Source organism: Musca autumnalis, unplaced genomic scaffold (genome assembly GCF_047663935.1).
Source record: "Musca autumnalis isolate F117 unplaced genomic scaffold, ASM4766393v1 scaffold_1, whole genome shotgun sequence".
NCBI classification, from domain to species: domain Eukaryota; kingdom Metazoa; phylum Arthropoda; class Insecta; order Diptera; family Muscidae; genus Musca; species Musca autumnalis.
The window spans coordinates 10937033-11009121 of NW_027411644.1; positions in this window are offsets into that span (position 1 = coordinate 10937033).

A 72089-nucleotide genomic window follows, 5' to 3' on the forward strand; every position below is an offset into this window, starting at 1 on the left:
CGTGTGGTAAGCTAAAATGAAGTAATATCATTTATTTTCAATTTAATTTCGCTCAGTTTAAATTATTTAAACAATTAGTTAGCTAAAATTTACAGTTGAAGGGAGTAAAGTTCAAGGCTGAATCCAAATCAACTTTAGATAGAATTTTAGATAGGAAGATAGAAAAAAAAAATACTTTCAACACTTTTATTTATCAGCTTTTTTACTTTTGTTTAGATCCTCTCGCCCCTCGGCTTCTATACAATATGCTGGCCTTTAAAATGAGGCCTAAACATGTAATATTTAGAAGAGCAAGACTTATTGCGGTGTTAATCTATCACTAGGCTATTGGTAACATGCAAAGCGCCCAAATCTACCAGATAACGACCACTGCAGCTGCTGTGGAAACAATGAAGATTTGGAAACGGTTGAGCATCTTCTCTATTCCTGTCCTGCATAAATGCAATGAAGATTTAAAGCTCTAGGACGTCCGTTCCTAGGAGACGTTCTGAGATTTCTCAGTTCATCAGGCTGGATATAATTGCTAGTAGATCATAACGGAATAACAATCATTACAAGAGTGGGGTGATTTTAAGCATACTAATTGAAACTATGAAGAAATATAGCCACCACAGAGGTCGGTTCTATGCACCGGATTGACTAGGAGGAATCGTCGACTAGTGCTAGTCACCTCAACAATTATGTGTTTATGTTTGTATATTTTTTCACCATGGGAGCGGCAATATATTCCGGAAGGCCTGATTCGAGCTGTTTTGTTCCGTACATGGATAGAGGAGAGGTGTTAGCCAGGACTACTGCCATAGAAGATCTCTCAGTGTGTTACCAACTTCGTCGTCTACAAGACACCCCGGCAGACTTCTCAACAACAACAAACGCAGAATAAAAGATCAACCGGTGTCCGTAACAAAGTCAGTGAAATTTTTGACTTTATGAGTCTGAGAAACATCATGATAGCCGGGATCCAGTAAACAAATCTCACTGCCACCTGTAACGTGCAAGGTTGCAAGAAGCGAGGGGGAGGACTTCCCTTCCTTATACACCTGTTTGTCCAGTACAGATCTATATCGCTTTAGCTTCACTCTAGTGATCCATACATGGAATGTATGCGGGCGGCTTAATGTGTACATAAAGCTGATGAATAGTTGTGCCCTGCATTATATGCCCGATATTAGTTTGCTTTTGGAGGGCAATAACCGTCTGGTGCTAGGGGACTTCAATTTTTATCATTAGGTTTGGCATTCCGTCCTAGGAAATGATCAGATGGGTACAGCGTTTGCCGAACAAAATGATAGCTCTAAATTTGTACGATGAACGAAGACGCTTCTACGAGGATACGGGAAGATTGATACAGTTCGTCAGACATCATCATTGTTAGACCCGGTCAGATAAATGACGTGTCCTGACAACCCGTCAGTTCCCTGCGTTCAGACCATCTTCCGATCATCGTCTCCGTTACAGATCAAACTTATGAGAAACCCAAGAAACAGCGTGAATGTGACAGATTTGAAGGGGTGCGCGTGTTTTTAATGGGCAATTTATAGAGCTCCGCGAATGTAATAGGGAGAAGAGTCGTGTGTTACGCCGTGGAGTAAAATAGTCCTCTCTTACTATGAGAAATTTTGCAAATGTCATCCCAAACGAGAAATCAAAAAACGTAGGGCCCACGCGGAATCTCAACGGATAGGCTTAAGCAACTGGATGAATCCGAAGCTGAGTATTTTACAAGTGTCCACAATCTGTCGTAAGCCACTCATATTGCACCTGAAGCTTGGAAAGTTTTCAGGGTGGTCCCGCTACTGAAACCAGGCAAGGATGCCAGCGAGGCGAATCGTACAGGCCGATTTGACTCCTGTCACCAGTAGCAAATATCCAAGAGGCACTACTCCTTCCCACGATGAGAAGCTGTTTTCCAGTTGCCCAGAATGAACTCGAATTTCGGAAAATGCATAGTACTACAACATTCTTAGACGCCATATCCACACATATTAATAGAGGACTAAACCAGAACAGGCCATGCGACCCAACAATTATGGTGGCTCTTGACCTATTGAAGGCCTTCCATACCGTCAACCATACCAATCTGTTCGAGGATATAGAAAAGACTACTACTCTCCAGCCTGGCTTGAAACGTTGGGTAATCAACTATATGTGCGGATGCCAGTCGTTTGTGGAATTAAGAAACAAGTAGTCCATAACCCTTAGAGTGAAACAGGAAGTTCCCCAAGGAGGGGTGATATCTCCGGAATTGTTTAACCTTTACCTTTCTGAAATTCTACCACCTCCAGACGGCATAGAGATCATAATGTATATGGATGATTGCATGACTTTTGGCATCGGGTCCTATAGTCGATATATAGTAGCTAACCTAGCGCAATAAGAACATATCCGCAGCTAAATCTACTGCCACACTGTTCACCACTTGGACGGCTGAATTGAGCCCCCCGCTGAACATATTGGTCGATGGTGTACTGATTGCTACCACTAACTACCCCAAAATATTTTACGCCCAATATTTTCGGTAGTATGTTTAAGTCGGCTGCGAAGTAGAAACAAGGTCCTCAAGTCGCTGGCCTGCAGCACTTGGGGTGCTGACAAAGAAACCTTGTTGACTTCTTACAAAGTATTAGGCCAGTCTGTGGTACGCGGTGGAAGAATATTCAAACCTGCCAGAATGCAGCCCTGAGGACTGCGACATGGTGCCTTCTCATGACATCAGTGGACCATCTTCATGAGGATACGAAGGATGTTGTCGATGTAGAACCTCTGCCTGAGTGTTATCGCCGTGAGCATCCCTGTCACGATTTAATGGACATGCTTCCCTTAACCAGACACATCATGATAGATCTTCGTGATATAGAGAGAGAGGTCCAAATGTATAAAAGAGAACCTCTAAACCAACGAGCATACCAGGCAGGCTTGGATAGCATTCACACTGAGACGCCTGTGCAGGTATTACAGAGATAGAGTATGAATGCCGTACTTGGGGACAACCCCGGTCCATCGCAGCAGAGGAACTCCAGCTGCCGAGGCAAACACGAATGGTTCAGTTTAGTTCCAGACGATGTAGCCGCCTTTATTCACATTGAGCTCAAATTGAAGGCACAATACTCAACGCATGTCCTGCATGCGGATTGGGACCGCACGGTCTGCTGCATTTGTTTACGATTCCCCGGCCAGGCAACATCAAATTTTCAATGGTGGCGAAATACCCCTCGGTAATGTTGGATACATTTTCTGAGTATATCCGCCATGTAAAACTTCTCTACAATTGTTGTCTTCGGACACGCCGTTCGGTCTTCGCGATAAACTGTACGCCCCATCTCATTGAGCTAATATGAATCGGGGTGCACTCATTGATATGAGAGAAGTCTCCCTTGTCCCTTCTGGGATGTTTTGAACAATTATTCCGTTGTCTGATATTTCATTGCATTTGCCGACTGTTGGGTCAAAGATATTCACCTTTTCAAACTTTAACAAGTACAAAGATGGACTATATCGGACAACTCTTTGCGGTGCATTCTAAACACAAGTTCGAGGATAGTTTTGAAATATTATCGAAGTCAGTCTTTGTAATTCTGATTACAATGGCATAATTTCTTCGTGATTACTACAGTGCCCGAAATAAACATAGGTTCACATGTAAATTTCTATTTTTTTTCATAATTCCTATGACTTTTATAGGATTTTATAATTTTGTATTATGGAGTTGGACACTCCCCATGACATCAATATATCAATTATTTGATTTTGCGAAAAAATAAAAATTTGTAAAATTTTAAAATTTTTTCCCTTATTTTTGGTGCGCAATAATGATAGGTTCAGGGCAATTATTGGGGATTTACAGGTGTAAATTTGAGGAAAACTTTTTACAAATCGTTGTTTTTTTAGATCGCCGATGTCCAACGAGTAATTAAGTTAAGATGTTGTCCGCGAATTATTTTCAAAACGCAGATTTGTTCAACACTTTAAAGCAGTTTTTAAGAAACAAATTTTTAACGTGGGAGAAGAGGTGAATCTGTTGTTGTCAAAGGCAAGGTTCATTTAAGATTGCATGAAAAGAGTATCAATCAAAAAACTAAGTCCAGTTTTTTAAAAAGTTTCATAAATTGGGCGCAAATTTCAACGTCAAAAAGTCTGGAGGGTTCTCGCTTATTTTCCCCATTTATTGCAGTTAAAATAATTTTGCATCTCAAAACATTACTGTTTTCCTTGGAAATTTTTGTATTCTTCCTAGGTCGATTCGAGCTTACTAACGTTTGTTTACATCGCATTTTCGATACCGGAAGATCACGTTGACTGTTGTTTTGAGATGCAAAATTATTTTAACTCCCATAAATAGGAAAAAAAAGCGATTCTTGTCGTCAAAGTGGTGTTGGAGAACCCTCCAGACTTTTTTGACGTTCAAATTTTGCGCCCAGTTTATGAAACTTTTTAAAAAATTTGATTTAGTTGTTTGATTGTTACTCTTTTCATGCAATTCGCTGGACATCGGCGATCTAAAAAACAACGATTTGTAAAAAGTTTTCCTCAAATTTATACGTGTAAATCCGCAAAAATTGCCCTGAACCTTTCATTATTTCGCACCTAAAATAAGGAAAAAATTTTTTAAATTTTTATTTTGTAGGAGGGAGCGGAATTATATGCAACCCCTATTTTTGGTCCGATTCATGTCAATTTTGGGACTGGGCATATTTTTGGCTTCTGATTAAACTGCAATCGAAACATATGACATATGCAAAATGCATAAATTTTTGCATATGCAAAATTTATGAATTTTCATATTTTCTTATGCAACAAATATTTCAATAATTAAAGTGTTTGTATGTACAATTTTTCTGTTTAAAATTCTTTTCAGACAAGTCAATAAAGTAGAGAAATATATAACCACAGCCTCAACCTTCAAAATACCAAAAATCGGGGTATCGTTCTATGGGGGCTATATGAAGGCCTGAACTTAAACTGACAAATTTCAGGTGGAATGTTTTATACCCCCATGGAAGACTTAATACCAATTTCACCCATTTCGGAGGGATATTGAAGCCACAACCTTCAAAATACCGAAAATCGGGAGGTATCGTTCTATGGGGGCTATATGAAGACGTGGACCTATACCGACAAATTTCAGGTCGAAAGTTTTATACCTCCAAGGAAGACTTAATACCAAATTTCAGCTATTTCAGAGGGATATTGAGGCCACAACCTTCAAAATACCAGAAATCCGGAGGTACCGTTCTATGGGGGCTATATGAAGACGTGAACCTATTCCGAGAAATTTCAGGTGGAAAGTTTTATTCCCCCAACGAAGACTAAATTCCAAATTTCAGGCATTTCGGTGGGATATTGAGTCTACAACTTTCAAAATACCGAAAATCAGGAGATACCGTTCTATGGGGGCTATATGAAGACGTGGACTTACACTGATAAATTTCAGGTGGAAAGTTGTATACTCCCAACGAAGACTTTATACAAAATTTCAGCCATTTAAGTGTGATATTGAGGCCACAACATCCAAAATATCGGAAATCGGGAGGTACCGTTCTATGGGGGCTATATGAAGACGTGGACCCATTAGGACAATTTTCAGGTGTAAAGTTTCATACCCCTAACGAAGTCTTAATACCACAGCGGGATTTTTAGACCACAAATCCTTGTATATATTTTTGTATATGGTTTTGCATATGCTCATTTTATGCAAATATGTCAAAATATGCACGATATGCAAAATATGCAAGAATTTCTGGGACTAAATCGTTTTATTTTGTGATAAAACGAGTTTCTGTCTAATCAGATCCTAATCCTAACCATATATGCATTTGCATAGGATTCCGCTGTCCAGTGATTACCGACATAATGACCGAATACCTCTAAAGAATTAGACAGTGACCGACTAAAAAGGCTGGTGGGCATGACGACTTTAAAAAGGAATGATTCCCAAACTTAGATTCAGTTGTTGGGGTCCCAGTTTTCTAAAAACGAATTCTGGAAACTTACAAAACATCTTTTATCACTTACCTACTTATTTCTAAAATTATGGATCTATCTATAGGACATTTTGGCCTACTACTTCTGTTGTTGTACTTTGTACAATCATAGGCTGAGGGCATTTAGCTCACGGCAAAGCCGACTAATCCTTTCCTTATTTTTATTTGCCAAAGATGTGCGATAGAGCTATGTTGTTGTCGTTCCTGAATTATTCTCCTTATAACCGTTTTGGTCGTCTTATTTTGACTATCTTAAATTCTCCATTTAATATCAAACAAATATTTCACCCTTTTTTCGTATAAAATTAAAATAATTGTTAGGTTGTAACCCTAATAAATTTCTAACAAATTACATAATAAATATGTATGGACAACACACTCACACATTCTAACAGCCATAAGAATTATGAACATTAATTTTTTATGGTTGACAGGGCGAAGGTGTAACCCTTTTTTTATTGGTCATTGGTTAAATAAAACCTAAACGGTCTCCTTAATCCTTATAATTAATGGATATTAAAAAACATGTGTGCGCAGCGCACACACATCGAGCAGATACAATCAGACATGTATTGTTTGTATTTCTACATCGGGAAAATAGTTGTACTTTGAGCAACTAATTATGTTATTTATCATTTTAGTGGAAAGGCAGTGTATATGAAGGGTTTACAAAATGAAGAAGTCGGTGTTAATTCTTTGGTAAATAATTGCAGCTGATTATGGCCAGAAATTCCAAGGAAATTTGTTGCTATGTGTTTGGAATTTTAATTGAAACAAAATAAAACACCTTCTTTAAAGGCAATAGTGAATTTTATTGTGTAATCCTTTCCACTTACATTTCTATCAAACGCCTTTATTTTAAAATCTTTATTTTAAAATGCAAATTGTCTTTCTCTGCCTAAAAAGCTTAGAAAAGTTTTTTATTGCAAAATTTCCCTTTACAAAGCTCCCACGTTCCAATTATTTTTGTGATACTGACAATTAAAATCAATTTAAAAGACAATGACACCCACCCACCTACCATAGCATTTCACCTAACTGACACAGAGCTGGGGCAAACTTAAAACCCACTGAACCATCCATAAATTCAAATAAGTTTGTGTGTACTACTATTTGGCCCAACTTCTATGGCCTTTGCCTCCATAGATACTCGTATTCTTATTGTTGTGGTTGTTGTTGCTGATATCTCTCCTTGCTCCAAATCAAACGGAGAAAACTCATTATGTATTCGAGAAGCGTATTTTGGTTTGGGAATCAACTATGAACATTTATCTATCTATGGGCGTAGAGGTACAACTTAAGTGAACACAAAACAAAGCGAAAGGTTAATGAAACAATTACAGACACATTTAATTAATTTACTTTCATTAATTAAATAACATTACAAGCCAATAATGCCAAGTAAAGCGGGAGCAAGAGGTGAAATGTCATTGTATCTTTGCCAAATGGTTTGGAAAACTTTACAAACAATAAATGAAGGTAATTGTCTTTGGAATTTTGGGATGGATTTTAGAAAGGATTTAGGGAACAAGTGTCGTTTAGGGGCACCTCTCGGATCGGTCCGAAATTTTTACCATAGGTAGTCCTCGGGACCCTGATCCCAACGATATATATACTTTTCCGGGGGAAGTCCATATATGATATGGGTCTTGACATTTCGGAAATTTCGTACTTTAACACCTTTAGGTTGTTTATGGGCACCTCTCTGATCGTGCTGAAATTTTTACCATAGGTAGCCCTTGGGACCCTGAACACAACGATATATAGTTTTCCGGGGTGAAGTGCATACTTCCCTAGATATGGGTCTTGACATTTCGGAAATTTCGTAAGTTAACACCATTAGGTTGTTTGTGGGCACCTCTCGGATCGGGCTGAAATTTGTACAGTAGATAGCCCTTGGCACCCTGAACACAACGATATATAGTTTTCCGGGGGGAGGCCATACTTCCCGAGATATGGGTCTTGACATTTCGGAAATTTCATAAGTTAACACCATTAGGTTGTTTGTGGGCACCTCTCGGATCGGGGTGAAATTTGTACAGTAGATAGCCCTTGGCACCCTGAACACAACGATATATAGCTTTCCGGGGAAGCCAGTACTTCCCGAGATATGGGTCTTGACTTTTTTACTTTTATCAGCATTATTTTTAAAACCTATGCAATATGGGACTCGTTTTAAAGCTCACGAAGAGTACTTTCCAATGCCGCCTATAATTAGTCCCAATTTACTTTAGGCGAGTTTACTTGCGGCAAGTCTCAGTTTGTAGGAGAGACACGTAAGGTGTGTGGAAGTGGAAAAAATTGCTCGTACCGGCAATTCCTTTAACATTTTTCGACGTTATTTCCAATGTTTTGAAAACAAAACTTGCCGAAACAGAATTGTTTGTATAAACGCAAGAGGCAAGTTCAAAAGAGAACAAGAAAAATTGCCGCAAGTAAACTCGCCTAATGTAAATCGGGACTTAATAATGGTAATTAGATTTTTTAATACTAGTTAATTAAATTATTATACGGCTGGGGATTTAAGACTTTCTCCTATGGACAGGGACAAAAGTGGGCTACGCGATTAAAAATGTCTTTTAAATTGAAAGTGTTCTTAAGTAGCCGGCCTTCGGACGGGGATTTAAGACTTTCTCCTTTGGACAGGGACAAAAATGGGCTACGCGATCAAAACTTTCTTTTAAATTGACCAGGAATTTAATACATTCTCCTATAAACAGGTGTAAACATATGTCGCGTGCGTAAAAGTACTCTCCATAAGCTTTAAAACGATGCCCATATTGCCCACGTTAGAATTGTAAAATGTCAAGACCCATATCTCGGGAAGAATTGACATCCCCCGGAGAGCTATATATCGTTGTATTCGGGGTGCCAAGGGCTATCTTCTGTAAAAATTTTAGCCCGATTCGAGAGGATCCCATAAACAACCTAAAGGTGCTATAGTACGAAATTTCCGAAATGTCAAGACCCATATCTCGGGAAGAATAGACTTCCCCCCGGAAAAATATATATCGTTCTATTCAAGGTCCCAAGGGCCATCTACTGTAAATATTTCAGCTCGATCCGAGACGTGCCCATAAACAGCCTAAAGGTGTTAAAGTACGAAATTTCCGAATGGTCAAGACCCATATCTCGGAAAGTATGGACTTCCCCCCGGAAAATTATATATCGTTGCATTCAGGATGCCAAGGGTTATCTATTGTGCAAATTTCAGGCCGATCCGAGAGTTGCCCACAAACAACCTAATGGTGTTAACATATGAATTTCCGAAATGTTAAGAACCATATATTGGGAAGTATAGACTTCCCCCCCGCAAAATTATATATCGTTGTATTCAAGGTCCCAAGGGCTATCTACTGTAAATATTTCAGCTCGATCCGAGACGTGCCCATAAACAGACTATATGTGTTAAAGTACGAAATTTCCGAATGGTCAAGACCCATATCTCGGAAAGTATGGACTTCCCCCCGGTAAACTATATATCGTTGTATTCAGGATGCCAAGGGCTATCTATTGTGCAAATTTCAGGCCGATCCGAGAGGTGCCCCTAAATGACATTTAAGCCGGATTTAGTTCTGAAATAGCCGTTTGGACTAGGTAGTATAAATGAGGTTTTAATCTTTATAATCTTCACAAAAAATTAACAAATGCAGTGGAGACTACTTAAGGTTGACACAATGTAAAAAAAGTCTTCAAAACACTTGCCCTCATTAAAAAATGGCAACACCAATAAAATCCTTTGAGGTTAATTGGAAGGAAATCTCTTGTGCCATATTCTATAAAAATAATACTAATTAGCAAATCTCAACATTAATACGAAAAACAAAAGTAGGAACGATTAACATGTTCTTGAAATATATTTCACAATAAAAAAGCCAAAAAAAAGTTATACAACAAACCGCAACGAATCAAAAACAAAAAGTCATTTCATAAAAATTATCGACACTCTGTCTCTCTCGAAACACACAAAGAAAGACAAAAAAAGTCCTGGCCATAAACTCATAACTATCGGAACAATATCGCCTTTGTGACCATAAACATAACTCCCTACGAAATTCGATTAATAAAATCAAAATCCCAAATACGAGTTGAAATATCAACAATGCACTATAGGTAATTTGCCCAGTTTTTGAGGCAAAAAGTCGATTTTGCAACTTTTAATAATAATAATTTTTTAGTTGACATTAAAAAAATAACATGTCAAAATTTATTAATATGAATGATATTTTTCAAAATAGCGTCATTATCGCGGTATAAATTGCAGTCAAAGTGAGAATTTCGAAGAAGAACTAAAAAATATATATATTGTAAGACATATTTTAATGTATTTAAAACCGCGGAAAAATAAAGCAAATGTAAATATATGTAAAATGGAATAGATTGGCAATTGCTAGAGGAATTTATTTAATATATAATATAGCTTAAACATTATGGGTAGCGACCAAAAAACACAAAAATCAGAAATTAATATTTTATTTTTCTTAAACTCACTTCATATAGACTTATACTAAATTGGCCGTGTTTGGCCGTGATTCTGCTATTGAGAATATCTTCAGTAAAGGGTTCTGAATCAACTACATAATTACCAAGGTGCGATTTTTTGCGTTTTTTGAGTTATATCACTTTTTTGAAGGTGCCCTCCTTGCAGAAAAATATATATTTTTTTTTAATTTTTTGTTTGGTGAAGGAAATATTAAATACGAAAAAGCATCCGATTTGACCTAAAAAGACATTTTCTTTAAAGAAATATTCACCATGTGTTCTAAAAATGTACATACGTGTTGTGGTCAACATTTTTGTTAATTGTAGCTGTAATAAGTTCTAACTAGGGGTCATGATTGCGTGATTTATTTGGTCCTTTAAAAATATAATATTTATACAGATCTTTTCGCGAATAAATATTTTAAACATATCAATGCTTGTAAAAATCTTTTGGCGGATCAGCACTTTAGTTCATTGTAACCGTTTTTCTTTTGTTGTAACCGCGTTTATTGGGTTGGAACGGAAATATAGGTAAAATGAGAATAGGGGGTAGGAAAAAGAAAAGTTGTTCGTTATATCCAGCGTGAGTTATAGACGCATTCGTCTGAAAAAAATTTTATTAAAGCCTACTTTTAAATATCATATATTTAAATATTTGAAACAGTGCTTAAATTCGTCGCTATCCGCTTCTGCTTTAAATCAGGCCTGAAAATCGTAACAAATTGTAAAAAAATCTATTCGCGGGGTAACAGCTTTTGTTTGTTATAGTCGTGGTCGTTTTAGAAGTTGAATATGTGTACACATATTAAGAAAAAATTATTTGGAAACATAAAACTTTGTTCGCTATAAACGCAGTTTCTTATAACCGATGTTCGCTATATCCGAATTTTACGTTGTAATTCTTCGTTTTATCTTACTTTTGCATATAAAGCAATAAAAATGTATAAAAAGCCCACATATCCACCGCTATTAATTTTTGTCTCAAAAACAGGCCAAATTACCTATAGTGCAATGCCACGATCATAATGTGAAAGAAACAACGAAGACAAGGAATAACCAAATCAACTATCAGAAAGACAGACAGAAAAACTGATTCCTCCGTAACAAAACGTTTACAAATCAGAGACAACAAATACGCGACATATAAGGGAGTATTCAATAATAACAACAACAAAATCGTCTTAAATATTATTAATCCCTATGAGAAGAAAGAAACGACAGATAGACAGACAGACAGTTCAGCCAGACCGTATGGAGGAGAGATGCAAATCGAGTTGTAATATGGAAATGTTGTATGGTCAAATATGACCAAAGGTTGTTGAATTAGGACAATTTCTAAAGTTTCTAAAGGATGTCCACATTTCTAAATTTTCGACGCGCTTGTAGACCTTACCAAGGATATTAGGAATCTTTTTACAGTCTTAGCCTTTAGGCTAACGACCAAAATGTGCAAAAAATGTGCCTCATCGTAATAAAGTTTTTTAACCATTTAGCCATGTCCGTTTGTCTGTCCGTCTGGCTGGCTGGTGCGCACGGCAACTCTCGAACGCATCAACCGATTTGGTTCAAAATTTGGCTCTCGTAATATTTTCTCTAAATTAATATCAAGTTTGAAAATGGGCCATAAAGGTCCACTATCTGGGTACCTCCCCCACAAAAGTTTAAATTTTTTCGCAAAAATTATGCGCACAGTAACTCTGGAAGGGACTAACCGATTTGGCCCATACTTTGCACATCGTAATGTTTCTACCAGACATTGATTAAGTCCGAATTCCATTTCTTCAGGTCCCTCCCACACAAAATTTCGGAATAGTATAGTTTAAAACCTGCTTTCGAATCGTTCTAATTTGTTTGTACCGCGATTCGAGTTTTTGTCAGGGCGCTATACCTATCGAAAGGAATATCTCCCGAAAGGAATATCCCCGGTACATTTCTTCAGGTACCTCCTCTGCAACTCTTTTGAGCTTTAATCCAAATCCATATTTTTGTCGGCAAGGTCGTATGTCCAAAAAGGGCCACAAAATTCTGGAAACCTTAGGGGGTAAAAAAGATTTTTGTTGTGTACCCGGTATTTGATTTTTTCAATTCACACAGGCTGAGGGCTTTAATGAGGTCAGACAATTTCGAGTCGATTTGGCCCTGTAAAGCCGCCTTTCTGGCTGTCTGGAGCGCAAGTTAACTCTCGAACGGAAAAACCGATTTGGTCCAAAATGTGGTCCTCGTAAAATGTTGTCCAAACTTAGATCAAATTTGGATACCTCTCACCCAAAATTTTACAAATTTTTGCACGTTAGATTTTTTCAGGGACAAGTCCATACATTCTGAGATAATGGCTCAAAAGGTCTTAAAACCCCTACCTACGACAAATTCTTCAATACCGAAACCACACAACACCCGTGTCTCGGCCAGCGGTTTCCATTTCAGCGCTTCTCTAAGAATACAAAACCTGGGAATACAGAACCTAAAACGCAACATTTAACACCAGTCGTTGCAATATAATTACAATGGACTCCAAGGTAAGGATCCAGGAAATAGGGGGACTTTATGAGTCGGAATAAAAAAATGGTTGCGGCTCAACAAAAACTGAAACTCAGAACGTACTGCGGAAGGATCGCACAAAAATTAGGTTTCCTGTTGCATCAGTCTGGTCAATACTGACCTATTTCGCTCGGCCATAGCTCTAATGACCTGTACATGGAATGTATTTCGCAGTCAGGTGTGGAACTACCGAGGTAGAGTTGCTTAACGTATACATTTCGCCACTTAATAGCTGCTTTCTAGGTATTATCCCGATTTTGGAAGGTCATAATCGACTAGTCTTAGGGGACTTGAATGCTCATCAAGAGTTATAACGTTCGGTCCTAAGTAGTGACCAGAGGGTGCAAATTGATAGCTCTACCTTTTGCTCGCTCAATGAGAACGCAAAAAGGGTGCTCCCGGACATCATCGGGGACAAGTCCATACATTCTGAGATAATGGCTCAAAAGCTCTAAAATCCCTATACGCGACGGGTTCTTCGATGCCGGATTGACCCGGAATCACACAATACCCGTGTTCCGGCCATCCACTTCAGCGTACATATGTTTGTATTTGTATCGTTTTTCTGTGTTGGGAGCAGCATATACCTGCTGGTCAAATATCTAAAATGAGACGAAAATTCCCAGCAGAGGCGACCGGAATAGCAAATGAGCGTGATGAACTTCGTCGAGACAATCCTAGTGAACACAAATTTAGGCAGCAGACACATGTAGATAATTCATTTTGGGAACTGTAACATTGGAGCCGGAATTTGTGAATTGTGGACAACGGTTGTCACTCTCGAACCCTGAAGAGAAGAAAGGTAGGACCTCAGTTACGTTTGCCAACTGATCTGAAGAGGTGCTTAAGTTATTCTAATCTAGTAACCAATGCAATTCACCATGGATGATGTTGGAAATGCCATTAGGGATGCTAAATCATCCAAAGCGTTACACCCTCATGAATCAATCAAGTTAAGCATCAGGAATAGCTATCCAGTTGCCGATTACACCATGGATTCAGTAAGATAGTAAATGGGCGTGACGAGCTTCGTCGAGCCAATACTAGTAACACCAAAATTAGGGAGCTGACACTGGAAGTGTATAGGTTGGTCGGTGAGTACAAGCGGTACAAGTGACTAGATCATCTGAAGAGTTGCTACATTGGAGCCGAAATTACTGAATTGTGGCAACGGTTAAGTCACTCTCGAACCCTGGAAAGAAGGAAGACAGGTCCTCAGTCACGTTTGGCGTCGTTACGTTGCCTGATTCGCAAGTTACTTCAATCGATGTTGTTGTATAGCAGATACGGCTCGTGGTTCATACGACGTCGATATTCACCGTCAACGCAGATTAGTCCGTAGATCTTTCGAAGGATTTTTCTCTCAAACACGCCAAGCACGGCCTTATGTGCTTGCGCAAGTTCCCAGGCTTCGGAACCATACATCAGCACGAGTAGTATCAGTGTTTTGAAAGCGTTATTTTTGTTTGACGAGTTGTGGCTTTGTTTTTGAAGTGCTTACTTAAGCCAAAGTAGCATCTGTTAGCCAATACAATTCTTCTTTTTATTTTTTTATTTATTGCTGTCTTTACCTCATCTTGATCGGGTGGTATACATTCAATACCATCTTCTGGGATTGGATCTGTGGTGTCTTCGTCGACTTCTCTACTATTGGATACCAACAGTTTGAAAAAATGATCTTCCATATCCTTAGCACACTATCTATATCGGTTACCAGATTACCAGTTCCAAAGCCATCAGTTTGATGTTTCACTCTTTGGAAGAATTTTCGGACTTCATTCTGTCTCCTGTACATCTCGATTTGTTCACACGCTTTTCCATCACTCTCTTTTTCCTGCGAAAAAGACGTTTCTCCTCTCTCCTTTTCTCCCGATACATCTCTCGTGCGCTACGCGTTGCTACTGATTGCAAAGTAGCCCTATATGCCACATTTTTCTCTGTGGTAGCAGCACGACACTCCTGGTCATACCATGGATTCCTTGGTGAAGGTCTCTGCTATCCAAGTACTGATTTTGCGGCTGTCTGCATTGAGTGGGCAATGTTTTGCCCAGTCGCAGATGCTATAAACAATTATCGTGTGAATGCGGACCTCGGAGTACCTCACCCCCCTATGCGGCTAAAGAACGTCAGCGGCCATAACAAACCAGAACACTTTTAGCTCAACTACGTTCAAGATGGTGCATACGTCCAAAATTCCAATAGGGCAAGGATTGATGACACCATGCAAAACATCTGCCAAAGCTACTCAACTAACTTCAGTAACTTTGTGGCAACAAACCAATCGAAGCAAGCACATTCCTAGACCTGGAGGTAGAACCAGAGCCGAATTAAGCAGGGAAACGAAGATACAATCGTATCATATGCAACAACAACACCAACTTTAATGCAAATACCTATTGATGGAATCGACCCTCTTGCGCTAATCAGGAGGAAAGTTTTTCATGGCTGAAGTACTCAGGGAATATTGCAAATATTACGTTGAAAATTATTTTCCCGCCGTTGGAAATTTGATGTCGCGTGGCCTGGGAATCGTCACGGGGCTACAGAGTGCATGGCGGATATGCATACCTCTGTACCACGGTGACACCCGAAGTGTGAAGTGCGGAATAGAAATATTAATTATATAAGCAGCCAGAGAAACTGTGCCATCTTTTCCTAAATCTGTAAGCACCCTTTCCAGTTTCCAGAGTGGTTCTCTAGAATGACATATTGTGCATGAAGTCAGGCATATAACCGTGCATTTTCCTAAAGATTTTGACGCTTAATTTCCGTCTCAATACGAAACTGGCTTTCTAACATTATTATTTCATTCTCTGAAAATATATTCCGCTTTAAATAACACACCTGTTGAATAATCAGAGGTGTGATAATTCAAAGACCTCTACCTCGTTCAATAATGTCTGGGGTAAACGGTTCAGTTCTTTACCTTTGCCAAAGAAATGAGAATCTATAAAATTTAAAATTGATTGTTCAATTAATCTTAAAAACTTGACAACGGGTGTCTGGACGATGCTTTTCTTCGATTGAATGGTTGTTCCATTCCTTACACACACACATATGCATTCACAATGCAATGGACAATAATGTGACGGTGTTTTCTCAGCCAGTGCAACATGGTATACCCTCAGTATGTGGAGGAGAAAAACTGAACGAAAAAAACATCGAAACTACACGTGGATATTCAAAATATGGACAAAACATTACACAACACACATGGACAAACAAGACCCTTGAGCCACAACAATAGGGGACACCTTTTGTCCGATGGTGTCCAATGTATCCACACTCACTCATCCATCCCATTGAAGGAAAAAAGCCTTACGGCTTTAACAACGTGTTGCATGCTGCTGGTGCTGGTCCAACATCTCTTCTCTTTACAAGTGCATCTTTGTTGTTTTCTTTCACTTTCTGTTTGGGATTTAGTTTTGTTTTTTCTTTTCTTTTCATTGAGATCTCTCCTTTGTGTGGATCTCTGTTTATGGTTGTCTTGTAACGCCAGTACAATAATGCTCATGCCAAGAAGACATGGATTAGGAGCAAACGGAGCAGCTACGGAGACATTCTGGACGACAACGATAAGAAAAAATGTCGAAAAAACACATTTCATTTTCAACGGAATCCCAATTCAAGCAAAATGGCTTAACATGGAGAAGAAGGGTACCACACCCCCACCTCCAATTCCAAATAATGCGTGTGAAATTTTTCATTCAATGATGATGATGACGACGATACGACGACGAAGACAACGAACGATTTTCGGGCTTAATATTCATATAAAGATGGCTTATTCCAAAATAATGTTAAACTTTAAATAGTATACGAGGGTCAGTGGGACCAAGGAGGGAAAATGAGAGTGGAAAATGGCAAAATATCTTAGGTAAACAATTAAAAAAAAAAAGTTTTCAAAGTGAATTAGAGTTGGGCAATCTAGTTCCTAGTTCCTTATACTAGTTCCAAATAGTTCCTTTGGCACAACTCTAAAGTGAATTGTAGTGAAATGATTTGGTTTCGTTAAAGGCTCAGTTCTCAACCAGCAAAAAAACTCACTACCAAGTAATGACTTTATTCATTTATATTACTCCTAGGATGTTTAGTACTGAAAATGGGATATATCAGGTTCCTCTCGATTTTCGGTATTTTCAAGGTTGTGTCAGTAATACCCCACCGAAATGTCTGAAATTTGGCATTAAGTCTTCATTATGAGTACAAAACTTTCCACCAGCAATTTGTACGAATAGGTCCACGTCTTCATATAGCCCCCATAGAACGGTTCGTCCCGATTTCGGGGGTATAAAACATTCCATCAGAAAATTATTAATACATTTTCAAAAGGTGCTTCTATGGACACTTTCTGAAAGAAAGGGTGCTTCTATAGAACTTTATAAAAGAAAGGGCGTTTCTATAGAAAGAAAGGGTGCTCCTATTGACCTTTCAGAAAGGGATGCTTCTATAGACGCTTTCTGAAAAAGGATGCTTCTATAGACGCTTTCTGAAAAAAGGGTGCTTCTGTAGACCCTGTCTGAAAGAAAGGGTGCTTCTGTCGACCCTCTCTGAAAGAAAGGGTGCTTCTGTAGACCCTCTCTAAAAGAAAGGGTGCTTCTGTAGACCCTCTCTGAAAGAAAGGGCGCTTCTCTGGACCCTCTCTGAAAGAAAGGGTGCTTCTGTAGACCCTCTCTGAAAGAAAGGGTGCTTCTGTTGACCCTCTCTGAAGGAAAGGGTGCTCCTGTAGACCCTCTCTGAAAGAAAGGGTGCTTCTGTAGACCCTCTCTGAAAGAAAGGGTACTTCTGTAGACCCTCTCTGAAAGAAAGGGTGCTTCTCTAGACCCTCTCTGAAAGAAAGGGTGCTTCTGTAGACCCTCTCTGAAAGAAAGGGTGCTTCTCTAGACCCTCTCTGAAAGAAAGGGTGCTTCTGTAGACCCTCTCTGAAAGAAAGGGTGCTTCTGTAGACCCTCTCTGAAAGAAAGGGTGCTTCTGTAGACCCTCTCTGAATGAAAGGGTGCTTCTGTAGACCCTCTCTGAAAGAAAGGGTGCTTCTGTAGACCCTCTCTGAAAGAAAGGGTGCTTCTATAGACCCTCTCTAAACTAAAGGGTGCTTCTATAGAACCTTTCTGAAAGAAAAAGTGCTTCTATAGAACCTTTCTGAAAGAAAGGGTGCTTCTATACAACATTTCTGAAAGAAAAGGTGTTTCTATAGAACCTTTCTGAAAGAAAGGGTGTTTCTATAGAACCTTTCTGAAAGAAAGGGTGCTTCTATAAACCCTCTCTAAACTAAAGGGCGCTTCTATAGACCCTCTCTAAACTAAAGGGTGCTTCTGTAGAACCTTTCTGAAAGAAAAGGGTGCTTCTGTAGACCCTTTCTGAAAGAAAGGGTGCTCCTATTGACCCTTTTGGAAAGAAAGTGTGCTCCTATTGACCCTTTCTGAAAGAAAGGGTGCTCCTATTGACCCTTTCTAAAAGAAAGGGTGCTCTTATTGACCCTTTTTGAAAGAAAGGGTGCTCCTATTGACCCTTTCTGAAAGAAAGGGTGCTCCTATTGTCCCTTTCTAAAAGAAAGGGTGCTCCTATTGACCTTTTCTGAAAGAAAGGGTGCTCCTATTGACTCTTTCTGAAAGAAAGGGTGCTCCTATTGACCCTTTCTGAAAGAAAGGGTGCTCCTATTGACCCTTTCTGAAAGAAAGGGTGCTCCTATTGACCCTTTCTGAAAGAAAGGGTGATCCTTTCTGAAAAAAAAGTTGGTCCTGTTGACTCTTTCTAAAAGAAAGGTTGCTTCTGTAGACCCTTTCTGAAAGAAAAGTTGCTTCCGTAGACCCTTTCTGAAAGAAAGGTTGCTCCTGTTGACCCTTTCTGAAAGAAAGGTTGCTTCTGTAGACTCTTTCTGAAAAAAAGGTTGCTCTTGTAGACCCTTTATGGAAGAACGGGTGCTTCTGTAGACCCTTTCTGAAAGAAGGGATGCTTCTATAGACCCTTTCTGAAAGAAGGGGTGCTTCTATAGACCCTTTCTGAAAGAAATGATGCTTCTGTAGACCTTTCTGAATAAAAGGGTTCTTTTATAGACCATTTCTGTAGACCCTTTCTGAAAGAAAGTGTGCTTCTATAGACCCTTTTTGAAAGAAAGAGTGCTTCTGAAGACCCTTTCTAAAAGAAAGGGTGCTTCTGTAGACCCTTTCTGAAAGAAGTTGTGCTTCTATAGAGCCTTTCTGAAAGAAAGGTGCTTCTGTAGACACTTTCTGTAAGAAAGGGTGCTTCTATAGACGCTTCTGTAGAAACTTTCTGTTAGAAAAGGTGCTTCTATAGACGCTTTCTGAAAAAGGGAGCTTCTGTAGACCCTTTGTTAAAGAAAGGGTGCTTTTATAGACGCTTCTGTAGAAACTTTCTGTTAGAAAAGGTGCTTCTATAGACGCTTTCTGAAAAAGGGTGCTTCTGTAGACCCTTTGTTAAAGAATGGGTGCTTTTATAGACCCTTTCTGAAAAAAAAGTGTTTCTGTAGACCCTTTCTGAAAAAAGGTGCTTCTGTAGACCCTTTGTTAAAGAAAGGGTGCTTTTATAGACCCTTTCTGAAAAAAAGGTGCTTCTGTAGACCCTTTCTGAAAAAAGGTGCTTCTGTAGACCCTTTCTGAAAAAAAGGTGCTTCTGTAGACCCTTTCTGAAAAAAGGTGATTCTGTAGACCCTTTCTGAAAACGTCTCGGCCGAACATAACACATGTCTTAATTCTTTCTTTTATAATTATTTCCTAAATTTTCCAATTTATCCTCGTTTCTTTTCATCATTTCCCATGAACCCATATCTAAATCTTACTGAAGCATGCATTTGCATGAGACAGACCATAACGTCAACAGAAACTGCAACCAGTTGCCAGTTGGGTAATGCAGCAACTTTTCTTCGTTAGTCGAAACATTTTTCAAAACAATTTTGATCGTCAATTAATGTCGAATATTTTATGAAATCGATTCCTTTTATATCTCCGTTTTAAACGGATTTTATTGACTTTGTTTTTGTTATTGGCGGCATATTTTTCAATATGCAAAACTAATTTAGAAAGAGGGTGATTTGTAGAGTTTGGGAATTCCCGACTTTTTTTCATTCCCGGGAAATCGGGAATAAAAATTTCTCATACCCGGGAACCCGGGAATTCCCGGGACTATGGTAAATCGAATCCGTGGGGCATAGACGTAACAGAGAGTAAGCAAACATGAAATACCTACTCCCTTTATGTTTAGTTGTGTCATTAGTTATCTCTTTGGAACAATATTAAAGGTAAAATAGCAATAGGGTCAAAAAACAATAGCAAACATCTTGAACGACGTTGCGACAAAATCTTGAAAGAACCAATAAATTATATATGACGTATGGCAGCTGTTAAAAAATATCTATATGTATGCGGTCAAAATTCAATTATTTCTGAATAATTTTCGAATGTTTTATAAAATATCTTTTTCCCAATACCATCCTAGCGAAGCATTCTTGATATCAAAGAGTGCTGTCCGATTATATTTTTAAAGTCAACGATGGTTCGAAATGCGTATTGATCATAGAACAAATGCGTTTATAACGAATTTTTACACGGCTGACCTTTTGAGTACACGGATTCACAATTGCAACAAGGTGGCACCAATGATATAGAAGCGTACTTATATTAACATACATACCATAGTTATTACTGACTTCCAATCCTAATATACTCCATTTGCCATTTACACATTATACAGTTTTTATATTGCAAACAATAATTTTGGAGAAAACAAAAAACAGATCACAATTTTTATATCTTAGCGATTTATTGTATCTTAGCGAATTAATATTCTTCAAGATATATTAAAAATACAGAATTATGTAAGGTTATACATACTTCGAATTCCAGAAAAAACACATATTATCGAGAGTACCAAAACGTATGTATTTTATATTATAGTGATTTTTACAATGGACCCGCAATTACGAATTATCGGGACACGAATTATCGCTATTCTACTATATTTCCAATATTAAATAATAATAAGGCAAATAATATATGACTTATACATGAAAATGGAAATACCCGTATTCCCGGGAATTTCAAAAAATTTTCCCGGGAAATCCCGTTCAAAAAATTTCGGGAATTCCCGGGAAATCTCGGGCCGGGAATTCCCGACCAGAAACTCTAGTGATTTGTTTTCAGAAAAGGCTTAAAGAAAGTTTAAGCATTTTGATGACAGAAAAGTTGATCTGCGGATTGTTGGGAAGGTGATTTGTTTTTATTATAAATATTATAATTTAACTGTTCCAAAACCAACTATTTTTGATTTTTTTTAAAAATTTATAAAGATGCGAATTTTCAAAATTAAAAAATGGTAGACTCTTGGAGGTATTGGAAGAGATTTCGTATTAAAAATTATGAAAAAATGTGCTGAGGGCTAAATGGCAACGATTTTTACGTTTCTGATTGCCAACCAAAGATCCTCACTTTTGATTCTTTTTTATTTTTTTAATTTTTTTTCTTGTAATAGCTTTAATAACAATTAAACCAAATCACCACACCCTTTAATTCTATAAACCCCAAGAAATGCTCATATCTTCAATAAAAAAATCTTAAAGAAATAAAATCACGTGGGAAGTTTCTTTTGTTTGGCAACTAACTGGTTAAAATATCGTTTTGTAAGTTTCAGAGTTTTTGTTGGATCGTCAACACCAACAGATTAACTCTCTTTCCACTTCGTTCACAAAAACAATGATTATGTTGTTCGTTTCGAAAGGGAAACATTGAAAAGTAATTAAATGAAGTGAAGAATAAAATCCTTTTATTGGATTTGAAAAAGGATTGTCGTGGCGTCTTTTAATTTGTAAATAACCAAAGAACTCCTCTCTCTCTTCTGGCCTTGTGACATTGACATACAAATTATATTCAATTTATTGATCTATAATTATGCAGAGACCTTATCCAAATATGATGATAATGATTCCCAATTTGTTTCTTATCATTTGATTAAGATCTGTCGGTTAGTTCTTTGTTTTTATTTTTTAATAGCTGAGATCAATTAATGAAAATTGTAGGTTAGGTTATGGCATCAAATTAAAATCATTATTTGGTTCTTTTATTTCATACGAAAAATGCACAGTGGTATGCAGGGAATTCCTGGAGATAATGATTTTCTTTGAATTATTTAAATAGGATCTTCTTTTCATAACAGAACTAAATATGATTTATAAAAGACTTGTAAACGGTACATGTATTACAGATAAGAAGAATATCTTCTTTCTATAAAAGAAAGGAATAAAAGAATTGAATACGATGTACTGTACTTATAGGAGTCCTGATGAAAGTCATCTGACTATAAATGACTTCAATAAGGTCTTCCATTAATGGAGACCTTTTTTATGGATTGTCACCAAACAAGGACCGATCTCGAATGATTTCCGAGCGTAAATTGTTATAGAGCATTTATTTTATTTCAGTTAGTTTTACAACAGAAACTAATGTATATAATTTACTACAATTATGCAATTAATGCTTAGTTCCATGTGTATTTTGTTATTGTCTTGTTGTATTCTCCCACATTTATTTTGAACACTAATTGTTAGCTGAATTATTCTTCTACATTGTGACGCCATTCATTATCGCCTTTCTACTCTCTCGTACATATTTATTACCTCTGTCCCTTGTCTTGTTTACATTCATCCGACTGTGACTGTGTATTTGCGAATCGATTGACATTTCGCTTGACCATTGTAGAACATCCTAAAATGAAGATGATGGAACTTGCTTCAGCGAGCGAGTATAAATACGGGATAGTAGCAGGTGAATGAACTGGTAGTAAATCAGACGTCGAACTAAAACCGTCTGTTAGTACAGAAGTTAAGTGTAATCTAAGAAATGTGTAGTCGTGGTTGAATAAGTGACGTAACGTTAATAAATCATTGTAGAATCGTTATGTAAGGAGCTCGCGTTCACACATGGCAATGCTAAACCTAATTTTGTAACAATATTATGGTTCCCTAATGTTTGTAAGTAAAATGTTTGACAAGGGCTGTGAAGTTAAGCTTTCTTTGCCGGATTCAGAATCCACACAACATTATTTGACTACTCTGGCTGCGACTGCGAAACCGATTTCAATAATATTGATCGATTGTCATGACATTTTTGGCCGAATTCCGAGTTGAGTAGTTCTTCGCGACTCAAACTACGGGTGCAGCAAATGGTCCAGAGTAAGGTCTTCTGTCTATTGAAGCCCTGAAGACTTTCACAGGCAGAAGAAGGCCGTATGTGTATAGAAGATATAACTAATACCTACTATCTACAGAAGCCCTAAGCCAGTTTAAATATCCAAAGAAAACCTAAAGAAAGTATTAATATTATATCTTGTATTTACAGAAGTCCTGAATGAGGTGTTCTTCCTATATACTTTTGCTTATGGAAATCCTGAATGAGGTCTGTTGTTTTGGGCAGGGTTGATCGTCTGTATAAATGCATCTGCCATGGAATACCTAGGCAAAGACTTCTGTTTTTGGAAACGAGAGATCCCTATATATTGTATTAGAACGGTGCCTAGTTGACATCTGCCTCAACGTAGTATAGACTTAGTTGTCAAGTCCTCGCCATGGTAATGGAGTGCAATGCAATGATAGATCTATATACCCCCATCTAATAATGATTCAGATAAAATATAACCACCATACCCTATGACGACATCAAATTAACAGCGTCAAAGGATAATGATAGAACCAACATTGGAAAGATCCAGTCTACGATAGACGGGACAGTAGAGGGTAGGAGACGGACAGGGGTTACCCAATCTTGATATAGTGAAGAATAATCTGGCTGAGCATAGCCGATAATTGCTAGCCCTTCTGGAACAAACGTTGGCCCTGGGTCGCAGTCAGGATAGTGTTTCCACAGTCGTGGATAAACCTGGAACGCCGCGAATCTAGATGGACAGACCATCGGCCCAAGGCGATACATCTAACCTTCGCAGAGGAAAGGGTCCGTCTTTAGATCCTTTCCCAGAGGAAAGTGTCCTGCTTCTTTAGTCCCTTTCGCAGAGGAAACGGTGCTGCTTCTTTAGTCCCGTTCTCAAAGGTAAGTGTGTTGAATCTTTAGTCATTTTCCCAGAGAATAGGGTGCTGCTTCTTTAGATCCTTTCCTACAGGAAAGGGCGGTGATTCTATAGATCCTTTCCCAGAGGAAAGGATGCTGATTTAGATTCTTTCCCAGAGGAAAGGGTCCTTTTTTAGATCATTTCCCAGAGGAAAGGGTCCTCCTTTAGATCCTTTCCCAGGGGAAAGGGTCCTTCTTTAGATCCTTTCCCAGAGGTAAGGGTCCTTCTTTAGATCCTTTCCCTTTCTTTCGCAGAGGAAAGGGTCCGTCTTAAGATCCTTTCCCAGAGGAAACGGTGCTGCTTTTTTAGTCCCTTTCCCAGAGGAAACGGTGCTGCTTCTTTAGTCCCTTTCGCAGAGGAAACGGTGCTGCTTCTTTAGTCCCGTTCTCAGAGGTAAGTGTGTTGAATCTTTAGTCATTTTCCCAGATAATAGGGTGCTGCTTCTTTAGAACCTTTCCTACAGGAAAGGACGGTGCTCCTTTAGATCCTTTCCTACAGGAAAGGGCGGTGTTTCTTTAAACCCTTTCCTAAAGGAAAGGGTGTTGCATCTTTAACTTAAAATTAACTGCTTTAGACCCTTTCAAAGAGGGATGTGTGCTTCTTTAACTTATCTATTACTTCTATAGACACTTTCCCAGAGAAAAGGATGCTTCTTTAGACCCTTTCCCACAGGAATGGTTGCTTCTTTAGACCCTTTCCCATAGGAACGGAGAAAACACCATTCAACAACATTGTGTTGTCGGGCGACGGGAGTCCTTCCATACATTGCGCAGTTCTATCTATTTAAGACCTCATTGAAGGAAGTTTTAATTAAGTGTTCTTCCGAAGGAACACCTGTATAACTGACAAACAAAAATTCTTCTGCCTATGAACGTCTGGAGTCAGGTATTAAATCTGTGGATGACCTGATTATAGGCTTCTGTGAATAAAGGCTTCTTCCTATATACTTATAAAATACTTGATAAAGTTCTTCTACCTGAGGAAGATCAGAAAAAAGGCTTCTGTCTGCACAAATCATGAATAAATCTTTCTACATATGGAAAATCTGAATAAGTTCTTTTGTCTAGGTAAGACCAGAAAAAAGGCTTATGTCTATTGAAGATCTGATTGAAAGCTTATGTCTGTGGAAGTCTTCTACAAAAAGGTCGTCTGTCTATAGAAGACCTAAAAAAATTACATGCCTAGGGAAACCTGAGGTGAGGTCTGAGGTTCGATTCCCAGGCTGGGCAAAAACATAATACGGTGGCAAAAACTCCTCTGGGCAATGTAGGCGACATTTCCTGAGTTTTCATGCAATGCAAAACTTCTCTATAATTGGTGTCGTTCCGAACTTCGGAACAACCTCCTTTGGACCTCCGACCACCCTCCTCCGAACTTCGGAACAACCTCCTCTGGACCTCCGATCAACTTTGTCTTACCATATTCAGCCCACAGGAAAATAAAAACCTGTTCGCTACTACACTCGCAACAACACACAAACAGCAAAAAAATATTTTTTTTCACTCGATTTTCTTCTTCGGGTAAACTCGTAAAACTCGTACTCTTCAAGTACTCGTACTCGCAAACACTTTTCACTCGCGAGTAAAAACGAGCAAGTCTGAAATAAAAATAGAGTATACTCGATTTATTTTTCTGCTCGTGAGATTACTCCCGCTCGAACTCGCTCGAATTTCAGTCGCGAGTAAAATTCGAGCGAGTATTTCGGAACTCTGAGTAGGGCCCACATCATTAAGCTAATATCTATCGGCGTGAACTCATTGATATGAGTGAAATCTCCTGTGTCCCTTCGCGGATGTGTACAAATGTATGTATGTATGTATCGAAAACCTAAAAATGGTCTTATGGATACTAGGGGTTTAGAATAATATTTTCTGCTTATTGAAGACCTGAATAAGGTCTTTTGTATATAGAAGGCTTATGTCTACAGAAGTCCTGAATGTAGGCTTCGCGGTTGGAAGACGTAAATTAGTTCTTTTGTCTAAGGAAGACCTATGGATCTGTGCACTTCCTTTGTTTTAAGGAACACCAGCATATAGGCTTCAGTCTAAAAAAGATCTGAAAATGATATTCTCTCTGTCGAAGGCCTGAATACGGTCTTTTGTTTATAGAAGACCTGAATAAGCTGCGATAAAAGGCATAAAGAAGGTTTATTTTGTATTGAAATCCTAAAAAATATATTCTAACTACAGAAGCCATAAAGGATATCTTCTGTGCATGCAGCTCTAAAGAAGGTCTTCTATAGCATCACTTAAAGATCTTCTGTCTAAAAAAGCCCTAAATAAGGTCTAATAGCTAGCTAATTAGTTATCATTTTCCAAAAACCACTGTCCCCTCGTGCCCATTCACCGAACAGAACATTTGAATGCATTTTTATTTCAAAACGATCCAGAATCATTAACATTTTTTTTTCTGATCTTCATTCGGTTTTATTCTTTTCATTTGTGAGATATCTGATTTGAGATGGTTATCTACAAAAGTGGCGCATGGTGGACGGACGGACGGACGGGTGGTGGTGTTGCTGATGGCAATGGTGTCGTCTCCGCTTTTTTAATTTGTATTGTCGTCTGCTGTTGACTTTTCATCCAAAACTCCTTTTTGCTTTGAAATTTGGAATATCAATGAGTGGTGGCACGATGGACGGACAGAGATCCATCCGAATGGTTGCACTTGGTGGAATGGGTGTTGTGTGTGTGCGGTGTGTTTGTGTGGCTTGTTAATGATGTTGAAGATCATGTTTTACATGATCTTTTATTGTCGTTTATTAGGATTATCATTACGATCAGTCACACAAACAAACGGACAAACCGAGTCATCTCCATCCACAGTGGGACGGACAGACAGACAGCCTGCCAGCCACTTTACAAATTGTAATAGGTTTTCTTCTGTTTTCTTAAATAAACTGGTGACGCCAAGGCCTATTGGTTTATCATTGTTATTATTATTATTATTACTGTTGATGTTGTTTTTGTTGTTGTTGTCCACTAAATTTGTTAATAAAGTGGTAGATTGTCGTCGTCATTGGTTGGCTGGTCTGTTGTTGGCTTGGCTTCCCTTACGTTTTATCCGATGCCAATAATATTTCCGATTTTGTTGCTTTTCTTTGATATTTGGTGTGGAATTTATGGCCAAAGTTATATTTTTGCAATTTTAATATTGATTTTTCATTAGCTGAGCCTAAATTCATTATGGCCAACATAAATAATAACATTTTGCAATGGCAATTATTGATTTTGACTAAAGGTTGGGATGTGTAATTACGTGTTTAGGTTATGTATAGGAATTTTAGATTCAGTCTTAATGTTTATGGGTTATAAAACTGGATATATTCCGCGAACCTCCTAGAAAAGACAAGGGGATTCTGCTCGTATATCAAACAGTGATATTCGTGTCCAAATAGTCTTAAATGATTCACATTGAGTTTAGTGTGCTGAAATGTGTAATGTTAGAAAAATTGTTGTTGCTTTTTAGTTTTATAATAATTGATCCAAGGTCTTAGACCAGTTAATGCTGAGGAAAAATTTTATCAATTTCCAAAAAAATATTTTTTAGTTCCTTGCTCTCACTCATTCGTAATGATGTATGTGAGATTTTTTCGTCCCTGTAACTGAAATTTATTCGTATTGTCTTTCCCAAAATCAATTTCTGAAAAGTATTTAAGAAAATAAATATGTTTAATGAATTATAAAAATGATAAATGACTCCCCAGATACATGGATATGAAATAGAAATTATATTGTAGAACAATGATGACAACGTTTGTCAAATCAATTGCAGTAACCGGCACCGACACACGTCTCTGTCTCCCTTGTTGCCTTTCTTTATACCCACAATTTATTGTCCAGGCAGCAGCTATAGCCACCCATATTTTTCTTAATTGTATTCATCGTTGCAATACCAGACGTATGTTACGCCTCTATAACAGGTCTAAACATTTACACTGACAGTAGCAGCAGTAGTACCCTGACACACACACAAACACGCTGCAGTGACAAAGACAAATAAAAACTGATGATATTTATTTAAATATTTATAAATAACAAATCAAAATCATAAACTTCACAAACACAATCATGACAAAGTAGAGAACATTTCGAGATAAATCTCATACTTTTACTTTGACATAAAACCATTAGGAAGACCTCTGTAACGATTCCCCAAAGTCAAAATCATAGCCGATATTCTGTTAACGTTTGTCAGGCTGTAAAATATTCATGGCACTTTGCTGTGGTTGTTGGTTGTATAGCCTGTGTCTGTCTGACTATCTGTTGTGGGATGTATAGCCCAAAGCACGTGACCAAACGTCGTTTTGCACGAATGCCAGCAAAGGTATAACACGCTTCAGATACACTTTCCCCCGCACAATGAAGTGTTCGAATACAGAAACAGTTATTATTTTCATTATTACTCGGTGTTATGATTTAAATCTTTGCGGATGATATCCACAAAAACCCACTCACATTCTATTTACCGACAGACAGACAGAATTCAACAGTACCCTGAGTAGAACAGGAAAAAGAAATGAAGTCAAAAGTGCGTTTCCTGTCACTGGGGTTGTTTTGGTCTATGAAAGTGGCAGGCAGGATGGCTAACTTGCCAATTGTTGCCATTGCGCATCAACTGCTTTTATTTACATTGTGATTACAAGCCGTGGAACATACCAAACATTAAATATTGCTAACGGAATAGTACACACAGTGGGAGATTTGGGATTTGAGAATTTTTGTTGTTGCTAACATGTGATTTTTTGACCATATATCGGACATTCGAAAGCATATTCGATATTCTTATAACCGTAAAGAATAGGACAACAACAACATTCCTGAGTGTTCATGGGTTGTCTTAAGACACGTCGCTCGGACTTGGCGATGAAAATTGGTATCTAGGTACAGATATTGATATGAAAGAAGTGTCCCTTGCCCCTTGGGGGATGTTTATAAGAACATACATATGTACGAGGGGCACTAGAAAACATTCTGACCTAGGCAAAACGCAGTGTCGCCAGGCGTCATTTGACATTTTTTTTGGAAAGTTCCACAGTTTTTAGCCAAAGCGTACTCAGAACAGTTTGACATACAATCATATGTTGGGTTGTTTACAGTGATTAGGAAAAATCACTTTGCAATAAAATGGAATTTACTTGTGAACATTTTCGTCCGATTATTTTCACAACTTTCGACGTGGATAATCACGGCAAGAGTACATCGATAAAATTAAATCTTTGTGGGTCGATAAAGGGCCATCCTATAGCATTTTGAAAAACTGGTTTAATAAATTCAATAGTGGCCGACACTCGCAAAAAACAAATGTCGTGAGGGTCGCCCAAAATCGGTCATTGTGCCAGAAAAAAATTAAGCCGTGAGTGAACGGGTAATGCAAGATCGCCATGTTATATGCCGTGAGATAGAGGTATACTTGGACATTGCTTCCACCAACTAACATTTGATTTTGCATGAACACCTGGCCGCAAAAATATATTTTTCTTTACAAGAGGAACTCAGACGACGAATCTTGGATCTATGCTTAGGAGCCCGAAACAAAACAGGAATCGACCATTTGGGTCTTCGAAAGCGAGCCAAATCCAACGAAAGTTGTTCATGGAAGAAGACCTTCGAAGCAAATGTTTCTTCGGCAAAACTGACCGTGTGGCGACTATACGGCATGAGAAATATAGGACGGATAAATCTGATTGTTACACTACAATTTGTTTGCATGAAGTCTCCTAAGGAATTCGAAAAAAGAACAAGAGAAGACGAATCGTTCTGCGTCATGACAATGCGAGCTCCCACACATCGATTCAAACCACCGCCTGTTGACCGGACAAAACGTGGAATTGATGGGTCATGAGCCGTACAGCCCTGACTGGGGATCCAATGACTTCATTTGAATCCAACACGTCAAGAAAAAAGGTGTGGTCAACGATTTTCGTTGCCAAAATATGCTGTAAAAGCCTTCAAAAACCATGTTTTGGAGGTGTCTCAATCAAGCCACTGTAAACAACCCAACAAATGGTCGTCTGTCAAACAGTCATGTCTCTCAAACAAGCCACTGTAAACAACCCAACACATGGTTGTATGTTAAACTGTCCTGAGTACGCTTAGGCTAAAAACTCTCAAACTTTCCTAAAAAATTTTAAATGACGCCTGGCGACACTGCGTTTTGCCTAGACCAGAAGGCTTTCTAGTGGCTCTCGTATGGGTGAATATATTGTCAGCCAGGAGTAAAGTTCCTAAAGTACATAATAGACCACAGGTTATATTCGTTCATAGAGTACTCTGGAAATACAGTCTTATTTCATTACTCGTTGTCGGGGAATAGACTGCTTAAGTTCGAATCATTCTCTGCATGCGTTTCTTCTTTCTGATGGTGCTACATAGCTGAGACATACACCTTATGATCGTGTCACCACCGGCTGGTTTGTTACTGTTGTTGTAGCAAAGCAAATATGTTCGTTCGTATATCTTTCAGTTATCTGGTTCTGGTTCCAACAATTCTGCAACATGGACTGGGTCATAAAGAAACATAAGACACGCGAGGGTGTTTATCTGGACAATTAAACAAATGCAGAGTGTCGTGGGTCCCAATTCACATACATTTTTTGGTGCTGTTAAGTAGCGCCCAGTACGAATTGATACGGCTGCATACTCCGGATCTTAACTAGGCTAAAACCTACTGTGATCTCCGAGTACGGCGTTCACATCGTACCTTTGTACTGCCCGCGCAATTGCATACGTGTGAATGTTATTCAAATCCGTCTGAACTTTGCACCTTTCTCTCCAGATTATGAAAATCTATCCTGACGTGCCTGGGTGGGGGAAGCTTGTCCACTAGATCTTGGAAGGGATGCGCATGACGGTAACATCCAAGCAGGTACTGCGTCAATAACATCTGGTTGTGCTAATGTACCGGTAAAATCTTCAACTCCTCATGAAGGTGGTTCACCGATGTCATGCGGAGACACCTTGTTGCAGTCCTCAGGGAGACATTATGGCAAGTTCGAATATTCTTCTGCTGCGTAGCGCTTACATTTTCATACTACGCTGGCGCCGCATAGCTTACCACAGATGATCCTATTAATTTATAAGTGGTCAACAAGGTTTCTTTGTTAGCACCTCAAGTGTTGCCGGCCAACAACTTGAGGACCTCGTTTATATTTCTAATTTTGTCGCAATAGTTGTGACTTTCGCGGATGACTTAAACATGCTATCGAACATTAACGCAATACATTGGGGTAGTTAGTGGTCGGAATCAGGACACCATCGACCAATATATTCAGGCAGAGCCTCATTTAAGCCGTCCAGGGCGTGGACAGTGTGGCAGTGTATTTAGCGGTGGATGTTTTTATATTTCTCAGATGGAAATATCTACACAGCTGATTAGGAAGAACAGCTAAGTCAGCTGTGTAGATATTTAACCTATCACAAATATTATCGACGATAGAAACCGACGCCATGTTCGTACTGGCATCCACATAGATTACTATATCAATGCGATTTGGAGTGGAATTACCGAAAGGTCGAGGTTATACAGTTCCGGAGATATGACCCACCTTGGGAAACTTCCTGTTTCACTTTACGGATGTTAGATTTCTATTATATTTCTAAGTTTCACAAACGATTGGTGCTCGCGCATGCTCGGCTGGAGTGAAGTCTACTCTATATCCTCAAACAGCTTGGCATGGTTGATGATATCGAAGGCCTTCGATAGGTCAAGAGATACCATAACTGTTCTCTCGCGCGGCCTGTTCTGGTTCAGTTCTCGACTGATATGTGTGGATCTGGCGGGTGATGCTGTTGTGGTGCTGTGCATTTTCCGGAATCCATGTTGATATTGGGCAACTGGGAAACTGCTTCTTATCATGAGATGAAGTATGTCTCTGGCATTTTTTTCTACTAGCGACAAGAGCAAGATAGACCTGTACAATTCGCCTCTGCTGCCATCCTTGCCTGGCTTTAGTAGCGGGACCAACCTGCCAACATTCCAGACTTCTGGTAAAATGTTGGTGGCTAACTATATGTTGAAGACACCTGTAAAATATTCAACTTCTGGTTTAAACAGCTTCTTAAGCATACCCTTTGAGATTCCGTGTGGGTCCAACGCCTTGGATGATTTCGCGTTTCGGAGGACTTCTGCAACATCGCTCATCGTACATTGTAGTGGTACCTCCCCGGCTGAGAGGTCTCTTATACAGCGTAGCACACTCCTCTTTGCCCTATCACTCTCGGGGGGCTCAATAAGTTGTCGTTTGAAATATCACACGCACCTCTTCGGATCTGGCACCGTCACGCCGTTGAAAGTAACGACCGTTCTATCATCCTTCTTTCCAAGATTCGATAGAGATTTAACCGTTGCCCACAATTTAAGTAATCCTGCACCAATGTTGTATTGCTTCGGGTGGTCTAGCCACATTCTCCGCGTATGCTCGCCGACTACCCTGTTGACCTCTTGACTCTTCAAAGTTCGTACGGCAAAGCTTTTCACGCTCATTTGCTAGACCTGGTCGCCTATGCTGATTACTTTGGTCAAATTTCGGGATCTGAGGGAATGGACAGCTCTCTGAAGCGGTGAGTGGTAAATTCTCGGAACCCTTGTCACTTAGCTTTTCCTTGGTTCTGAAAAGTACGGCGGTCGAAGATTATGAAGTCGGGTGGTCTATTAACGGAGCCGACCATAAGAAGTTGGTCTGAGCCAAGGAAATTAACGGTTGCCAGGACACCTCATTTATCATCGCCACAATGGTGATGTCTGGCGAGCTGTGACAATCTCTTCTTAGGACATCTCGTAGGAGCGTCTTCGTTTACCGTGGAATATGTGGAGCTCTCAATTGGATCGGCAAGCGATATTCGCCTCAGGCCATTGCCAAGGATGGAACGCAAAGGCTCATGATGAGCATATAAGTACCCTAACACCAGAGGGTTATTGCCGTCCAAAGACTAATTAATGTCGGGCATATAATGCATGGTTCGACTATTCTTCGGTGGTATATGCACATTAAATATACCTTGGTAGTCACACACATTTCATTTATGGGTCACTAGAGTTAAGCTCAAGCGAGATAGGTCTATACTGGACATACTGGTATATAAGGAAGGCCTCCTCCGCTTCTTGTACGACCCTTCCGCAAAACGTTGTAACCTGAACTTTGAGCTTTATCCTGGATTATGGCGACCATGATGTTCTTTCGACTCTTACAGTCTACAGTTTCGCTCACTTTGTTGCGGAGACCGATGCAATTGAATTGCATGAACGATGCATTTTCGGGGCGCTGAACAACAACATGTGGTGTTAGATGCTGCATTTGTTGTTGTTGGGGAACTGGATGAATGTTTCGTATTCCGACGACGACGATTAATCTGACGACGAAGTTGAAAATATGCTGGGAGATGATCTGGCGCATAAATTAGAAACATTACTCCCATCACTGTAGTCCTGAAGGTGGCTAAGGCCAAGCTGCATCGGAAGTACATCCATTCCCTACATACATTACATCTCAAAGTTTTCCGTTGGCAAACAATTTTCTGTTAGCAAAAATACGTAAATTGTTGATGTAATGTTCGGGTACGTAGTACAGTGTGTTTAGCTATAAATCAATTACAACAGCGGACAAAACAAAAATACTAGAAAGTCTCTTTTGCAATCCTCAGTACGACTTTCATGGCCAAAAGAAAGCACTATAAGTCCTTTAAAAATCCAAAGATATCTTTAATTCTTCTTTTTCAAATAGGCACAAATATTGTTTACACAAAATCACCCACTGTGTCTTCTCGTCCCTTGGTATTCCTTATGAATTTCCCAATTGTTTTGGTTGCAGATGATGATGTTGGCATTGATGGTTGTTTAAGTTGCTTGTCTTACGGAAGTTAAACCCATAATCATTATGAAGAGCTCCCTGTCTTCGTTGGTTGGTTGGTGAAAATGAAACTTTAACTGTTATTATTGTTGTTATTATTACTACAACAATAGAGTGAGTGTGAATTTGTGTGTTCCCGCGAGGGTAAGTGTGAGGGTGAAAGTAACGGAAGGATTCAAAAATTGTCGAAAAAGTTTCTACGACGCTAAGCTCAATGAAAAAAATGTATTAGCGGAAAAACCGCAAACAATATGGCCAATGCACATTTTTCATTACAATTCATGCACAGTGGTTGGAAAGTGAATAAAATGTTGAAATTTTCTAATAAAATAACCCAGCAAAATGTTTGCCTCCAAAGATGCAGTTAAATGATATGTACAAGTGATCTGGATGTGCATCAAATTATGCATTTTCACTGATGATTTTTACAAGAGCGTGACTACTGAAAGATGCACTCCAAAGCACTGCATTTTAACTAACCCTTTGGCACTGCATTTTAACTGACCCTTTGGCATTGCATTTTAACTAACCCTTTTGCACTGCATTTTAACTGACCCTTTGGCACTGCATTTTAACTGACCCTTTGGCACTGCATTTTAACTCACCCTTTGGCATTGCAATTTAACTAACCCTTTGGGGTAGAATAGGAGGCAGTCCAAAGCACGTGTTTGGTACAGGCATTCTGCGGAAATTGTGCAAGCCATTACAAAATATGCCAGAACAAATAAAATGCATTTATTATTTGTGCAAAACAAAAATATTAACAACTTTATTACATTAACACAAATTATGAAAATTCTCCATTGAATTCAATCGCAAACATGCGTGTTTTGCTTCATTTGCTAAATGGGTTGTCTTCCCATCACCAGTTAAGATTTCGACACGTACTCCAACAGCACTCCATTCGGAAATTTTCTTCTGGTGAGTTGCCGGAAAAATGTTCACAAATTAAATATTATTTAGTTTGTATTAACAAATGTTTGGACATGTTAACACGCTTATCTCTTTTTGGAAAATGAAAGCCGCTGCCTGTAGAGATGTACAATCTGATTTATGTACATATAGGGATCTCTAACAACTGCTAATAAAATGTAGCGAACGGAGTGCCTTTTTCACGACTCCGTTTGGACTGCATCCGGATGCTGTTAAATTGTGAGGAATTGGAGTGCCTTTTTCACGACTCCGTTGAACTGCATCCGGATGTTGTTAAAATGTGACAAGTGGATGTGATTCTTTGGATTGCATCCAAATGCGGTTAAAATGTGAGGACTGGAGTGTCTTTTTCACGACTCCAGTTGAACTGCATCAAAACATGCCGTGACAGAACTAGTCCACATTGCACTACTTCCAATTTATTTTGCTGGGAAATAATTAAAAGGATGTTTATATAATAAATACTTGGCAAAAGATTTAACAGTTCGAACATCACAGTAGTCACAGCTCAAGAGCTCAATTACATAGAATCTCCGTGTGTGCCAATATCGGGAAAGTGATAACTTGTCTATCATCAAATTTTCGCATCTCTGGTTCAACTCCTTGTCGTTAAGTGAACATTTTTAAATGTCCATAGCTTTAATTTTTACCGAATATTATCGTTTAGTTAAGTATTGGGATAAAGCTGTCGTTAAGATGTACCGATAACAAACTTTTCCAAACTTTTATTTAAACATTTCATTCAATATTTTGCGTTTTAATTTCTATCGATTTTTGTCGGTAATGAAAAATAGTACAGAATCGCACTACTGGGATGTTCGTGGAAAATGGTTTGATAAATGAGAAGTTCTTGAGAAGTTCTTGTGGGCCAGACGGGAATTCCATTTATTGCACTACAGTAGTGTTCTCTACTCTCATCAAATCAAAAATTACAAGATTTTGCATAGTACAGATTCTTAACTAGAATCAATGAAATACGACCCTTTTTCTCTACAGAAGTCCATAGATAACTACCGTCTTCCGCTAAAAAAAACTTTAGAACCCCAAATAATAGCAACACTTGCCACATAATTGTCTGTGTGAAAAAAACTAACAAAAAATTAAAACTTCCTCCCCTAAAATGAAGCGGTGTACATGGTAGTTCTTTTTCTACTTCTTCTTAGGCCTTCAACACTATATTCTTTTTTCAAATATTTTTTGAAAAATATGAGCTACGCACGCCGCAATCAAATCATACGAATGAATGAACCAAGTCAAGGAGAGTTGGCAGTATATCTATCCACGAAGTTAGCTGGCGAACGAGCGACTGAGTGAGTGAACTGCCAAGGTTATGATTTATTTAACTTTTTTAATTGACTTTTTCCTTTGGCTGTTCCCACTCCCTCCCCTCATTTTTGCTATTGCCGTGGTTGGTTATGTTTCCAAAATAACTTTGAATGAACTGAAGCCGAATCATCTTCAGTAGGCTGGTTTTACTATTTACTAATGGAGAATACAGGCAGCGGTCAGCAAATTGAAACGTGAGTACATTATAAATAGACATTGGATTATGCATATTTTTTAAAAATTCACATAAAAAAATTGGATATTCCTAAATGAAATGATTTTTTTTACTTGTCCGCATTTTTACTTATTTTATTAAAAAAGTATGTAAAATCATCCAAAAATACCAGAATTTTTCTATGTGAATTTTTGAAAAATATGCAAATCAGATGTCTACTTATAAATCAGGAAAACGTAGACACTTTTGAGACTGTAGTAAAAATGTGATAAAAAATTAGAAGAAAATATTGGTCCATAAGAAACGTAAGATAAATGTGAATCCATATGGGTATTTTTCTAGCATAAAATCCTTTCTATAAGCCATAAAATCGGCGCTTATATGAGCTCTGCGCCCAAAATGAATTTCGGGGTTATGTTCGTGGTATCAACTTCCATAAATATACATCTAAGCAGCACGGTAATATTTGTGATCGCTTGTTATATTCCTCTTGGGAACGTAGGCATTTAAAAGGATTATTCTATATATTCCATTTTCTAATTGGACTGGAGCGACAGTTGCATTGATCACAATCTTTCATATATTGTAAGCTGTCAACTCAGAATTTTAAGAATGTGGCACTAATATTTCCTCAGCGGAAACCCTTTAACATTTGTTCGAAAGAGGTCGCCACCACAACAATTAGGGGGTTGTGTTAGTGTATTTGTTCACCATAGGAGCGTCAATATATCCCAGAATGCTTGCATCCATCTCTCTTTATCCATGCCGGAATAGAGAAGAACTCATACTCATGGATCTATTTCGTTTGCATGATTTTGCATCCGCCACATGTCGATATCGGCCTTGGTGGTAGCTCTGACCCAGTACTACTGCAATAGGAGTTATGTTGCTACTTGTTGTTCCAGACCTTCTCCCAGTGTCTCTCCAACTGCGTCGTCGGAATCATTGAAATAGTCGTAATACGAGACACCACCGCAGTCTCAACGGTCTCCGCAGTCAGTGAAATTGTAGACATTATGAATCGGAGAAATATCATGGTCGCCGCAATATTGCGATAGTTACGCCGTTTTGCTGAAGTATTCGTACAATAAGCGGAAAAGGAGGATTTGTCTTTGTTATTCACCAGCACTTCCAGTACAGACCTCGCTTGACTCTGGTGCCCTTGGCCCAGACCCTCTTCCGTCTCTGTTAAAAGCCATCCGACTTCATAAACTATGAGTTCAGAGAATTTACCAATCACCACTTCAAAGAGCTGCCCATTCCCTCAATCCTCGGGCAGTTTAGAGAAATTTCTGGATATCATAGCTGCAACCCTTCACACAATACCCGAAGTTAGACCAAATTTCCCAGTAGGGGCGATGGGACTGGAAAATGAGAGTTGTTGTTGTTGCAGCAACATAGAAACCTATGCAGAAGCATAGGTTTAATGTTGGGTTGGCAGCCGCTGGCCGAAACACTATGGTTTCGTGTCAATCCGGTACGAAAGAAACCGCTGTCGTGGGATTTCCCAGCAAGGGTGATGGGACTGGAAAATGAGACTGATGAGTTTCCTTGTATGAACCCTGAAGACCCAAGAGTCGGGGAACTTACTTTTGAAGTCAGTTTGCGAGCATAAGCGAACAAAAGTGGCTAGACTACATGAAGCAATGGAACATTAGTGCAGGATTAAGTAAATTGTAGGCAGCGGCTAAATCAGTTACAGTTACAAATCCGAAGAGATGCGCTTGTTATTTCACCGGCAATTTATAGAGCACCCAATAATAATAGGGCGAAGAAGAGTGTGCTATGCCGAATAAGTGCCCTCTCAGCCGAGAAGGTATCACCACAATTACGATGAGCGATGTTGCAGATGTCATGCGAATCATTTGAAGCGTTTGGCCCACGTAGAATGCTTAAGCAACTGGATGAATCTTTAATTTGTCGTTAGCTCCCATATTGTACCAGAAGCCTGGAAAGATGACAAGGTGATCTCGGAACTGAAGGCGGCAGCCTTGCCTTCCCCTGCGATTCCCCTGATATAGCCAGTTGCGAAGATCCTTTAAGAACTACTCCTCCCCATGATGAGAAACAGTTTCCCAGTTGTCCAACATCAATATGAACTCCGGAAAATGCATAGTACCACAACAGTATTACACGCCATGTCCACACATATCAATCGAGGACTGAACGAGAACAGACCGTGCGGCAGAACAGTCACGCCTATGATACCCTTAACCATTTCAAGCGGTTGGAGAACATCGAAAAATTTTCCTTCCAGCCTTGTTTTAAACGTTGAATAATCAACTATTAGTTTGGGCGCCAGGGGTGCCACCGTGGTTCAATGGTATGCATACCCGCCTTGCACGCTGAAGGTCGTGGGTTCGATTCCCCGGCCAGTCAACATCAAAATTTTCAATGGTGGCAAAATACCCCTCAGTAATGTTGGCGACATTTCCTGAGTATTTCAGTCATGTAAAACTTCTCTACAAAGTGGTGTCTTAAGACACGCCGTTCGGACTCGGCGATAAACAGTAGGTTCCATATCATTGAGCTAACATGAATCGGGGTGAACTCATTGATATGAAAGAAGTCTCACTTGTCCCGTATGGGATGTTTGTGGAACAACTATTATAGTTTGGGCGCCAGTCGTTTGTGAAATTCTGAAATAAGAGGTCTAACCCCCATTATTATAAGTCTTCTTTTGTTATAGTTTGGATTTTCCGAACAGATTTATAGCGTTCCGGTTAACGTAAAGTTAAAAGTGATGATTGAATTTCAAGGAGGAGCTTCATGACATTATATTTCAATATAAAAATTATATTTTTAATGCCTCCAAATTGGTTTATTTTGCGTTTTCAACTCCATCAGATAGTAAAAGAACACATATAATAATGGCCCTAAGGCCAATAGAGTGAGGCAGGGAGTTCCCCTAGCCTGAGTGATATCTCCGGAACTATTTAACCTCTACATTTCTGAAATTCCACAACCTCCGGATGGCATAGAGTTCGTAATGAATTCGAATGATTGTACGATCTTGACCTTGAGTCCTATTGTCGATGACAACCATACACAGAAAAAAATATTTCAAGAATTTTTACATATTTTCGTTCGTAATGCAGTTTTTTCATACTGTACAGGTACCTCACATAAGATACGGGTGCTGTTTCTTATTTCTATCCCAAAGCCACTATTTTTTCAAAAATATGTAAGATTTTCATGAGACACAAAATCACTTTCCTATTTTTCCCGATATTCCACTATTTACTCTCATATATCCTCTCTTGTTTGGTAAATGCTCTCAACTTTGTTCTCGTTTTCTTTTGAATGGTCTCGTTGTCTCACTATCGTATTGACAATGTATCAACAAACCACAACATAACCCCCACCATCGTCTCACCATCACATTGAGACTATATCAACAAACCACACCACACACATACACACCTCAACACATACCCAAACTACCACTGTAGGTCCCAACAATTTTGTTGTTAGTTAACTGAAAAACCAAACAAAACAAAGTGTTTGGCTGTATAGTTCGCAACTACAAATTTTTAATTTCTTTAATATAAAGGCAACATCTAATATCTGAAGCTGGTGTTGATAGACTCAACATGTATGTACATATGGTTCGTATTGTTCTGCTATGTTCACAAGACGATAACAACTACAGTGAAAATCATTAAAAGAAACGGTAAGTCACAATAATACAAAATAAAAGCATTAATTAATAAAAATCAGCAAAATGTGTCTCTGGTTTGGTTGGTGGTGTTGTTGATGGTGGTTGTTAGTCAATAATAACAAAAACAACAACTTGCCAAAATTGTTTTTTTTTCAATCTCTCAGAAAAAAAAAACAGTATTTTCTTCTTGCTTTATGAAAGGCGTTCATGAAATGCAGAAATTTGAACTTTGGCAAGACTTTATGAACACTATTCCTGAAATGCAGTAATTATTTTTTTCTGTGTATGTGATAGATTAAATATTTACATTAGAGTTGTGTCGTTCATGAACGAACCGGCTCAAAGGAACGATTCCGTCAAAAGAACGAACGGATTCGTATCCAGCTCATTCTTTTATATCGTTCATTTAGATCCGCCATGGACGAATCATTGCTGCTTACAAAATTAACAGCATTGGTTTTGCAGTCAAACTCTAAAGAAACGCTGCTTTAGCGCAAGCAGCACAAATTTCCCGACAAAACAAACAATGATTCAGAGAGCTACTCTCGCTCAGTAACTCACCTCATTCAGTAGCACATATCGGTCATTCTTTCTTTTGCATCATTCCTTCATCTGGTTCTTTCATATCAAAACCACCACCACTACGTTCAGAAACAAAACCACCCCAATTAGCACACAAACAAGCAAGTAACACAACAGTTGTGTCATTCGTGAACGAACATTTTCAAAAGAACGATTCGGTGAAAAGAACGACGGAGTCATATGGAGCAGAGAACGAACGACTTCAAAAGAAAATAATACAGTCAAATGTATTGTTGAACGAAAAAGAGCCAACGAACGAAGTAAACGACCCGGATCTTTTTGGTGAACGGAATGAAAAAGATCGATCCGCTCAATGAACGCGATTGCCCAACACTAATTTACATAGCCGACTTAGTGCAGTTCTTTCATCTGAGGAATATGAAACATATCCACCGCTAAATCCACTGTCATACTGTTCACTACCTGGACACTGAAATGAGGCTTTTACTGACCACATTTGTCGATGTGTTCTGATTTCGACCACAAACTACCCCAAGATATTGGGTGTAACTTTCGATAGCAGGTTTATGTCGTCGACGCAAACCATAGCAAATTGCGACAAGATCAGCAATAAGAAGAAGGTCTTCAAGTTTTGACCGGCAGCCCTTTAGGTGCTGACAAAGAAACTTATTGACCCCTTACAAATCAATAGGCCGGTTTGTGCTATGATATGCGGCGCAAGTGTGGTATGCAATTGTTAGCGATACACAATGGAATAATAATCAAACCTTAGGACTGCAACCGGGTGTCGCCTCATGAGTCATGACACCAGTAGACCACCTTCATGAGGAGATAAATATGTTACCGATGTACCAACACAACAATATCTGTGTCGATGCAGTAACTGCGTAGTTTTTACCGGCGTGAGCATCCAGTGCGTAGTCAAAAGGTAACAAAATTAGACCCTCTAGATCAATGAGACTTCCAGGCAGGCTTGTATAGCATTAGCTGTGTTCCTTTACTTACCTGAGGTTAAAATTTTTACCATTTGTTACCATTTTTAACCTGCAAAGCGTACCTTAACTTCAAAAGGTGGTAAAACTGGCAGCAATTTTTTAAGGGGGTGAGAGAGGAGAGAGAGAGCAGAAATGCTGCAAGTAAAAAATGGTAGAACTGATTTTACGACATTTGCTTGGCGATTATTTCACAATGAAGAAAAAATTAACGAAAAACAGAAGAAAGAGGAGACAGCTGACAAAACAAAATTAAAAACTGCGAAATAAAAGAAGAAAACTGAATTTGTATGTTTCTTTTTGACATTGCTACCAGATCTACCATTTTTTCGTTCCTTTACTTTTCTGGTAAAAATGTTCATAATTCAGCAATTTTGACAGTTTTCTCTTTTACCACTTTTACCATTAAAAAAGTAAAGGAACAAAGCTATTCATAGTTATGCACTTGCGTAGACAATAAATAGATATATGAGGGGAATTAGAAAAGTTTGCGGCATGGCGATCTTTCATTATCCGTTCACTCACGGCTTTATTGTTTTCTGCCATAACAGCCGTTACGACCTTCGTGCTTTGGCGAGTTTCGGCCACGAGTGAATTTACTAAATCAGTGTTTCATAGTGCTATAGGATGGTCCTTTATCGACTTACAAAGATTTAATTTGATCGATGCACTCTTGCCGTCCACGTCGAATATTGTGAAAAATGATCGCACGAAAATGTTTGCAAGTAAATTCCATTTTTTTGCAAAGTGATGTTTTCTAGTCACTGTAAACTTAAGAACACATGATCGTATGTCAAACTGCCCGAGTACGTTTAGGCTAAAAACTGCGAAACTTTCCAAAAAATGTCAAATGGCGTCTTTTCTAATTCCCCTCGTAGTATCTATGGCGGAATCAGAGACCACCTTCCATCCATCGCAAAAAAAGAACATACAATTAAAGCCGGCGGCTATGCAGCCTTTTCAATTCGACTTGGACCCGAAATGATAGCACGATAGCATGCCTGCACGACATCTTGCATTTGTTTAACTACCCAGTCACCTGTCTCCTTATTCTTTTTAGGCGCAGCCAAGCCAGTTTGCAGAATTTTTGAATCTGGTCACAGATGAACCAGAACCAGATTACTGAAAATATATAAGGTGGAACATAATTGCGTTGCTACAACAACAATCATGAGTTGAAAACTAAAAATACATTTTCCCTCCAACCGTTATAATACCATGACCAAACATCATCAAATGAATTAAAGAAAGATATCAGTTGTGGTGGTGGTTGTATGTGCGTTTTTTTCATGCGTTCGCATGGGTGTGTTTGCCAGAGTGTTAAAGGCAGGATCTTTTAGTAAAGTTTTCTGTTTTGCTGTTGCCGTTTGTTTTGTTTGTTTTTGTAGTCTGCGTGTGAAAGGATAATAGGCAGAGGGCTTTAGCGCCTTTATTACGCATTCACTTGCCAAGTAGTTATATTTTGCGACTTGTAGACCAACAGACGACCGACCGACAATGAACGCTTTTCCTCTATTTCTTCCTTCTATCTTCTTTTGAAGGTTTCACTCCATTTGTTACATTTAGTTGTTTTCTTCTTCTTCTCGCTTTTCTCTATTGAAACTGACAATACGACAATAAGGGAAGTTATGGTCCATTGCAAGGAATATTAGTTTATGGGCATATTTTTCATAACGATGCCGCATCGTTGTGATTGTTTGTGGAAGTGAGAAAGTGTGTGTGTGTCAGTTTGTTATGTGGCAATGCATGTGATTGCTACAATTTCAGTTATCCTTGCCACGTGATATTACTTTCATGTGCTTTAGAAGTTTCCAAGGAAAACGGGTGAGTAGGGATTTATTGTTTGTTTTTTTGTTGGCTAGGCATAAGCTAAACTTTTTTCGTTATGATTTATGTTTTGGCAATTGTTGCTTTAATTGAAAGTTTAATCTATTTTTTTGCTTTGTTTTTATTTAAGAGGAAACAAGTAAGGTTCAACATTCGTAAGTATTAGATATAGTATAGAAGAGGCAGCCAGTGGGACATATAGGCCTACAGCCGTTTATCACGAAACCTAACACTTCGATTTAAACAGCATTAATCAACAAATTGTGAATTTATCGATGATATTTCACCGGTCATGGGTAACGTAGCCTACGTCACGTAGGGGATGGAAGATACCAAGGAACGGTCCTTACCGGTTTTAACATGGTAAAGCCCAGGATTTATCTTGGTCCCTCTTTCATCTCATGTGGACACTGACCTCCCTGTGGTGTCACCTGGGGAACAGCCTTTAACACTCGTTAAAGGTAGTCAGCTAACATGTGCCGCGCGTTCACCCATAAGAACGTTAGAAACTTGGGTTTGGGCGTCGGGTTAGTAACCCTCCCCTAGAAAAAACAGCATACTGTGAAAAAACGAAAGAAAAGAAAAACAAACCCCTCTAAAGATGACGAACCCCGCAAACGTTTTAAGGACCATGATCTGCGAATCTGCACCTGCAAACTGCATGAGTTTGGTTGCGGATTCGTAGTTAGTCGGAGGCTAAAACATCTGGTATCAAGCTTCACCCCAGTGAATGAAAGACTTGCTGCAATTCGAATAAAAGCTAAATTCTTCAACATCAGCTTTATTTGCGCTCATGATCCCACTGAAGAGAAGGACGAACAGACCAAAGATATATTTTACGAGCGCTTATAAGAAACATATGACCGTTGCCCTGTCCATGACATTAAAATCATTCTAGGCGATTTTAATGCCAAAATTGGAATGGAGAATATCTTTGGCCCAACAGTCGGGAAATTTATTCTCCACAGTGAAATATCTGACAATGGTATGAGGCTGATAGACTTTGCAGCTGCAAAAAACATGGTAGTTAGCAGTACCAGATTTAATCATCTCGATATTCATAAGGGCAACTGGCTGTCTCCAGATCAGAAAACAAGAAATCAAATTGATCATGTTGTGATAGATGGAAGACATTCATCGAGCGTGTTAGATGTACGATCGTTCCGAGGCGCAAACATTGATTCGGACCACTACCTTGTTGCAGCAAAGGTACGCACCCGCATAAACGTAGCAAACAAAGTACGAACAGACACAACACGAAAGTTAGACATCGGTAAGCTGCAATCACAACAGATAGCCACAGCATATTCCACTCAACTAGCCGAATTACTTAATCAAAGCAGTCTTCATCCCGATAACATTTCAGCGCAATGGCAAAGTATTGCCCACTCCATGCAAACAGCCGCAAAATCCATACTTGGATACCAGAGACCTCCACCAAGGAATCCATGGTATGATCAGGAGCGTCGTGCTGTCACCGAAGAGAAAAATGCGGAATATAGGGCTACTTTACAATCCGTAGCAACGCGTAGCGCACGAGAGAGAGATACAGTGAGAAAAGGAGAGAGGAGAAACGTATTTTCCACAGGAAAAAGGGAAAGATGGAAAAGCGGGAGTGTAAAAAAATCGAGATGTACAGGAGCCAGAATGAAGTCCGAAAATTCTACCAAAGAGTGAAACATCGAACTGATGGCTTTGGTACCCTCCTGTAGAGACCAGCAAGGTAATTTGGTAACTGATACAGATAGTGTACTCAGGATCTGTTGGTATTCAATAGCAGCGAAGACGACGAAGATACCACAGTCCCAATCCCAGAAGATGGTATTGAATGTATACCGCCCAGCCAAGATGAGGTAAAGACAGCAATAAATCGGCTGAAGAATAATAAGGCAGCAGGAGCCGATGGCTTACCAGCCGAGCTGTTCAAAACCGGAGGCGACACGCTGATAAGGTGTATTCATCAGCTAGTTAGCACCATCTGGCAGGTAGAACGAGTACCCGACGATTGGAACCTGAGTATCCTGTGCCCCGTCCACAAGAAGGGAGATAAGACTGTATGCTCGAACTAATAAGTCTACTCCCTATTGCCTACAAGATCGTGTCAGGGATATTGTGTGAACGACTAAGGCCTATGGTCAACGAGATAATTGGACCATACCAATGCGGCTTTAGACCTGGCAAGTCCACCATTGACCAGATATTTACCCTGCGGCAAGTCCTGGAGAAGACCCAAGAGATGCAGATCGACACCTACCACCTTTTTGTCGATTATAAAGCAGCCTTCGACAACCCGCTGCGTTCAAAGGTATCCCAAGCCATGTCTGAATTTGGTATCCCCGCAAAGCTCATGACTTTAACTGACACGAGGTCCTCAGTTAAAATAGGAAAGAACCTCTCTGAAGAGTTTGGTACAAAAAGAGGTTTCAGACAAGGAGACAGCCTTTCGTGCGATCTCTTCAACAACCTGTTGGAAAAGGTTATACGAGAGGCAAACGTCAAAAGAAGTGGCACAATCTACACCAATAGTCACATGTTACTTGCTTATGCTGATGATATAGACATCATGGGCCGATCAGTAAAAGAAGTAACTGATACCTTTATGAAGTTCGAAGGAGAATCTGCTAAAGTGGGTCTGGCGGTAAACGGTGAGAAGACCAAGTTGATGGTGTCGACGCGCAATGCGTCCATTGAGTTCGGACCGACTGTGGAAGTTGGTTCCTATAATATTGAGGTAGTAAAAGACTTCGTCTACCTCGGCACCTCCGTAAACACAACAAACGACATCAGTTGTGAAATAAAAAGAAGAATTGTATTGGCCAACAGACGCTACTTTGGTTTAAGTAAGCAGTTTAAAAACAAAGCCACATCTCGTCAAACAAAAATAACGCTCTACAAAACACTGATACTACCCGTGCTGATGTATGGCTCCGAAGCCTGGGTACTTGCGCAAGCAGACATGACAGTGCTTGGTGTGTTTGAGAGAAAAATTCTTCGAATGATCTACGGACCAATCTGCGTTGACGGTGAATATCGACGTCGCATGAACCACGAGCTGTATCTGCTATACAACGACATCAATATAGTTAAACGTATCGAAATGCAGCGATTGCGTTGGCTAGGCCATATCATAAGAATGAGCGAAGATAGCAAACAAGTATATGATGAGATGAAAAGGCGCGGTATTCCAGAGTGCGAAGCAACAAATAGAGAGAATTGGAGATCTTTTCTTAGTTCGATCTGTGGAACAAATGTTTTGTAATGGGCCAGCTAAGTATGTAAGTATTTCACCGGTCATACTTTAGCAGATAAAAAATCATCATTCATAAGCTAATTGTTTGTTGAAGGCTGTGCCCCAGTGGCGAAAGCTCCCCTTCTACCCAACATCTGATTCTTGATTTTTTCCACATCTACAACAAATAGAACCACAAGACACATAAATATGTTAACAAAATCATATTGGGCATCAGAAAAATTCCTTAAAGGTTACTTTAAAAGTTTTCAACAAAATTTTGTTTGACAAACAAAACTAAATCCTTGTAATAACATGTGTGATAATAAACCACTTCACAAATGCCGCCGATTTTTTGTCTAACAAGGAAATTCAATATCTTTTCAGTTTGCACACCAGGCGGGTGCTATTCGATATTTGTGCGCTTTGTCACTTCACTATTTTCCTCATTGGGTTTTCCTCGCTCATTAAGTAATTTTTGTGATTCAGTTAACAAGAGCCATAATTTGCTGGGCTAAAAGTCACTTAACTAATTTCAATACCGATAACAATGGCTCATTGAAAGTCAGGGTGTCCATGCAACGCAAACAAAGGAACAAAAAATACTTCCATGGTGGAAACACAACTATAATATTCCAGTGTTTCATTACAGAGAGAAGCTAGACCGGTACAGAATCCATTGTCTATTTGTTGGCAGTCATGGCGCCTTACAACTACTCATTGTTACACTGAAAGAATAATTGCAATATTTATAAGAATTTTTCGAAAGCAGATACGTAACAGATATACCAAATAGGTATTTCCTGGGCTGCTGAACTTTTTAAATAACACTGTACAACACAAAAAATAATTACACGATAATTCGGGCAGATTATGAAAGAGGACCGAAAAAAAGAAGACACGTGTATCGGCGCTTTGAAAGTTTACGTCGGGAAGTAACCTAAATAGGCGTGTCAAGTTCCGCCCATTTCTATAGGTTTTGAAATATTCGACATCAGATTCCTTGGAATCCTTGCATTTTAGGTATAAAGTGTCTTTGGCAATATTACTGACAACAATGCGGGGTATCTTTTTATGAAAAAAATTAACCCTCATGCGAGTCACTAAACGGGTCTTTTTGGTCCGTTTTTTCAAAAACGTTTAAAAACTCCTTTAAAATGTGATCGTATCAGATCAAATTTACGATCAAAACGCCGATACACTTGTCCTCTGTTTTTCAGTCTTCTTTCATAGTCTGTGGGGTTTCTTGTAATTTTAAGAAAAGTTCAATTTTGTTGTACCGTGTAATTTAAGTAATAAATTTCCTCATTATCAATGAAAATCTAGCCTGAACTTTTTCTAAGCGTATGTGGCCACTCAACTATTCTACAATTCTAACAATTTATTTCGAGAGGAATGAAATTTTGCCCCACTGCACTTTGTCTCAACTATTTCAGCACATTTTTTCTACACATCCACACCAACAACAATGAGAATGAACAAAAACATAATTATGTGGTCAAATTTACAACAATTGTCCCATTTAGTCTGTTTAATGAAATACCCAAATTACTCCATAGTTGTAGTGGATTTTCCCATTCCTATCTGGAGTCTGATGCAGTGAACGGACAAAGGTTTCGTTTCTATTTGTTCGCACACAATTATCGTTTCACCTATTGTTGTCGCAGTTGTTGTTGCTGTTGATGTAACAACAACACTTGAACTTTTGTTAATTTTGTTGTCACTCTGATTACAGACTTATCTTAATCTGAACTGCATTTCGTTTATCTGCAACAAGGATCTTTACAAAGCAACCAAACAAATTGTGGTCAAAACTAATGAAGGAATAAAGTATAACAGTAGTGTCCACATAAATTAGGACAAGAGTTTAATAATCAAACATTACATTATGGTTTTAGGAGGAAATAAAAGGACTATAAGCAGGAATTTGTATTCCTAAGTTTTTAAGGAGGGCCAAAGAAGGACTTGGATTTTATATTAGAGGGCCCAGACACTGGCGCTGGCGACGGTGTTTACTGCGAGAATCCATTAATTTTAACTCTCATATAAGCGCCTCTTTCAGGCAGAGATTATTGCTCTCAGGAAAGCAGTAATGGTGAAAATGCCTGAATCTAATCTTACACGACCCGTGACTATATACATATGTGCCAAGCGGCCGTCTCCCGGACCATAAATTCTAGAGCTATCCTTGATTGCAGGAAAACTCTGCACGATATACGCAATATCGTTAAACTTTGCTGGGTTCCGGGTCATAGTAATATAATGGGAACGAATTAGCAAATAAACTAGTACGAGGTGGTTCTAAGTCAATCGACGTACCAGTTGATGAAACTGTCCCCGAGATTTACATTGAGAAAGCACATTGAAGATGGCTCTTGGAACCTGGATGCAAGACATCCAAAGCAATCTGGTATGTGACCTGTTTGTAGACACCGAATACTAGGAAGATATGAGATAGATCTCTCACCTTCCTATTTCCAGCAAAACAATCGATCAACAACACGACAATCTATTCATTCTCACCACTACCGCATCTCCTTCTTCAATTCATCAATTAATCATCTTCATTATGGAGGATGTACTTTGAAAGAACGAAGTTCAATAGAACGGGAGTAGCCTTGTGTCATCTAAGTCTGTAATAAAATAATGTGTTTGTGTTCGTGTATTTTTCGCCATGGGGGCGGCAACATACCTAGAAATGCCTGCTCAGAGTTCTTTTGGTTTCTGCACACAAAGCTATGTTCCGTTTGCTAGATCCACATCTACCAAAAGTCAACATCGGTGAGATGTAATGGATGTAGGGAATGAGTGCATTACCGAGGCTGTTCTGTTCTTACCCACCTCCAGAACTACTTCGACAAGAGTTATGTTGCTGCTTTCTGCTCCAGAACATCTCTCAGCGTGTCTCCAGCTTTATCGTCAGATTCATCGTGGTGGTCGTCGGAGTAGGAGAAACTCCCGCAGTCTCCTCAACGACAACAAACCACCAGATGCTGTTGTTCAGCGCCCCGTTAATACATCGCCCCTGCAATTCATTATGGTCGCTGCGATCCACAAACAAAGCTTAACTGTAGCTTGCAACGTTGAGATGGTTACAAAGTTTTGCGGAACGCTCGTGCAAGAAGCGAATGATGAGGAGGTCTTGCCTTCCTTATACACCAGTATTTCCCTAACAGGCCTATCTCGCTTGAGCTTGACTCTAGCGACCCATGCTTGGGTAGCATAAATTTTGGGACTGTCGAGGCAGAGTTGCTTAATGTGTACATGTGGAATACAATAAATGCTTGATGCTAGGGGATTTCAAAGCTTGCCATGAGCATTGGCATCTCGTTCCTGCAATAACCAGAGCAAATTGATAGCTCCACATTTTGCACCGTGAATGAGGACTATCCTACGAGGAGATTGCCAGACATCACCTTTTTGACAACCCATCATTTCGTTTGGCTCAGACCACCACCCTATCAATGTCTCCGTTAACAGACCACCCGCCTTCATAAACTCTGACCGCTATTTTTCTAAACTATGGAAAAACTGATTTTCAAGAGAATTAAAAAGTTAACCAGTACTTCAGAAAGTTGCAAGGGGATTTCAATAGTCATCATGAGCTTTGGCATTCCATCCTAGGTTATCATCAGACGAGTACAGCGTGGGTTGAGCAAATTGATAGCTCCAAATTTTGCATGGTGAACGAATACACTCCTACGAAAGTAAAAGTAGATTTTCAAAATTTGCAGGCGTCACGATTGTGGCACCCGGTCTGATAAATGACGTGTAATGACCACCCTATCATCGTATCTGTTAATAGAAAACCCGATTTCATATCATTTGATTGGCTCAAAAAAATTACCATTCACCGCTACAGAGAGTAGTCCATTCCCTCAGATCCTCGGCTAGCAGAAAGGTTTTTTTTTCTAACAGATAATCACTACATACGTGCAGGTCGAATACCCTAATTAGACCAATTTTCCCAGCAGAGGCGACGTGACTGGCAAAGGAGCGTGGTTAGCTTCGTCAAACGAACCCTGGATACCCATGGGTTAGGGAACTCACACTGAAAGGCAACAGGCTTGTAGGCGATCATAAGCGGTAAAAGTAGCTAGACCATCTGAAGCAATGCAACATTGGTACGGAAAGAAGGATTTTAGAAAGGGGTGTTATTTTTAACGTCGTGACAGTGAGTTGCGCGTGCAATTTAGAGAGCACACCGAGAGTGATAAGACAAAGATGAGAGTGTTACGAAGTATAAGATCCCTCGCAGCCTATGAGCGATATTGCATATGTATCCAAATCTTGGGCGCACGCGGAATCTCAATAATAATGCTTAAACTACTGAATGAATCCGCAGTTGATTATTTAACAAGTATCCTCCATCTGACGTTCGCCACCCATAGTGTACCAGAAGCTTGGAAAGTTGACAGGGTGGTACCTCTACTGACTTCAGGCAAGAAAGGCACAAAGGCGACTCGTACAGGCCAATTTCCCCCCTGTCGCCAGCAGCGAGGCACTTCCCCACCTCATGATGAGTAGCAGTTTCCCAGTTGACCAACATCAACATGGTTTCCGAAAATGCACAGTACCACAACAGCTTTGCGCGCCATATCTGCGCAAATCAGATAGGGACTGAGCCAGGACATGTCGTTCAACCGAAGAGTCATGTTGGATCTTGACCTATCGAAGGTCTTCGATACCGTCAACCACGCCAAGCTGTTCGAGTCGTGTTTGAAATGTTGTTTGTGTAATTCATAAATAAGAAGTCTCAGTCTCGTAGTGTTAAACAGGGAGTTCCCCAAAGCGGAGGATATCTACGGAAGCGTTTAACTTCTACCTTCCTGAAATTCTATACCCTCCAGTCGACACAGAGATCGTAATGTATGCGGATGATTATACGATCTTGGCATCGGATCCTTTCCTCGATGAGATATGATACCTTGTGCAGTTCTTCCATTTGTGGAATATGAAAATATCCACAGTTCATTCCACTGCCACACTGTTACCACCACCTAGACGGCTGATATGAGTCTTCCACTGAACACATTAATCGATGGTGTCTTATTCCCACCACTAACTACAGCAAAATATTGGGTGTAACTTTCGATAGCAAGTTTATGTCGTCCACGCAAGCCGCAGCTATTTTCGACATTATCAGAAATATGAACAAGGTCATCAAGTCGCTGACCAGCAGCACTTGGGGTGCTGACAAAGAAACTTTTATGACCTCTTACAAAATAATAGTCTGGTCTGTGGTAAGCAATATGGCGCCAGTGTAGTATGCAAATGTTAGCGCTTCGCCATGGAAGAATATTCAAAATAAATGCCGCACTGAAGACTGCATCAAGATACCAAGTCATGACATCAGTAGACCACGTAATGAGGAGACCAAGTTTTGTCGGTTCATCAACACAACGAGATGTTGTCGATGCAGTCGATGCAGTTGGGTGCTATTGCCGTGAGCATCCCTGCCAAAATCTAGTGAACAGACTTCCCACAATCAAGCACGTCAAGAGAGATATTCATGTTATAAAGAGAGAATGGACCACAGGTTCAAAGGAGAATATCTACAACAACGAGCCTATCAGGCAATCTTGGATAGAATTAACACTGATGTGTTTGTGCAGGCTGTACAAATATACAGTGTGCATGCCGTACTCGGAGACCAAACGCAGCAGAAGAAGGTCAGCTGCCAAGTCAAATAAGAGATAAAACACCCAGTTAAAATCCGGACGACGCAATCGCTTCAATTCGTATTGCGACCGAATTGATAGCACGTTACTCAACACATGTCTTTCATGTGTCTTGGGATTGCTTCACACTCTGAACTTGTTTAACGGCCCAGCAGACCTGTTTCCTACACTTTGTAATATTTCTTCCAAGTAGAGATCAGGTCCAAATATGAATTACTTCGGTTTATATCTTCCACAACGAAATTTGCAAAAGTGTAGTTCGAATGGTTTTGGGGGGCAAGTCCATACATTCTGAGATAATGGCCCAAATTTTTTTAAAAATTCCCTATACCAAGTTCCAAGAAGTTCTATATCAGACCTCCCACACAAAAATTCCAAATTTTTCCTTAAGCGCAGTTTAAGGGCAATTCGAGGATCATTTTGAAATTTTTACCGAAGGTACATCTTGTGGTTCTGTTTACAGCGATATAATATTTTTCGTGGACAAGTCTCTGCTTCCTGACATGACATCATACAGTGTACAACTAAAATTGCTGACTATTGATCCAATCTTGCAGATCATAATATTTCTCTCAAAGTTAAATCGGAAAACTCATTCCCGTACCTCCCTCACAAAAGATCGCTTAAATGCAGGGTAGTCCTTGCGATTCATGGAAAAGTGTATGCTCGTGACATAATGACCCTTAAGCTCTAAAAACCCACACGGTGCGCCTTAACTAATTTTAAAGTTTTTGCAGATTCTGAAACTACAATGCTCATAGATGAGAAATATCAAGAAACAAAAAAAAAAATCGCCGGAGGGATTTTCAAATAAATCGCGATTTAAGTTCACATTTTTAGAGGTTCTTTAGGTTTTCACGATTTTGCTTGGAAACCGCGAGTCCTATGTAAATGGGCCTATAGAAAATGTTGTAGCTGTGAAAATTCTCCACAAGATTGGCCTTTATGATATTTTGGTAGGTTTTACCGTTTTTGAGATATAGAAGTTCAAATTGAGACAATGCACTGACTGTATCTTCGAACTTAAACTATGTTTGGACAAAATATTACGATAACCAAATTTTTTAATCAACTCCAAATTGTCTGAAACGGATTTCGTCCAAACATACTTGGCGTCTAAAACCGTTATTTCGGTGAGGACATTTTGCCAGTATGAAAGTGTATATAACCTCCTTAGCATAAATGTTGAGGGTATAAAAAGGATTAAGCCTTTTAGTTCGTGTATCTGTGAGTGGAATAATTAGGCCTACTGTTATTATAACCAATCCCACAAACACTTATAAATTTACGCTGGAAACTTCCAAAACTTTTGTCACTCTTTGCCCAATCTAAGGAGAATTCTAGGCCATAGTCGTAGTTGAGTAACATTCTATATTCTTACTAATTTAAAAGCTCATTGATAGAGTTTGCCAATTTGTTCTTTTTCCGTCATCCTTCCGTCGATCTATCTAACTGTAGATATCTTTAAAATTCCAATATCCGCTAAAATTATTTCCTCCACTGTATTGCTGATATTAATGATGATAATGTGTGAAACTGAACGATAAGGTATGTGAAATTGTTGCTAAGGTTGCCCAGGATAACCTACGGTAGTTATGGTAACGATGACCAACCAGATAACGAACAAAAAAACTTTTCTTGTTTTCATAAGAGATAATTTTACAAAACATGACGAGTGCTTTGAATGCTGTGGGAGTTTATTTTACTGTAGGCTTTTATTGTTGCGTGGCTTTCATCATCCGAGACGACGATGATTTCAGGCTGTCAGTGGCACATTTCCCATTGGTTTACTTATAAAATTTGTTACTATTCTTGGTTGTTTCCTAGGAAGTTATTGTTGCTGTTGTTGCTATCTCTCTTCTTTTCGTTGAGGCATATTTTCTCCTACACACGCTTTTAAATGAAAATGAAGATGAATGTGGGTGGGCGGTTGGTTGGTGGATTGAACTGTTAATATTTTGTGCTTAACTTAGGGGGGTACTTGTCATATATTTTGCAACTGACATTTCTATTTTTATTGTTATGATTATTTTGAATTTATATCCTCCCTCCTGCTTGGGGCCCAAGTGCCTCAGCTTCATTTTTCCTTCTCTACCATTATTATTGCTGTTGTTGTAACATCCATCTTTTGTATATGACTTGATTAGAATTTCTGTGGTATTCTTCCTTCCATTAATCGGCAGAGTAGTATTTGGATTTGCTTTTGCTGTGATTTCTTTAACTTTTTTCTTTAATATTTCCCCATTTCTAAATAAGATTTTGTTTTCTTGATATGAAAATGTTATGACTTGACGAGCTAATTGGGTCACATGTCATATTTGTTGTCAAAAAATAAGGGAAAATTGTAATGAGATATCATCAACTTCCACACACACGAAAATACAAATTGAGATGAGATTTTCCTCTTATCTTCACTGAGATAATGATTTGTGGCAATTTATTGAAATGAGCTTTTGTTGTTTTGCCAACAATAAGCTCTAAATTGTTGACATGCAAAATTAGAACACAAGTTCCTGAAGGATATTGTATTTTTCAGATAACAATAAAGAAGCTAAAATGTGGAGTGGGCTTAAAGATGGTGGACTACGTACGATATGTTTATTTATGTAAAACAGCTCTAAATTTTCAAATCTGCTTCGTAGATAAATTTGTTATGGCGTTGTTAGGTATATTTTAACCAAAGTGTTAAAATTCCGTATTTTAAAAATTCTTCAGTGCCACCAAAACACCATATTTTCTCAATATTTTTTGATCGATACCAAAAACTCTCAAAGCCTTTAAAAGTGTTAATTAACAACTAATTAAGAAAGTAGAATACCAACTAAACTTAATTAGCCAAACGATGTTTGCACAAATAACACGAACTGTGGCAGCTCCCAATTGGACGGGCGAAGAAGAAAAAGAAATACCGGTGGCGGCATTTGAAAAACAATTTACAAGCTCCAAAGAGATATGGTCGGCAATCGCAACGTAGAAACGACATGACAGGACATAATCAAAGCACTGCCAGTGAGCTCGCCCCTTTGCGGAACGATAAATGAACATAACCGAGAGAGAAAAAATTCGAAATCAAAATGAAAACACAATTTATTATCAAATGAAGAGCATAAATCTTCGACAACTTCACGATCCCAATCGTCAGTGTGACACAACAATTTTAACTTGGTCAACTTACTGCAGACTGATCAATGCTCATGTTATTGCAAACTCAGATAGATGGATGGATGGATCGGTGGACAGACATTCGTAAAAAAACACGGATCACATTCAGTAACGCTTAGACATGCGACAAACGCAATGAATGTCAGAAACGCCAAATGATATGTCACATTATGTCGACTAAAAGCTTTGCTCTGCGGTGGATGGATATATGAATGTAATGTCGGCCAAAGTGGCCCGTCCTGCCTGTACAGAAGCGTAACGAGTTTGTTTGGTCATATTGCGATACTAAATGTTTAGTTGATAAAAACAATTATACTGAACAAATGAGAAATGCATTTCAGCGAAGTGTGCTTCTTAGGCGAAAGGATGCCACATGATAATTTTGTACTCTTTGTACTCTTGTTCCATTATCGGGACATAAAATAATCCCACACGCCGCAATATTTGATATTGCTTGATCAATTGAGGTATCGACTTAAATTTAGCATTTCCAACACAGGTTTGGTTTCCAGCAATGGCCGCTTCTACGAGGATAAGAGGATATTTCCACAGCTCGCCAGACATCACCATTGTGACACCCGGCCTGATAAGTTACGTGTCCTGCTAAACCGTTATTTCTCATGACTCATACCATTTTCCTATCATTGTGTCTTATAACAGACCACCTCTGACCGCCGTACTTTCCTGAACCATGGGCAAGTAATTGACAAGGGTGCAGAAAATTTACCAATTATCGCTTCAGAAAGCTGGAAATTTATCTCAGATCCTTGGGTAGCTGAGAGAAACTGCTGGTCAAATATACGAAATTAAACCAAATTTCCCAGTAGAGGCGACGGGAATTACAAATGAGCGTGATGAGCTTCATCGTAGAACCCTGAATTCGGGCTAGTAGGCGATCATAAGCGGAACAAGTAAGAACGGCGTTAAGTACGGCCGGGCCGAACTTGTATACCCTCCACCACGAAATGTATTGAAGTAAAATGGAGAAATTAGTTTCAATTCAATTTTAGACGCAAAGAAAATTCAATACCAAATTTCAGCCATTTTGGTGGAATATTGAAGTCACAATATTAAAAATACCGAAAATCGGGAGGTATCTTTCCATAGGGGCTATATGAAGGCGTGGACCTATACCGACAAATTTTGAGTATCCCCAACCAAGTCTAAATACCAAATTTCAGCCATTTCGGAGGAAAATTGATGGCACAATCTTCAAAATACCGAAAATCGGGAGGTATCGTTCTATGGGGACTATATGAAGGCATGGATCTATACGACAAATTTAAAGAGGAAAGTTGAGAACCCCCAACGATATCTAAATAGCAAATTTCAGCCATTTCGGAGGAAAGTTGAGAACACCAAACTTCAGCAATTTTGTGCAATATTGAGGCCACAACGTTCAAAATACCGAAAATTCAAAATACCGTTCTATGGGGGCTATATGAAGGCATGGACCGATACCGACAAAATTCTGGGGGGAAAGTTGTATACCCCCAACGTAGACTAAGTACCAAATTTTAGCCATAGCGGTGTGATAATAAAGCTAAAACCTTCAAAATACCGGAAATCGGGTGGTACCGTTCTATGGGGGCTATATGAAGGCGTGGACCGATACCGACAAAATTCTGGGAGAAGGTTTTATACCCTAAAAGAAGACTAAGTGCCAAATTTCAGTCATTTCGGTGTGATAATAAAGCTAATACCTTCAAAATACCGAAAATCGGGTGGTACCATTCTATGGGGGCTATATCAAAACGTGGACCGATATAGCCCATTTTCAACACCAACCATCCTGCAAGTAATAAAAACTTCTGTACCAAATATTGACTTTCTATCTTTAAAATTGCGAGCTGTTTCTTGATTTCAACAGACAGACAGGCGGACGGACAGACGGACATGGTTAAATCGACATAGAATTTTATGCTGATCAATAATATATATACTTTATAGGGTCTCCGACGAATATTTCGATGTGTTACAAACGGAATGACAAATTTAATTATACCCTCCATATGGTGGAGGTTATAAAAAGTGCCTGGACCTCCTGCCACAGGATTACGTAAACTTTGTGTGGGCAACAGTTAAATCACTCTCGAATTCGTGAACGAATGACAATAGAACGGCTGTTTCTTGAACGGCGAGGCAGATCCGAAGACGTGCGCGTGTTAATTTAACCGACAATGTAATAGGGCGACGAGGAGTGTGCTATATAAAGAGTCCTCTCACCCGAGAAGGTACCAGCGCAACTTACGATGAGCGACGATGCAGATGTTAACCGAAACGCAAAATCATCCAAAGCGTTGAGTCCACACGGAACCTAAATGGTACCACTTAACCAACTGGATGAACCCGGAGTTGAGTATTTGACAAGAGTTCCTATATTGTACCAGAAAGTTGGAAGGGTGGTTCCGCTACTAAAGACAGGCAAGGGTGCTAGCAGAGGCGAATCGTACAGGCCAATTTCCCTCCTGTCGATGCTTCTAGAGGCACTACTCCTTCCCATGATGAGAAGCAGTTTTCCAAATGCCCAACATCAGCATAGATTCCGGAAAATGCACAGGATAATCAGCTATTTGCGGTTGTGGACCCAAGCCGTTTGTGGAATTGAGAAATAAGAAGTCGAAGACCCAAAACTGTTTAACCTCTACATAGTTGACTTAGTTAAGTACTTCCATCTGAAGAATATGAATAAATCCACTGCCACTGTTTTCATCACATGGTTGAAAGAAGGATCCCCAAGTCTCAGCTATTTGTGAAAAAAGTAGGAGCAAGGTCCTTATGTCGCGGACTTGCATAACTTGGGGTGCAGACATGAAACCATGAAACCATCTGTGGTAACTTGCCAGAATGCCGTCCTTCTGATTGCAACAACGTGCCTCGTCATGACACCAGTGGGTCACCTTGATGAAGAGATGAAGATTTTACCGGTGTATCAGCACAACAAGATGTTGTCGACGTAGTACCTGCGTGGGCGTTATCGCTGTTATCAACCTTACCTCAATATAGTGGACAGACTTCCCCCCCCCACACCACATGCAGGTCAGGAAAGATATCTAGATCAAGAAGCATATCACGCAGGCGTTAATGACATTCACACTGATGCAGTTGGGGCTACTCGGAGACCACCCTATACATCGCAGCAGAAGAACACCAGCTGCCGAGTCAAACACGAGTCAAAATTCAAGCTGCATTTGTTTATTTTGCATCTAACCCCATTCACCTGATTTTTAGTTTACGCTACCAGTGCAGATCCCACAAGTTTTTAATCTGGTCAGAGAGTTTTTAATCTGGGCAGGACGGTACAATTTTTTCGGGGCCAAGTCCATACTTTGTAAGATAATGACCTAAAAGCTCCATGATACCTTGACGGCACCATCTGAAATTGCAAATCCGCAAGATAACTATGGTCCAAACTTTGCACATCGCATTAATTCATCTAGTCATGCATCGGGTTGGAATATGGAACATATCTGTCCAGTCCTTCTTCTTGCGCGCCCTATTACTACGGCGCAATTTTTCTTTCGGAGCAAGTCCATACTTTCTGAGATATTGACCCAAAATCTGAAAAAAGATTGCCGGTACCAGCTACACTGGATAGTGCGTAAGATAACAATTGAAGGGAGAAACAGATTTGGTCCAAACGTTGCACATCGTATTATTTCTTACATACTCGGGTTATTTCCGAAAAATGAGTAGATTGGAAAACTCTTTCGGATACCTCCCGAACAAAGTTTTAAAATAGTGCAGTTTAAGTACACGTCTGTGATCGTTTTTAAATTTTTAGCAACATGTTGTGTATGCGACCCTAGTTAAGACGGTACAATTTTTCGGGGGCAAATCCATACTCCTAAGAAATTGGTCCAATAACTTAAAAAGTCCCTATATACCCCAGGAGTATTGTGTTTGTCTCTTTTCTTTAGTTCCGAGGGAATATGGCTATTTATCTGTCTTTAATCATCTGTCAATCTTCTGTTTATGTTATTCCCTGGAATGCAAAACTCAGACAGGGCTTGAACCCATTTGATCGTATTGGACTATCTGCAGGATTTTGCGATTTGGCAGGTCTAAAATTGCATCGAAAAACTTCTCTACAAGTGGTGTCGTAAGACACGTCGTTCGGACTAGGCAATAAAAAAGTAGGTCCCATATCATTGAGCCAATATGAATCGGCGTGCACTCATTGATATGAGAGAAGTCTCTCTTGTCCCTTCGGGGATGTTGTGGGAACATATGTATGTATGTAAAATTGCATCGGTATGGCCAGATTAGTTCGCAGGCCACATGTTTTCGTCGTTTAAACAATACGCTCTATTTCTGTGCAATGGCAAAGAAATGCCTCCAAAGTTGGCACATAGCTGGCTGAGATTGATTAATTGGATATAAGGTTCCTCCAATTAAATTTTACCTTATCGATATTTAGCCAGTCCTGAGCGCACTTTTATTAAAATACATCTCCCTTCTTCATGTTTGCAGGGGAATGTGCCCTCACCACATCCATTAGTTTTGAGTTTTGCTCTTCCGTTCTCTGCATTTCTCAGAATATTTTGTTCTGGCTTCTCGTTTGGTACATCTTCTAAGCGTTACAACACTGTCGATTGAAACTGTGGGTTGTTTTTACCCATTAGACATTCACATTATCGGGACAAGCAGTCCTTTCTTACAGCTAGTGGGCAAGTTGAGCTAGGGTGGATTCTGTTTGCAGCTTCTTCATGTCAATTTTTCGTCTTAGATTGCGCTTTAGCCTTTGTAAACCTTGGTTGCTACTATGAAATGGTTTGATATCAGCACCTCGGATCTATCGCCTTTCTGGTTTCTAGTTTTTTAATCTGTAAACATCGAAAATTTCGTGTGTATCGAGATGTTTCAATATGGTACAGGTACTTAATGGAATATTGGTCTTAAACTATATGGCTCCCAGATTAAGTATTTAAATCTTCTAGAATAACGATAACTATTCGAGTAACGGTCGTATACCCTTTATATGTTGTATAGTACAGTATATCTTTGGCCAGTTTATCAGTCTAGTGAACAGGCACGTCGGGAGAAATCTCCATGATCTATAGAAAGAGGTACAAAGAGCTTATCAGGCAGGCTGAATAACAGTCACACTGATGCAGTTTCGCTGGCAGTATAAAGGTACAATGTGAATGCCCCTCTCGGAGACCACCCTGCGCTTGTCTCTGCTATTCTAAAAGTTCATCCATTTGAATTTTTCCTTATAGGTATGTCGCCAGCGGTTTTGAACATTTCGGTGTCGAATCATTTGATTACATTTGACTATATATGTGGTGAACACTCAGTAGCGTAGATTGTAATTGTAGTTGTGGATCTGGACACGCATATCTACAACGTGCAATAACCAGATTCCGTTCTTCATGTTTGTAGGGGAATGCGTCCCCACCATATCCATTAGTTGTGTGTGTTTGCTCTTGTCCTCCCTCTATTTCTCGGAATATTTTGTCTGGTATTTTCTTTGTTGCATCTTCTATATATTTACAACACTCCCGAACGTTCCTGCGGATTGTCCTTAGCCACCAGACATTCACATTATAGGGACAAAGAGTCAATTCTTCCAGTTATTGGGCAAGTTGAGCGTAGATGGATTTTGTTTGCAGCTTTTTCATGTCAATCTTAGATTGGGCTTTAGCCGTTGTGAACCTTGGTTGCTACTACGATATCTACACCTCGGATCTATCGCCTACCTGCTTTCTAGTCTTTTAATCTGGAATCATTGGAAATCTCGTGTGTGTCGAGATGTTTGAATATGGTACATGTATATTATGGAAAATTGGTCTACAAATATTTCCCTCCCATTTAAATCTGTAAGAACAACAGCAACACTCCGAACAATGGTCGTATACCCTTTATATGCTTAGCGAGACTTTCTCCCTTCCCTTCGTCCCCATCGAAGTTTTTTTCTCATAGGTCGTCTTAAGATTTAAGACTTTAAGATTTACTTCGCCAATATAGTAATTAGTATTGTATTGAAATTAGTATTGTAAAATGGTTTGTTTTTAAGAATAAATATGGCAACTCCCCGCTCATTCCTGCCTTCAGATAGTCGTCAGTCTTTTCCTTAGCAATTGTACGACATCTGATGAAGCAATTAAATATTGATCATGTCTTTTGGCAGAATGTTCAACAATAAAGCGATAAAGCCGGTAGTCTAGTCCACAGTCCACACAGTCAGTCCGTCATTCAGCAGTCGTCATTCAACAAACGTATGCCACCAACAACCAACGACATTGGTAACGACATTCTAAACAATATATCACCAAAGTCTGTCGTTTTAATGGTGACAAAAAACAATACGACTTGACAAACTTACCACAACATAAAACAAGAGAACCAAATTGAAATTAAATCAAAGTCGAGGCATATGCGAGCACAAGTGGTTAACGGAAATGATCATCATCTAAATTTGAGAAGAAAAAACAGATAATGATGTTAAGGCGGTTTTCTAAAGATTTATTGGTTCGTGGAGACCGAATAGGTGATACCTTAATGTTCTGGAAAATTCTTGGATGTACTTCAAAATATAACGTAAGACAAAATACATACGACATTTCTAAAACTTTCTAAGTAATGAAATATATTTTAAAATCTGGTAGTTGGTAGGTAGTAAGTCGATCGAATTAATTTATAGGGAATGCTATAAGATTTTTGCATTCCCCAATCTAATGGATACTACTACTTTGATGGGCAAAAAAATAAAGAAGGACGATATCTTCTTAAAGAATAATAAGCATGTCGAGTATAGAGTACAAATAATCTCTCTTTTCAAAACAACATAACACACACCTAACCCACCTTTGTCGGATCTCTTATAGAGTACAGGCTAATTAAAACGCAATAATGATTTTCCAATTTTTTATTTTGAATTGAATTTGATTTAAAGACACACATGAACGCATGCCCAACTCGTTTCTCGAGTTAATTCTTTTTTGTTGAAGCGCCATAAATGGTGGCTCCTTGCCTGAATACCACAAAACCGAAACCACCAAACAAATCAATACACAATTCATTACAAAGAGATTTTGATTTTTTGCTTTGATCGCAAACACAATCTTGTTGTTGTTGTTACAACCATTTATAATATTGAGTTCTCCTTTTTGTTTTTGTTATTGTAATATTGTCTCAACTTGTATTCCACCATATAAAAATATAAATGATGTCCCGTTCATGGGTTTTTGTGTTTACACTTGCTTTTGCCATTCACTCACCTCAAATTGTCTGATCATTGTACGGAACAAAAACACAACTCTTTGTCTTGAATTTCTGATTGAAACCTGCCGAACTTTGACAGCTTAAGAATGATAAGAATGATGCAATAACATAGACAGACATTCAAAGGTACACATGAAAAGGATATGGCCAGTGCAAAGGAAAAACATGTGATTTTTTGTATTAAGATTCGCCTGCGGTAGGTTTGCGAATTTTGACATTTGTAATGAATGACAAAGCGAAACGTATTTGTTACAGAGTTGCATTGAAATCTTGAAGAAAAACAACATCAGAAATTATTAACGGTGAAATGAAGTGGAGATTTTTTGTTACGTTGTTTAGGGTTGTCGATATGGGTTGGGTTTTATAGATTTATTCTAATAAAATTCTTATAGACGATTAACTTTCTTCTTCTATCTAGAGAAGACCTCATACAGATTCATATAGAAAAGACATGAAAAAGTTTCCTATACAAAGAAGATCTGATAAATGTATGATAAAAGTCTTTTAGCCGGAGAAGACTTGATAAAGGCCTTCTATGTACAAGATCTTCTGCAGACAGACTATCTTTATCAGGACTTCCCTAGATGAATGACTTTATCAGGTCTACTCTGGGTGGAAGAACTTTATCAGGTAGAAGACATTTGTCTTTTACTAAAGGTATTCTCTGGATAAACTTTTATCATACCTTATCTAGTTGAAAGACTTTTATAAGATCTTTTCCAGATTTGTTATGTGTCCTCTAGATAAAATACCTTTATCCGGTCCTCTTCAGATAAAGACGGTTGTTAGGTATTTTTTCGACAGAAGACCGTTATCTGGTCTTTTCTAGATGAAAAACCTTTTTCTAGTCTTCTCTAGATCGAAAATCTTTATCAGGTTCTCTACAGGTGGTCTACTCTAGATAGAAGATCTTCGTAAAATCATCTCCAGATCTTCCCTAGATAAAAGACCTTTATAAGGTCTTCTCTGGATAGAAGACCTTTACCAGGACGTTTTATCAGTTATTCGAGTTCTTCTAGGAAACCTTTAAAAAGTCTGCGCTTGATAGAAGACCTTTATCAGATCTTCGCTAGATAGAAGACCTTTATCAGGTCTTGTAAAGGTAGAAGGCCTTTACATAGAAGGTATTTTTCAAGTCTTCTCTAGATAAAAGACCTTTATAAGGTCTTCTCTAAATAGAAGATCTTTATCAGGTATTCTCTAGATAGAAGCACTTTATCAGGTCTTCCCTAGATCGAAGAGTTCATCAAGTCTACTCAAGTTAGAAGACCTTTATCAGGTCTTTTCTAGTTAGAAGACCTTTATCAGATCTTTTCTAGTTAGAAGACCTTTATCAGATCTTTTCTAGATAGAAGACCTTTGTCAGGTCATCTCTAGATGGAATACCATTATTGGGTCCTCTCTAAATAGAAGACCTTTACCAGGTTTTCTCCTTCATGAGGTCTTGTCAACAGACCTTTATCAGGTCTTTTCTAGATGTAAAACCTTTGCAAGGCCTTCTCTATATAGATGGTCTTTATCAAGTATTCTTTAGATAGAAGACATCAACCAGGTCTTTTCTATTTAGAATACCTGTAACGTGACCGTTTCATACAATCCCTACGTTTCTTACGACCAGCATTGATATGCATCCCACCTTATGATTTTTATAATACCGTCAGTATCAAACTTATAATTTTACCCCATACACAATATTGTCCAATCATCGTATAGCATATGCGAGGTTCAATGCAGTAAACGACAACATCATTCAATAATAATTATCATTAACTTCGTGTAATTACCCGAATATGTATTCTGGTTTTATTCACCGAGGTCGTCGATCACCAGCCGAACAAAGTACGAATATACGTGTGGCTCGTCCGCAGTCTACCATACTAGTTAGCCACGATTCGATCCAGCTCATAGCAAGCTATCAGCTCTTAGCAAGCTCCCAGCCCATAGCAAGCTCTCAGCGCTTAGCACGCTCCCAGCTCTTAGCAAGCTCTCAGCGGTTAGCACGCTCCCAGCTCTAAGCAAGCTCACAGCTCTTAGCAAGCTCCCAGCTCATAGCAAGTTCTCTGCTCTTAGCCAGCTCCCATTAACCGATCTCTTCCTCCACAGCAACCCGAGCCCAGTCACACACCCGACGACTGCCGACAGCAACCCGAATACGACAGAGCCGAGCCACATACCCAACTAGCCGACAGCAACCCGAACACCACAGCCAACAACTGCCGACCCGAAGCCACCCGATTGCCCCGATCCCAACTATTTACTCATACCGCATCCATTTTCCTCACATATATTATTCGTTTAACAAACACCAAGAGCGTAAAATAAATATTAAAGTCGTAAACACTCGTGGTTTACTTGAGGTTTGTGGGTCCTTATGTCGACCCTGACAGCGACTGAGTTTACCTCAGCCCTAGAGAAAACCACTCGTTATATACCTTTATCAGGTCTTCTCTAAATGGAAGACCTTTTCCTACATAGAATATCTTTACGAGGTCTTCCCTACATAGATGACCTATACCAGTTCTTCTCTACATAGAAGGGCTTTAACAAGCTTTATCGGGGTAGAAAACCGTTATAAGGCCTTCTCCTGATAGAAAGCCTTTATCAGGCCGGCCTTCTCCAGATAGAAGAACTATATCAATTCTTCTGAAAATAAAATTCCTTTATTAGGACTTCTCTAGACAGAAGGCCTTTATCAGCACTTCCCTACCTACAATGCCTTTATCCCCCGTTCTCTAGATGAACCTTTATGAAGACCTTTATGAAGTATTTTCCAAATAAGAAACCATTGTCAGGTCTTCCATATAAAAATACCTTTGGCAGGTCCACTCTAGTTGGAAGAGCTATATTAGGTCTTGAGAGATATAGAAAGATTATCAGCTCATCTTTAGATAAAAACCCTTAATAAGTCTCCAGATGGACCTTTATTTAGCCTTCTCTTTATGTGCACTGTTTTATATATAGAACGTGAAAGAGAAGTATTATGAAGTCTTCTAGCAGTTAATTGTTAGTTATACCTTCAGCATTTATGCTAACTAGGGCATCACAAGACTTTCATACGGGCATCGTAATATTTTGTCCAAACTTAATTTACGTTCGAAGATGAGCCATATCGGTCCACTCCTTCAGGCACCTCCCTACAAAAGTTCAGAAAAATTGTGCGAACGATAACTCTTGAAGAGAGTAACCGATTTGATCCATACTTTGCACATCTTGAAATTGCTACCAGACATAAATGAGGTTCCAATATGGACTCTATTGGTCCACTCCTTCACGTACCTCCCACACAAATTTCGGAAAAGTTCAGTTTAGGACCTGCTCTCGAATCACTTTGATTTTTGTTGTAACAACTTGTATTCGCTGTCCCCATTACGGCGGTACAAGTTTTATCAGGGGATTTAAAAAACTCCACCGTGTTAAGTGGCTGGAGCGCACGATAACTCTCGAACTGATAATTTCGAAGATGAACCATATCGGTCCAATACTTTACGTACCTCCCCCACAAAAGTTTAAAAATTTGCATTAAAATGGTGTGCACGATAACTTTCGAAGGCAGAAACCGATTTGGTCCATACTTTGCATATCATAACATATCTGCAAATAAAGTTCGAATATCCACTCGGTCCACTCCTTCAGGTACCTCCCAAACAAATTTGCGGAAAAATGCAGTTTAAGACCTGCGCTCACATCGCTTTCAATTTTGTTGTTACAACTTGTTTTCGCTGTGCCCATAACAACGGTATAAGTTTTTTCGCGGGTAAGTCCACATTTCATGAGAAAATGGCCAGAATTGTGTAAAAAGTCCTTATGGTGCAATGTGCAGTGGCTGGAACGCACGATAACTCCAGAAAGGATCAGCCGATTCGGTCCAAAAATTTCACCTTCATAATATTTTGACCAAACTTAGTATAAGTTCAAAGGTGAGCCATATCGGTCCACTCCTTAGGGTACCTCCCCCACAAAAGTTCCAAACTATTCGCTGAAACGGTACGATCTATATCTTTTGAACGGAGCTACCGATTTGGTCCAAATGATGGGGGAACACACGATCCAATCTCTGACAAACTTTGGCCAAACCGAGCTAACAAACCTGCTTCTACTTGCCAAGGGTATGAGATGGCTTCAGCGAGAAGGAACTACTGCGCCATAACAAGGCAAACTCTCTCACTCTCTCCTCTAAACCTAAATCGTATGTAATCTTTCTATATCTCTCAATTTCTACTATTTTACATGTGCTTTCACCTTTCTTCTTCCTCCTATGATGCCTATTTTTCTCTCTTAATCATTCGATACTTTAACAGGACGAACACAATGGACCACAAGGTCTCCGAGAGGAGTGGCTGTCTATAAATGACAACTGCGCGTCCTTTAACCTAACCTAACCTAACCTAACCATACATATTGGTCTTCTCTTTAGGGTTCCTCCCCCAGAAAAGCTCAACAGTTTAGAATCTGTTCCAAGATCCTTTGTAAAATTATACTGATACTGCGCCTTGTGGTCCTGCTTACAGTGATATTATGTTCTAAGTTATACGGTGACCAACTGAAATGACTCCCAAAATAAGATCCACTTCCAAAATGGATTATGTCGATCCATTGCTTCAGGTACCTCCTCCGCATCACTTGAGAGCTTTATATATTTTTGTCGGAAAGTTCATACGCCCAAAAGAGACCACAATATCTGAAAACCGCCTAATACATAATTATTAGAGAAAATTATGTTGGTTGCATATCCGCTAGTGTATATCTTTGTCGACAAAGTCGACTGATGCTTTATCACTTGTTTCCTCTCTACACCACGATCGACAACCCTAATTTGTGTTAACATTGCTATTGAACTCTTTTGATTAATTATTAAGGAATGGTTTTGCCAGATTTGTTAATAAATAAATGTTCCTCTTGTATTGTGCGTCTTCATCTTCGTTTGTGATGGATTCAATTCATGGTTGTAAATTGTAAATTCATTATGAAACAATTCTGATTGTCTTATTGTTTTCGTAAGGTGCGAGCGTTTGTTCTTTTTTAATACTTTTCCGATTTCTTTACATGATTTTTAATTAAAAATTTGTTCGGAACCTGCATCAATTTGTTAGAAGTGGATTACATTGGTTATGGTTGATGATTCAATAGAGGTTCAGTGACCTCATTGACTGTATTTAAAGTGTGCGGTCTAAGGTCAATGAATAAGTAACGTTTTCTTTATTAAATTTTGAAGGATATTTAAAGTGGGTTTTCAAGGTTTAAGAACAAATGTTTTAAAGAAAAAAAAATAGTATTTTACACTTAGAGAGTAAAATCTTTCGCAAGTCCAAACGTTTAGAAATTGATCTTTCAAATGTAATATGAATTAGTTTCCTGTTCCAACCAAAAAGTCATTGAACTGTAACAATTGGGTGGCAAAATGTCTGAGATTTTTCCTACATAACTTTGTTGGGGATTAAATGGTATTTTTGGTTTAGGATTACAACCTCTTAATTGTCGTCTTATTTTAGCAATCATTGTCATATTTGCCTCCTTCCTTGTAGGCAAAACAAAACAAAGGTAAGCCAAGAATGTTCTCACACTCCATAATGCCGGAGAAAACAACTTTAAGGACATTTCAAAGAACTTTCTGTGCAAAACAATAAACGAACACACAACCAAAGTCTATGGAGAAAATTTTGCGCACCACCACCCATCTCATAAAAATGAATCAAGTCAACAGCAACAACAACAGCAATTACACATTTCAAGGACCATATATAAAATTTCGTCTTGACAAACATCATTATTAAAAACAACAACCAACCACCACCATCTTCACCCTATTTTCGAGATTGACTGTTTTTGTTTTCTTGCCCTCATCGAATGAAATAAAGATGTAATGATACAGAAAATCTGTTCTTGACATACTTTTTGATAAGTGAATGGGCGTTAACCATTTTGCGATTCCTTATTTCTATAGATATGGGTTTCTCCTTCTCTTACTCTCTTCAAATAAGTTGTGGATATAAGACGTAAAAGGACCCTCTAATTTTAAATGTCATGTGCCATTCGATACGTTGTTTTCAAGTCGTAAATGTATGTATGGATGTTGTACGAAGTATGCGAAGACCCGTAAAATATTTAAAAAATTTCCTTTAAATAAGGACATTGAAAAGGGATTTTATTGTCAATTGTTGTGGATTAAAATATGCAAATTGGGGTGAATATTTTTATTAAACTCATAATATGATATCTGTAATTAGATTGGTTTCAGAACATACCAACCTGAAATTTAGAGAACTGAGAATGGAAAATTCTGCATATTTAGACATTAATTGCTTAGATTCAACAAAATTATGAGTTATTTGGAGTGTTAGTCTACCAACGGTGGTGATGAATATATGAAGATTTGTAAATAAAGGCTATTTTAATTTTTTAATTTCTAATTATTTGTAAGATAATTCGGTTTAATCTCATTGTTTTATATTTTAAATTGCTGTTTGTTTTGTTTTATATTTTAAATTGCTCAATTTTATTTCTTCGTTTTTTTTTTGGAGGGAAGTTGGTTGTATCTCCGTATGTCTCTACGGTAATCATCATCGAAAGCCTGAGTTGCAGTTTGTTTGAAAATTTAAAAACTTATTATTCTATTACCCCTTACTACCTACCCTGAGTTACATACATACCTTCGGGCTCTATAAAATGCGGGCAAATTAAATTTTGTTAAAACAACCCTTCTTTCTTTCCATACATTTTGGAGCTTTGTTGTTCTTTGTTTCCGTTTTGACTTGTCCACCACACCTTTCAGATGTCAATTGCAGTCATAATAATTACAATTATTTGCTTTATACAGCCGCCAGTCGGTTATGTTGGTATCATTATGTTACAATGATAATAATCGCCACAAATAGCTTACATACATACAAATATATATGCATACATACATATGTAGCCCAGTTGGAACATCATAATGTACTTATGTTATAGTTTAGTAATTCTTGAAATGTAAAAAGTGCACATAGGTACCAATGATTGTCGCTCACACATGGCCTAAGCATTAGCATTATTATCCGAACATAATATGGAGGAAACGAGAGACCAGAAACATCCTTTCTGCAGAAAAAAAAACGAAGAAGAGAAAATATGTATGTCTGAAAGTAGATATAAAGGAAGGTACCTAATGACAGATATTGGAACTCCAACCCAACTCAAAAACATTTCCTTGTTGCAGCAAGGGTTTGCAGCGGTTTTAGTTGGAAAAATGTCATCTTACAGAGCACCGAACTGGAAGCAACGGAAACAATAGTCTACTTCCAATTCCAATGCGACCAGTTCTATGCCCCCGATTGCCTCGGAGGAATTTTTTCCAGCGATGATTACAACGTTTTGCTAAAGGATCGAGGATTAGGATTGCCTTCCTTATACACGAGTCTGTCCAGTATACACCTATCATGCTTGATCTTGACTCTAGCGACTCATATATGGAATGTATGGGAGTAGCAGTGAGGTGTTGGATTGCAGAGACAGTGTTGCTTAATCTGTACATACCGCCGAAGAATAGTTTTATGACTGATATTAGTCCGGTTTTGGGGGACAATAACCGTCTGTTGCTAGGGGAACACGCTGCTCTTGAAACAACTTTAAATGGAAGGTTCTTACACCTGGGAAGTTTTTGCGGATTCTGAAACTACAATGTTCATAGATGAGAATAATCAAGTTGACATTTTAAGGTTTTTTTAGGCTTTACGATCTTGCTTAGAAACCGCAAGTTCTATTGAAATGGGACTTAAAAAATATTTTAGCTATGACATTTCTCTACAAGATGGCTCTATACCATATTTCTGTAAGTTTTACCGTTATTGCGAAATAGAAGTTCAAATTGCGACAATGCATTGACTGTATCGTCTCCTTATAAAACATTGTCGTGACTCCAATTTCCCAATTTAAATTTATATATCTCAGAAATGGATTTTGCTTAGAGACCACAAGTTCTATCGAAATGGGACTAAACAAAATATTGTAGCTATGACAATTCTCTACAAGATTGTCCTATACGATATTTATGTAAGTTATACCGTTATTGCGAAATAGAAGTTCAAATTGGGACAATGCATTGACTGTATCGTCTCCTTATAAAACAATGTTATGACTCCAATTTCCCAATTTAAACTTATATATCTCAGAAATGGTAAAACCTAGGAAAAAATTACGAAAGCCAATCTTGTAGAGAATTTTCACAGCTATAAGATTTTCTCTAGTCACATTTTGATAAGACATACCGTTTTCAAGCAAATCGTGGAAAACTATCAAAAATAATAAATAAAAATAATAATAAATAAAAATAATAATAAATAAAAATAACAATAAAAAAAATAAAAATGTGACCTAAACTTCTATATCTCAAAAATATTAAAACCTAGGAACATATCAGTCCTCTAGAGAATTTTTACAGCTACAACTTTTTCTTTAGGCCCATTTCGATAGGACTAATGGTTTCCAAGGAAAATCGTGAGAACCTAAAAACCCTAAAAATGTCAATTGAATCGCGATTTATTTAAAAAGCGCTTCGGCGATTTTTTTGTTTTTTTTTTATTTTTCTCATCGATGAACATTGCAGTTTCAGAATCCGCAAAAACTTCCCAGGTGTACGCACTTTGTATTTAAAATTAGTTCAAGAGCACCCTGGGAATTTAACGCTCATCAAGAGCGTTGGCATTCCGTCCTACGCAAAGCCCATAGAGGTACGGCCAAATTGATGAACCTACGAGGATAAGATGAGACTGCCACAACTCGCAAGACACCACATTTTTTAGCTCATACCACGTGGCTATCATCGTCTCCGATAACAGACCACCCGACTTCATAACCTCGGACCAGGGTTTCGGGAATTTACCAATCACCGCCTCAGAGAGCTGTCCATTCCCTCAGATCCTAAGGTAGCTGAGAGAATTTTGCGGGACATCATCAAAGTTTCAGGCCCTCGCTACATACCTGCTTGTCGAATACCCGGCTCCAGACCATATTTCCCAGAAGAGGTAACTGGACTAGCTAGTGAGCGTGAAGATCCGAAGACCCACGATTTAGGGAACTTACTTACTTGAAGTTAACTAGTAGACTAGCATAAGCGGAAAAATTGACTAGACCACCTGAAGCAATGCAATATTGGGATAGGATTAAGTATATTGTAGTCAACGGTTAAATCACTCTGTAATCTGAGAAATAGAGATGATAGAACGGTTGATACATTCAGCGATGTGACAGTGATAGATCCTATGAGGTGTGCATGTTATTTTAATCGGTGATTTATAGATCATCCCGAGAGTTATAAGCAAAAAAGTGTACTACGCCCTATAAGAGCCCTCTCAGCTGAGGAGGCTTAACAAGAATCTCAAGCTCAATGTTTATGCTTAAGCAACTGGATGAACCTGGAGTTGCGTATTTGAGCGTGAAAAAT